The following is a 60,948-nucleotide window of genomic DNA, read 5'->3' as shown; positions in this document are numbered from 1 at the left end:
TACCAGCCCCGTGTTCCACCGATCCTATTCTCAGTGTTAGTTTGTGAAAGAGTAAAGCCTCTGTGGAATAGTTTAATGTTTCTACAGATCATCCAATTCTCCACCTGTTCACCAACACTGTTCATTAAATCGACAAATCATGGAATAAACAGAAACGAATGCCTCTCCCAGGCAGTTCTCACAATAATTGAGATTCCTTCTCCAGTGATTACAAAGTAAAGTGATAGATGGCGGGATTGCTTAATTAACAAAACGCCAAAATCACACTTATAACCTACAGATACATAGAAGGGCTCCTGATTCCAACTGACACGGTGCAAATTGAGACAACAAAACATCAAAACCTTTCATTTTACAGTGAAGCCCAGTGACAGTCAGTGAATTCATCCACAGTGAAACAGAGAAGGAGATGTGAAAGAGTCAGCAGCAAACTCAATTCCGTAGCCAGACATCTGAAGCGGCGTCAGATACACACATAATGAAATCATATTTCATAACAGTGATCATCAATAAATACATTGAAATCCCAGTTAAACTGAAACATGTTATTGGGGAGGGAGGACATTCCGCTGCCTCCTTGTAACACTGAGACCTTGAGCTGTCTCATTATCAATCATTGAAAAAACATTGATGAAAACATATTCCAGGACAGGTTAGTTCCACAACCAGAAATCATTAACAGCTCCTCGTGGTCTGATACCAACTCTTAGCCGAGACACCTGATTCCAATATATTCAGTACAGAGAATAATCCAGTAACAATGCCAGGGTTGGGTAGACAAATTCATGACAGACATAATGCAGCTCCTCAATACCGAAAGAGCAGAGACTTAACACATTCTATAATTCAACCAATTGAACAGAACAAGTGACTGTGCAAAATATGTAGGGACAAAAAACAATTTGCCAAGTACAGCAGCAGTGTTAGCACCGATTAACACCATTAACAGCTGAGATAACGGCTTACCTGGAACTCCAATGGCTGCAAGAACAGGATAATAAATGCGTTCTATCTGATCGGTTATTGAATATCCCATTTCTGTGAGAAGCACTGACTTCTGTTGGCCTGGAAACCACAGCTCCAGCAGGCACTCTGAGCTGATCCATTCCAACAATCCCTGATTTATACACGGGATAAGTCTCCACTGACACGGTTTTACCCCTGACCATTGCTATTAGTTACAGTCAGTTTAACAAACAGTTTAACAAACACATCACATCAGCAGCTTTGACTTCGATGTAAATAATGTGGTGGATAGAACACAAACATCACAAAGCCCAGGTTATTATCTTAATTAGATCTCTCTCAGGAATAAAGTTTAAATCTGCTCTCATAAAGGACTGATCCAACAATAATAAACGGCTTCATTTACAGTTTTTATATAATTGTATTGACTATGTTCACTCCTGAAGATTCATTTATAAATGTTACTGATTCTCCGCAGTGTAAACTGAATCCAGGGACACAAGCAGACCCGTTTAACTCTGTTCCTGCAGTTTCCCAGTTAAAATATGAATTGTGAGTCTCTGACACGGGGACAGTTAAAGGGCAGGTTGAGGATTGCAGCCTAGAAATGACTGTGGGTGATATTAGGGGACGGACACTGAACGTGGCCCATTGACATTCCTCTCTCCGCTATTTTAATGTGGATGTTTACCCGTTTATTCTACATTGGTTAACGGCTCCACGAAAATAGGTCCCGTATAACACAGAGCTGTGCTCATGATCCTCCATCACAAAGGCCCCGTGATTCCCTCACCCGCCTCGGTTCCTTCCTCAGCCCATTGCCCACTGAAACCCTCATCAATGCCTTTGACCCCTTCAGACTCCATTCCTCCAATGCACTCCCGGCCGGCATCCCAACCTGCATCTTCCATAAATGTCAGCTCGTCCAAAACTGCGTGGTCCGTGTCCAACCAGCACCAGGTCCTGCTCGGCCTCAGTAACCCTCACTGACTTCCTATCCCATATCCATTACATTTATCATGCTCATCCTTGGGTTCAATCCGCCCAATGGCCAACCATTCCCCATCTCCACACCTACAGACAACCCACCCATCAACTCCTCATTCATCGGACACTGGCCTCTTTTGCTGGGACTCCCTTCACTTGGTTCCATTCACCTATCTGATCAGAGCCAGGTGAAGCTTCTCTTCCCACCCTATCACCGTTATCTCTGACGTTTCTAAAGGTTCAATCCTTGGCTCCCTCCTCTTCCTCATCTACATGCTGCCCTTTGGTGACACAGTCCACAGACATGGACCAGCTTTCAGGTGAACGCTGACAAAACCACCGCCTCTCTTGACCCTTCCAATATCTTTGTGATGTCAGACCCACATCCTGTTTGAGTGGAGCCACAATTCCCTCCAGTTAAAAATTGCACAGTCATGATCTTTGGCTCCACAATCTCCACATCCTAGCCAAGGATTCTATCCCCACCCCTGTTTTTTTTTGATTGGTGATTCCAATTTCACCCTTTCTTACAATTAAAATCCATCAGGCCTCACCCCTCCCTGACACTGCAGTGCAGTACTGAGGGAGCGCAGTACTGTTGGAGGGAGCACCGTATTGTCACAGGTTCATAAGAACATAAGAAATAGGAGCAGGAGTACACCATACGGCCCCTCGAGGTTGCGCTGCCATTTAATAAGATCATGGCTGATCTTCGATCTCAACTCCACCTTCCCACCTGATCCTCGATTCCATTCGACTCCAAAAATCTATCAATTTCAATCTTGAATATATCAATGACTGAGCATCTAAAGTACTCTGGGGGAGAGAATTCTAAAAATTCACCACCTTCTGAGTGATTAAATTCCTTCACATCTCAGTCCTAATGGCGGACTCCTTATCCTGAGAATATGTTCTGGACTCTCTAGCCAGGGGAAACATCCTCTCCACATAGGAAACAAAGGAACATAGGAACAGGAGTAGGCCATTCAGCCCCTCGGGCCTACTCCACCATTTGATAAAATCATGGCTGATCTGTGATCTAACTCCACATACCTGCCTTTGGCCCATTTCCCTTAATACCTTTGGTTGCCAAAAAGCTATCTATCTCACATCTAAATTTAGCGATTGAGCTACTATCAATTGCCGTTTGCGGAAGAGAGTTCCAAACTTCTACCAACCTTTGTGTGTAGAAATGTTTTCTAATCTCGCTCCTGAAAGGTCTGGCTCTAATTTTTAGACTGTGCCCCCTGCTCCTAGAATCCCCAACCAGCGGAAATAGTTTCTCTCTATCCACCCTATCCGTTCCCCTTAATATCTTATAAACTTCGATCAGATCACCACTTAACCTTCTAAACTCTAGAGAATACAACCCCAATTTGTGTAATCTCTCCTCGTAACTCAACCCTTGATGTCCTGGTATCATTCTAGTAAACCCACGCTGCACTCCCTCCAAGGCCAATATGTCCTTCCGAAGGTGCGATGCCCAGAACTGCTCACAGTACTCCAGGTGCGGTGTAACCAGGGTTTTGTATAGCTGCAGCATAACTTCTGCCCCCTTGTACCCTAGTCCCCTAGACATAAAGGCCAGCATTGTATTAGCCTTCTTGATTATTTTCTGCACCTGTTCATGACACTTCAATGATCTCTGTACCTGAACCCCTAAGTCCCTTTGGACATCCACTGTTCTTAACTTTTTACCATTTAGAAAGTACTCTGTTCTATCCTTTTTCTATCTTTTGATTGGGCAAAGGCGTGGCATCAGACCACGAGGAGCTGTTAACAGTTTCATGTTGTGGAGCTAACCTGTCCTGGAATATAATTTCATGAATGTGTTTTCAGTGATTGATACCGAGACAGCTCACGGTCTCACTGTTACAAGGAGTTCTTTCTCCTCAATGACATGGTTCAGTTGAACTGGGATTTCAAAGTATTTATTGGTTATCACTGTTACGAAATATTATTTCATTGTGTGTGTACCTGCCACAGCTTTAGATGTCTGTCCACTGAACTAAGTTTCCTGCTGACTCTTTCACATAGTACCACAGTATCATAGTAGGTACAGCACAGGAGGGAGCTATTTGGCCCAACGTGCCTGGGCGTCTTTTTGAAAGAGCAATCAAATTAGTCCAATTCCCCTGCTCTTCCCCCATAGCCCTGTGATTTTTTCCCTTCAAGTATTTATCTAATTCCTTTTAAAAAGTGACTATTGAATATGAATCCACCACCCTTTCAGACAGTGCATTCCAGATCGTGACAACTCGCTGCATTAAATAAATGTTTCCTCATGTCGCCTCTGGCTCTTTTGCCGATCACCTTCAATCTGTGTCCTCTGATTACCGATCCTTCTACCACTGGAAGCAGTTTTTCCTTATTTACTCAGATACCCTCCCGCACCAGGATTCAAATCGGTTATGGTTAGGGAACTATGTCCGTTACGTGTGTCTAACTGGGACCCTGCTAAAACTGAGCTTAGTCCCGGTGAATGAATCTTCTTGTAAAAGCGTTTGTTCTTTATATATTGAAGTTCACTACAAAATGCGGCAAATGGAATAATTCGATCAGAGAAGTTGACAAGTTTTCTTTTTTATATCTTTTCATTATCAGGGTGTTGGCGTCGCTGGCAAGGCTAGAATCTGTTGCCCCTCACTAGTTGCCCTTGAGAAAGTGGTGGTGAGCCTTCTTCTTGAACGGCTGCAGTCCGTGTATCCCACTAAGCTGTTAGGTAGGGAGGGCCTAAGTTTGATCTCGTAATATCCTCTCTGCTGCACAACATCAGCGCAGTCTTCAACTGGGTCAATTTAAAGGATGCAATCATCACACAAGCGTGAACGTAGTGGGAGAGCAAAACTTCAGTAGGGGAAAGTTGTAGGTCATGTGTTGTGTTGTGCAGTGCTGGACAGAAGTTAGATACAGGGTGAAGCTGACTCTGTACAGGGTTCATAACCCTGAACTCTAACCCTCCCTGCCAGCCTTACTCTAGTCAGGTTACAGTGGCATTAATCGGATTAGGGTTTTGGTTAGGTCTAGGGCTAGGGCTAGGGTTCGGATTTGTCTAGGGCTGTGAAGTCAGGATTAGGTTTTGGGTTTAGAGTAAGAGTGTCAGAGTTATGGTGTTAGAATCAATGGAAATCCCAATCCCACTATCTCTGCAACCTCCTCCTACATCATTCAGTCCTCTGACTCTTGCCTGTTGTGCCATTCTCCCCTCGCTTCTTCCCATCATGAGACCTTTAACTGCCTCCACCCTATTCACTGGAATATTCTTCTTAATAAGTGCCAGGAACATTTTTTGGTCACTTTGTACAGGTTGATTTCTTTATCTGGGACACTATGAACAATTTCGGAGTTAAAATGCTGTGAAATGAGCTGCTCGTGAAAATGTGATGGCTCCCATGAACTCGCGCATCTTGGAGCAGATGTAAATGATCGTGTTTTTGGTTGCTCATATGTTGTAGGGTCTCTAGCAGTAAGTGGAATTCACGTTTCTTGTAGACCATATTGGATCCCAGGATGATATCGTTGTCTGTTGGAAACTGATCATGGTTTTCACCCCACGAGAGAGCAGAGACATTTGACCGCTGGATAATTGAAGAGGGGACATAGGTGGCCACGTTGAGTTCCATTTGATTCAGAACTTCTGGTTTGTCTGTCAAGGTCACATCTCCACCTGCCAGGAGAATGTAAAAGAGCAATGACGTATCTTCACTTATTGCTTCCCTCTGACACCAACCTGGAAATGGTAAATGTGGGCAACAGGGGTTCGGGGGCAAAGCAGATGAACACAGCAAAGGCTGTTAAATATAATGATCAACTTGTGCAGTGTCACAGCACTGAAAAACCAGTGAAACAGCGGATCGGTGGTGAGTTTGATCAGTGATTACATTAGCTCAGCGGTTATTTCACTCGATCAATAATCCAAAACTCTGGACTAAAAATCCAGCAACTTGAGTTCAGATCCAACCACGACAGTTTGAGAATTTGATTTCGGTTTAACAATGACAACATAAAAAGCTGGTATCAGTGAATGGGGCGATATTGATTTTGTGCCGCAGCGTAAAACCGGTGAGAACGAGTTTGTCGCCCGTTGAACATCCGTCCCGATTTTAACTTTTGGCTGTCGACTCGCTATCACACGTTTTGAACTGCAGTTCGAAGTCAATATCCGCCCGAAAGTGACCATGAAACTATCCGATTGTCACAAAAACACAACAGGTTCACTAATGTCCTTTAGGGAAGGAAGTCTGCCCTTTCGTCAATCTGGCCTGTGTGTGACTCCAGTCCCACACCAATGTGGTTGATGCTTTACTGCCCTCTCGTGTGGCCTTGAAAGCCACGCCGCGGTATCAAAATAAGGTTAAAGCTGCGATCTTGGCATAGAATTGGGACAGAAAAAGGCACAGCCAGCCGAGTTGGCCTTGCAAGGTCTCCTCGCTATCAACTGCGGACTGCTGTCAAAGTCGGGAGAGCTGCCTCACAAACTACTCAAGCAACGGTCTGATATATTCAGAGAACCAGACGTTTCCTCACACTGCGGAAACCCTCCATCGTGTCGTGTGGCACTACCACCCTGCTGAGCGGGTTAGATTAATAACAAATCTAGCAGCTCAAAAGCAGGCACTCATGAGGCGCCGTGGGCCCTTAGCAGAAGCATAATGGTATATCACAACAATCTTATCACCGCAGGGCCCGACATATCACTCACTTCTCATCACCATCAAGATAGGTGACCAAATCTATTTCAATGAGGAATGTAGAAGAGCGCGCCAGCAGCGGCACTGGGTGCATCTGAAAATCAGGTGCCAACTTGGTGAAGCGACAGCAAGGATTACCATGCATTCGAAACAGTTAGAGCACCATGCATTATAAACAGTGAGAGCACCATGCATTATAAACAGTGAGAGCACCATGCATTATAAACAGTGAGAGCACCATGCATTATAAACAGTGAGAGCACCATGCATTATAAACAGTGAGAGCACCATGCATTTTAAGCAGTGAGAGCACCATGCATTATAAACAGTGAGAGCACCATGCATTATAAACAGTCAGAGCACCATCCATTATAAACAGCGAGAGCACCGTGCATTATAAACAGTGAGAGCACCATGCATTATAAACAGTGAGAGCACCATGCATTATAAACAGTGAGAGCACCATGCACTATAAACAGTGAGATCACCATGCATTATAAACAGTGAGAGCAGCATGCATTACTAACAGTGAGAGCACCATGATTATAAACATTGAGAGCACCATGCAATATAAACAGTGAGAGCACCGCGCATTAAAAACAGTGAGAGCACCATGCATTTTTATCAGTGAGAGCACCATACATTATAAGCAGTGAGAGCGCCATGCATTAAAAAAGTGAGAGCACCGTGCATTATAAACAGTGGGAGCACCGTGCATTGTAAACAGTAAGAGCACCATGCATTATAAACAGTGAGAGCACCATGCATTATGAACAGGGAAAGAACCGTGGATCACAGTGAGAGAACCGTGGATTACAAAGAGTGAGAGCACCATGCATTACAAACTGTGAGAGTACAATGCGATGCACAGAGTTCAGCAATCCCCAAACCAAACAATCAGGTCAAAGCTCTGAAATCCGGTCATATCCAGTCGCGAATGGTGGTCGCAAATTAAGCAACTAACAGGAGAAGGATGCTCGATGAACATATTCATCCTCAACAAGAGCGCAGCCCCGTACATGGGAACGCAAGAACATCAGAAATTGGAGCAGGAATAGGCCATACGGCCCCTCGAGCCTGTTCCCTCATTCGATAAGACCATGGCTGCTCTTCGAACTCGACTCCACTTTCCCGCCCGATTCCCATATCTCTTGATTTCCTGAGTGCAAAAAAAAAGTTTGATGTGCTTACAACAATCTGCAGCAAGAAGTGCTAAGTGGATGATCATTCTCAGCCTCTTCCTGAGGTCCCCATCGTCACAGATACCAGTCTACAGCCAATTACATTCACTCCACGTGAGAACAAAAAGTGTCTGAGTTCATGGACATGGCAAAGGCTATGTGTCACGACAACATCCCGGCTGTAGTGCTGAAGACCTGTGCTCCAGAATAAGCTGTGCCCAGCATGGGTGGAGGATTGGTTATCGAACAGGAGGCAGAGAGTTGGGATAAATGGTTCATTCTCTGACTTGCAACCAGTAACCAGTGGTGTTCCACAGGGGTCGGTGCTGGGTCCCCAACTCTTTACAATCTATATTAACGATTTGGAGGAGGGGACCGAGTGCAACATATCAAAATTTGCAGATGATACAAAGATGGGAGGGAAAGTAGAGAGTGAGGAGGACAGAAAAAACCTGCAAGGGGATATAGACAGGCTGGGTGAGTGGGCGGAGATTTGGCAGATGCAATATAATATTGGAAAATGTGAGGTTATGCACTTTGGCAGGAAAAATCAGAGAGCAAGTTATTTTCTTAATGGCGAGAGACTGGAAAGTACTGCAGTACAAAGGGATCTGGGGGCCCTAGTGCAAGAAAATCAAAAAGTTGGTATGCAGGTGCAGCAGGTGATCAAGAAAGCCAACGGAATGTTGGCTTTTATTGCTCGGGGGATAGAATATAAATACAGGGAGGTATTGATGCAGTTATATAAGGTATTGGTGAGACCGCACCTGGAATACTGCATACAATTTTGGTGTCCACACTTCAGAAAAGACATACTTGATCTCGAGGCAGTACAAAGAAGGTTCACTCGGTTAATCCCGGGGATGAGGGGGTGGACATATGAGGAGAGGTTGAGTAGATTGGGACTCTACTCATTGGAGTTCAGAAGAATGAGAGGCGATCTTATTGAAACATATAAGATTGTGAAGGGGCTTGATCGGGTGGATGCAGTAAGGATGTTCCCAAAGATGGGTGAAACTAGAACTAGGGGGCATAATCTTAGAATAATGGGCTGCACTTTCAAAACTGAGATGAGGAGAAACTTCTTCACTCAGAGGGTGGTAGGTCTGTGGAATTTGCTGCCCCAGGAAGCTGTGGAAGCTACATCATTAGATAAATTTAAAACAGAAATAGACAGTTTTCTAGAAGTAAAGGGAATTAGGGGATACGGGGAGCGGGCAGGAAATTCGACATGAAGCTGAGTTCGGATCGGTCAATGCCCTGTGGGTGGCGGAGAGGGCCCAGGGGCTGAGTGGCCGGGTCCTGCTCCTACTTCTTGTGTTCTTTAGATTTGTGGTTGGGATCAGATCAGCCATGATCTTATTGAATGGCGGAGCAGGCTCGAGGGGCCGATTGGCCTACTCCTGCTCCTATTTTTTATGTTCTTATGTTCTTATGACCTGAGCTGTTCCAGTACAACTGCAACACTGTCATCTACCCGACTAAAAAGTGGAAAATTGTCCAGGTATGTCCTGTCCACAAAAAGCGGGACAAATCCAATCCGGCCAATTACCGTGCCATCAGCCTGCTCTCCATCATCGCCAAAATGATGGTCAGTTTGAGTTCACCAGGACCACTCGGCTCCAGACCTCATTACAGCCTTGGTCCAAACATGGAAAAGAGAACTGAATTCCAGAGGTGAGGTGAGAGTGACTGCCCTTGACATCAAGGCAGCATTTGTCCGAGTGTGGTATTAATGATCCCGAGTAAAACTGTCGTCAATTGGAATCAGGGGGTAAACTCTCCAGGGGCTGGAGTCATAGCTGGCGCAAAGGAATATCGTAGTGGTTGTTGGAGGCCAATCATCTCAGCCCCAGGACATCGCAGGGCAGTGAGCTAGCTCCAACTATCTTCAGCTGCTAAATTGGTGACCTTCCCTCCATGATAAGGTCACAAGTGATAACACGGTGTTTATTTCCTTCTGCAATTCCTCAGATAATGCCGCAGAATACATGGCCTCTGACCTGCGCTTGTCGCCACACCATTTATGTGGCTGTTCCATTTACGTTTCTGGTCAATGGTGACCCCCAGGATGTTGATGGTCGTGGACTCGGCGATGGTCATGCCGCTTGATGTCAAGGTGAGGTGGTTCGTGTTGGAGCTGGTCATTGCCTGGCTCTTGTTTGGCACGAATGTTACTTGCTACAGAACAGCCAAGCCTGGATATTGTCCAGGTTGTGCTGCATGCGGGCACGGACTGCTTCATTATTTTATTCTAAAGGCATGCTTACTGTTTTATGGTATATAATTTGACCATCAGTTGGGTGCTGGACACGTGACTGGAGCTCACAAGGACACATAAACATGATCAAAAGCTACTGCTTCCCCGTTAAATATCTGATCAGAGTCGAGATGTTCAGGATGTTGTGCAAATATTACATTGAATATAACCAGGCCATTTCTGATAGGTATCTCGTTCTCAACTCCTCAACTCAAGGAGCATGTGTTCAAATGTTTCACTTCTTAATTTCCTGGAATTTTACGTTCACTGGATTTTCACAGATCAACAGCAGTTCAGTTGAGATCCCGCTCCCCGATGGGAGGAGGGACTTGCTCCAAAATGGCAGGTGGAGCGGCTGAGTCCAGAAAGTTGCGACCTTTTTGAGGCATCATTCTTATTACCTGAGGTAAGGGTCCTGTAGTTTGAAAGCATTCTCTTCCAAACTGATCAAAACTGGAGGTGAAGAACTGTCAACAATAAGGACCTCAAAAGAAGAACAGACTGCAGCGTTCACAAACCGTGCATATTACTGGGGGTTTAATCACCCAATGACCAGTCACTGTCATTGTCCTTCTCACGATATAGCCGCCCTGCTCCATTACATTTCATCGCTCTCCCTCACACATGCAAAGTGCTATCGCTTGGAACTTTTAACTTACCCAGCAGGATGGCAAGAATCCCCACGATCCCAGTGTCCGACCCCAATTCAATCAGCTTCTTCCCAGAAAAACTGATATTCTCTTTCTCAAAGAACCGGCAGAGAACGAGGCCCTGAAACAAAATATGGCATTAACGTTAGAATTCGTTCACCTGCAACTTTCTGAATCCAAGTTCACGCTCCAAGGGAAGTTGCAAGGGAGGGTGCAAGGGAGGGAGCAAGGGAAAGTCCAAGGGAGGATGGAAGGAAGGGTGCAAGGGTCGGAGCAAGGGAGGGTGCAAGGATAGGTGCAAGGGAAGGTGCAAGGTAAGGAAAAAGGGAGGGTGCAAGGGAGGGAGCATGGGAGGGTGCAGGGATCAGTGCAAGGGATGGTGCAAGGTAGGGAGCGAGGGAGGGTGCAAGGGAGGGATCAAGCTTGGATGCAAGGGTGGGAGCATGGGAGGGTGCAGAGATCAGTGCAAGGGATGGTGCAAGGTAGGAACAAGGGAGGGTGCAAGGGAGGGTACAAGGGAGGGAGCAAGCTTTGATGCAAGGGTGGGCGCATGGGAGGGTGCAGGGATAAGTGCAAAGGAAGGTGCAAGGGAGGGAGCAAGGGAGGGTGCAAGCCTGTAAGTAATTTCAAGGAAGATATAAATCTAGTTCTTGGTTCCAAGGAAGATATGAAAATCTGAACATCGTGTTGTGATGGTTAGAACCCAATATATGGTGTCAATGATGGTGTATACACCGGGAATGGTGTCAAAGATGGTGGATACACCACGCATGGTGCTAATGATTGTGTATACTCAAGGGCAATTAGGGATGGGCTATAAATACTGACCTTGTCAGTGACGCCCACATCCCATGAACAAATAAAATAAACCTCGCGCACGGTGCTAACAATGGTCGATATACCGCAGTAGGATATCAAGGATGGTGGATACCCAGTGTAGGGTATCAAGGATGGTGGATACCCAGTGTAGGATATCAAGGATGGTGGATACCCAGTGTAGGGGATCAAGGATGATGGATACCCATTGTAGGGGATCAAGGATGGTGGATACCCACTGTAGGATATCAAGGATGGTGGATAGCCAGTGTAGGATATCAAGGATGGTGGATACCCAGTGTAGGGGATCAAGGATGGTGAATACCCAGTGTAGTGGATAAAGGATGGTGGATACCCAGTGTATGGTGTCAATGAGGGTATAAACATAATACATGGTGCTGGTGGAGTATTAACCCCATATTGATTCCAATGAGGATACATCAATCAGTACTTTGTGCCAGCTGGGGTATAAACCGAGTACATGATGATAAGGATGGCATAAACCCAGGGTATGGTGACTTGGAGAGTATAAACCCAAGACATGATACAAGGAGTTAATAAATCCATTACATTGTGTCAGGGAGGAGGCAAACCCGGTAAATGTGGCCTGGAGCGTAAGAACAATTTTTGGTGCCATGGATGGTATGAAGACAGAACATGGATCCATGGATGGTATGAAGACAGAACATGGTGCCATGGATGGTATATATTAGGTGTAGAGTAGTTATGGAAAGAGACAGGGATCAATCAAAGGTGAAGGTGCTGAGGGGTAATTTCAGTGAGTTGGAAAGGGATCCGGCCCAGGTTGACTGCAAACAAAGACTGGCTGTTAAACAGTAAATAAGCAATGCGAGGCCTTCAAGGAGAAGCTAGTTCGGGCACAAACTAAACACATTCCAATGAGGGGGATAGGAAGGGCATCCAAAGCTGGAGCTCACTGGATAACTAAAAATATAGAGATTAAAACGAAACAGAGAAAGGAGGTTTATGACCAATGTCAGGACCATAATACATTCGAAAATGAAGCAGAATACATGAAGGGCAGAGGATAAATGAAAAAGGAAATAATAGGGGCGAAGAGAGTGTACGAGAAAATAATGGCAGATAACATAAAATAGAACAGTAAAGTCTTTTCTAAACAGACAAATAGCAAAAGGATAGTCAAAGGAAGGATGGGGCCAATTAGCGACAAAAGAACGAACCGATTGTGGAGTCATGGCTGGGGTACTAAATGAATACTTTGCATCTATATTCACAAAAGAAGAGGATGCTGTCAATGTCCCAGTAAAGGAAGAGATAGTGGAGGATGTACTAAAAAGGTTGGCAGTACTCAAAGTAGAAAATCCACGCGGTCAAGGTTGGATGCATTCTGGGTTGTTGTGGGAAGTAAGGGTGGAAATATCAGAGGTTATAACCACAATCTTTCAATCCTCCTTGGATATGTGGATGGTGCCAGAGGACTGGCCAGTTGCAAATGTTAAACTCCTGTTCAAAAAAGGGGAGAAGCATAAAGCTGGTAACGACAGTCCAGTCAGCCTAACGTCGGTGGTGGGGAAACTTTTAGAGGCAGTAATCTGGGACAAAATTAATCGTCACTTGGAAAAACATGTTTTAATAAACGACAGTCAGCTCGGATTTCTTAAAGGCAAATCATGTTTGATAAACTTGATTGAGTTATTTGATGAAGTAATAAATAGGGTTGATGGTGTTCGTGCAGTTATGTTTGTTTACATGAATTTTCAAAGTACCACGTTATAGATGAGTTGGCAAAATTGATGCCCTTGGGATTAACGGGACAGGGGCAGCGTGGATATGAAATTGGCTAAGAGACAGAAAGCAGAGAGTAGTTGTGAACGGTTATTTTTCAGGCTGGAGGGAATTATACAGTGGTGTTCCCCAGGGGTCTGTATTAGGACCATTGATCTTTTTGATATATATTAATGACCTGGACCTGGGCATAGGGGGTATAATTTCAAAATTTGCAGATGGCACAAAACTCGGAAATGTAGTAAACAATGTGGAGGATAAGAACAGATAAATACAAGATGAAATTTAACACAGAGAACTGTGAAATGATACATTTTGATAGGAAGAATAAGACGAGGAAATCTAAACAAAATGGTACCATTTTGGAGGGGGTGCAGGAACAGAGAGAACTCGGGGTGTACGTACACAAATCTTTGAAGGTGGCAAGGCAAGTTGAGAAGGCTGTTAAAAAAGCAACGGGACCCTTGGTTAATCAAAATCGGCACAGAATACAAAAGGAAGGAAGTGACGCTAAACTTTTATAAATCACTGGGGAGGCCCCAGCTGGAGGATTGAGTCTAATCCTGGGCTCCACTTTAGGAACAATGTCAAGGCTTTAGGGGCAGTGCAGTGGAGATTTACTAGAATGGTACCAGGGATACTTCAGTGAAGTGGGGAGACTGGAGAACCTGGGGTTGTTCTGTTAGACCAGAGAAGGTTAAGATGAGATTTAAAAGATGTGTTCAAATTCACAAATGCTTATGATAGAGTAAAAGAGTAAAAAGGGGCTCATGGGGTTGGGGGTAATATATTAGCATGGTTAGAGTGTTGGTTCACGGACAGAAAACAGAGAGTCGTGATAAACGGGTCATATTCAGGTTGGCAGGTTGTAACTAGTGGGGTACTGCAAAGATCCCTGCTTGGGCCTCAGCTTTTTACAGTCCATATTAAAACATAGATGAAGGAACCGAGTGTAATGTATCCAGGTTTGCTGACAATACAAAGTTAGGTGGGAAAATAAGATGTGAGGACGACACAAAGTGTCTGCTAAGGGATATAAACAGGTTAAATGAGTGAGCAAGTAGATGATTAATTGGAGACATGAAATGTGTTGAGTGGAGAAGGCTTGGAAGGAACAGGTGACTTTAGACCTATGGTTACCAAAGCTCTCAACAACCAAGGGTTTTCCATGGCTCATGTCTGGGTCTGATGGAGACTAATTGATGGGGATTGATTGCTATTATTAGTCTAAAACTCTGTTCTTAACGTGTTATGTGACTACCAGGAAGGTAGACGGCGAGCAAGATGTACATTAATCTTTATTCTAGCAATTCCGATGTTCTTATTTATGTTCGTCTGCAAAACCAATGCCTCGAGTCGCGCTTGTCCAACATGGCGGGGTGGGGGTGGAGGGGTGGTGCGGTTGCTGTAGTGGAAGGAAGAGGCTCTGGGTTTGGTTTCCCTCTATCAGATCCAAGCATTTACACCAAACATTGGACTTAAAGCTTCCCAGATTGTTGCTGGTATCACAACTTTATTGCTGGAGTCCCCAGTGATTCTCAAAGTGTGCCCGCAAAACTGATAGCGACATTCTAGTTTGTTGCTGTCCTCCTTGGAGTCGGAGCTGCTGAAATGCTTCTTTTCCTGCTGTGTTTTCATTATCATCTCTCAGCTCACTCTGCACTGCTTTGATCCTGGTTACCCTCTGCAATCTCCAGGTAGGTTTAGTCCAGGGATCTGGATGTGAGCCTGTCTCAGTTTCAGCTTTAGGTGCGTGCAGTCCGCTTGTCCTACAGTAGATGAAACAATACAAACTCTGATCGGGAAACACCATAAACTTTAGTTAATTAGTCTCCCTTCTCTAACCTCTTCCCCAACACGTTTGGTAATGACACATTAACACAATATTCAAGATTTTTTGCAAAATCCTCATTACGAAAGTGAACAAATAAAGTCAGTTTGCAGACAGCCGAAACTGTGGGCGTTTATCTTAAGGCAGGGACGGTGTTTGCCTTGCACTGCGACTGTTGTTTTTGTAAGATTACTCCCTTCGATCCAGAGCTGCTCAGCTTACAATCCTAGCAGAAGAACTTTTGCTGCGAACTTTGGTATCATCTAATCAACCTGGGCCGGGTCGGTGAGCAGCCTTTCTCTGCCGCCCACTCCTCACCTGTTTCATGTTCTTCACCTGTCTCACCAGCTGCACTGATCTGGAACTGCCTTTTCCCACTGTGCTGATGACCAGTCACTGCTCCATGCGGCTCACTGCCAGGGGGACTATGTAATAGGCCGCGGACTCTCGGCGATTTGTTGTGCAGTATCTTTATTCATTTCTTATCTGACACGAGTTACAACGAATCGGTGGGGAACAGTCCAGATTTCAAACACGTCTTCCCCACCAAATGATACCGGCAGGACCTGAGCGATCACTAATTACCGTCACTCGATCTGCTCAGGGCTCTGTTTAATTGCGCGGCCCAAACGCTGCACTGTTTTAAGGTCAGCAACATTTCAAATTACCATCACAACAGAGCACCTAAAACGGATGCATTTGGCCCGGACAGTTTAATTTTTGTTTATCTAAAAAATAAAAATGGAAATCAACTTATTTGCCAACAAGCAACTGCAAATATTCAAATATCCGCCTTGGGTTACTTTCTACCAGCCGGAAAAATGTTTCTAAACGATGCCCGATCGGAGTGCTTGTAAATCCCTGATTCAACAAAGCACCACCTGGAGGATGGGGAAATGCTTCTTTGTGCTTCGGGAGCCAAGCTTTGGTCACCCTCATTTATGCAGTAAGAAGATCCCTAAATATGAGTTAATTCAGCAATTGAAAAAGATTCATTCTTGGATTGAGAAGTGTCAATGCACAGACTGAAGGAACAGAGTAACAAGAGTAGGTCGTTTAGCCCCTCGAGCCTGTTCTTCCATTCAATTATATCATGGCTGATCTGTGACCTAACTCCACATATCCGCCTTAGCCCCATATTCCTTAACACACATAGTTAACAAAAATCAATCAATCTTAGAATTAAAATTAACAATTGAGCTTCCATTTACTGCCTTTCCAGAAGTGTTCCAAACTTCTACAGCCCTTTGTGTGTAGAATTGTTTCTAACTTCACTCCTGAAAGTCCTGGCTCTAATTTTGGGACTAGCTTAGTGGTATAAACTGGGCGACATGGACATGTTGGGCCGAAGGGCCTGTTTCCATGTTGTAACTTCTATGATTCTATGATAGTAACCAACGCAGCAGAAATTGTTTCTCTATATCTACCCGATCAGTTCCCATTAATATCTTAAAAACTTCGATTACATCACCCCTTAATCTCCAGGGAATACAGCCCTAGCTTGTGTAATCTCTTCTCGTAATATAACACTTGGAATCCAGATATAATTCTCGTAAATCAAAAGGAAAATACTGCGAATGCTGGAAATCTGAAATTGAAACAGAGAATGCTGGAAATCCTCAGCAAGTCAGGCCGCATCTGTGGAGAAAGAAACAGAATTAACATTTCAAGTCGAAGACCTTTCGTCAGAAATCATTCTAGCAAATCTGCATTGCACTCCCTTCAAGTCCAATGTATACTTCCTAAGGTGTGGTTCCCAGAAGTGAACACAGTACTCCATGTGTGGTCAAACCAAGGCTTTGTATAGCTATAGCATAATTTCTATTCCCTTGTATTCTAGTCCTCTAGATATAAAGGCCAGCATTCCTTTAGACAGTTTAGTTATTTTCTGTACCTGCCCATGCCATTTAAATGATCTATGTACATGGAACCCTAAGACTCTTTGGACCTCCACTGTTTCGAGCTTTTCACCATTTGGAAAGTACACTGATCTACCCTGTTTATGTCCAAAGTGGATGACATCACACATGCCTACAGTGAAATCCATTTGCCATAGTTTTGCTCATTCACTTAGTCTAATACTATCTTTCTGGAATGTTATGCTTCCATCTACACTGCTTAAAATGCAGCCTATCTTTTTGTCATTGGCAAACTTGGATATATGGCTCTCTATCTGTTATCTAAGTCATCAATAAATGCAGTGAATAGTTGAGGCCCCAACACAGATCCCTGTGGGACACCACTTGTCACATCCTGCCAATTTGAGCCATTACCCCTTCTCTCTGTTTCGTGCCGCTTAGCCAATTTCCTAACCAGGACAATAATTTGCCTTCAATTCCATGAGCTTCAACTTTAGATAATGTATCTTATGAGCGACGTTATCGAGTGCCTTCTGGAAGACCATATAATCAACATCCATACATATTCCCTGCCCTCTACTTAAGTCACCTCTTCAAAAATTTCAAACAGGTTCGTCAGGCATGACCTACCCTTTACAAATCCTGCTGGCTCTCTCTGATCAACTGTAAATTTTCAATGTGTTCAGCCACTCTATCGTTAATTATAGACTCTAGTGATTTCCCGACAACAGATGTTAGGCTAACTGATCTATAACTCCCTGGTTTCCCTCTCACCTTACTTAAATAGCGGAGTGGCATGTACAATTTTCCAATCTGAGGAACAATTCCTGAATCTAGAGAATTTTGGGAGAGAATAGTTCGAGCTTCTGCAATGTTCTCACCTACTTTCTTTAAAACACTGGGGAAGGAACCATCTGATTCTGAGGAATTGTCACTCTTTAGTGCCATTATCATCTTCATTATTATTAATTTGCTTGCGTTAATTATGGTGAGTCCCGTCCCTGATTCAAAATTAGTTTCCTTAGAGCGTCCGGCATGTTACCCTCTTTCTGATGCAAAGTAATGATTCAACATGCCCACCATTTCCTTATTTTCAATTACAGTATCATTATTATCAGTTTTTAAGTGGCCCAAGTTGCTCTAGATCACCCTCTTTTTCCTCGTATAATTGTAAAAAAAATTGTGTTCATTTTGATATCTGTTGCAAGTTTCTTTTCATACTCCCTTTTTGTAGCTCTTTATTGCCTGTTTTGTCACCCTTTACTGTTCTTTCTATCTCTCTCCAGGATCGGTGCTCTATTTGCGTTTTTGTATGCTTTATCTTTTAGTTTTATGTTGTCCCTTACCTCTTTTGTCGTCGATGGCTTCTTATCTTTTTGGCAGGTAGAGCTCTCTCCCTTCGAGGTATAAACTGGTTCTGTCTCAAGTTCAGATCTTTTTTGAACACCTCCCACTGATCTTCTGTCGTTTTTCCCATTAATGGATTTTCCCAGTTTACTGTGGACACTCTCTGCCTCATCTCGGTGAAGTTGGCCTTACCTAAATTTACAATCTTAGTAGCTGTTACGGGTTTCTCCTTTTCAAGCACAAAGTTGAACTCGATCATATTATGATCGGTATTCGATAGATGTTCTCGCATTATTAGGCTGTTAACTAAACTTAGCTCATTACTCATTGATAAATCTAAAATGGCCTGCCCCATTGTTAGTTCTGGGACATATTGTTGCAGAAGCTGTCCCGAACACACTCAAGAAATTCGCTACCGGGAAGAAGCAAAGAGAGGGAGAGATAGAGGTGAGAGTAATAAAGGAGGGAGGCAACGTGAGAGACAACTGGAGGATAGGGGAGGAAAGAGGGAGAATGAAAGCTGAGAACCGGGGAATTAAGAAGCGAAAGAGATTGAGAGAAGAGAACCAGGAGGATGAGAGAGAGCGCGAGAATGAGAGAGGGGAATCGGGCATATAAAAGGAAGGTAGAGAATGAGAGAGGGAAACCAGTCGGATAAAGGGGAGAAAGGGAAAAACAGAAGAGAACTAGGTGGATAAAAGGGAGAGAGAGAATAGGAGAGGAGAACGGGAGGATAATGGGAAGAGAAGGAATGAGAGAGTGGAAACAGAGTGATATAGGGGAGAAGGGGAAGACGAGAGGGGAACTACGTGGATAAATGGGAGAGAGAATGAGAGAGAGAATGAGAGAGGGGAACTAGGCATCTAAAAGGGAGAATGGGAGAGGAGGCCGAGGAGGATAAAGGGGAGAGAGAATAAGAGGAGAATTGAGGGATAAAGGAGAAAGAGAATGATAGGAAAACCGAGGGATAAAGGGGAGTGAGAAAGAATAAGACGAGAACCGAGGGATAAAGGGGAGTGAGAATGATCGGAAAACCGAGGGATAAAGGGGAGAGAGAGAATGAGAGGAGAATCGAGGGATAAAGTAGACAGGTAGATAATAGGAGAGGAGACCCACAGTCATACAATCATAAAGAGGGAATGAAAATGAATTAACCTATAGTTTCCTCGGCGCTGCTCCCACTCCACCACCGTAACTTCAGCGTAAGTGTGGCGGAAACCCCATTTACCTGTGTAAATAATACGTGCACTTTTGACAAAGTTACAGCGACGGAGCTGCAGCAGCTCTGAGGGTGTGGTTCAAACTCAGATTTGCCATTTGTAACATGCAGATTCTGTAACTGAACAAGAAATTGGTTTAAAATTAAACAGAACTTTGCCTTCAAATTCTGTATTGGAATACTTCATATTTCTAAAGAAAACTGCTTCATGACGAACAGAAAATTCAACCTCTGGCTTTACAGAGCCAATGTAGCAGCTCTAAGTCGAGCAATGCAGATAACGGAAGCAATAAAGGCGATTGCTGCCTACAAAGTTTACAAATGGAGTGAGAAAACTACTTTACAAATTCTCAGTGCCCCTCAGTGATATGAAACACTTTTCATTAAAGATTACCTGAGACTGTCAACACATTCTCGCCAGTTGCTCCCACTGTGCATAGCCTCCCGTTTTAACTGGTCACAGTCTCGTCAGATTGCAACACTCTCACATGTTGCCCTCCTGTTGTGACAGTGGGATGAGATTTATCAGCTGGTCTTCCGGGTTAGGACGATTCCTTAGGGTGGTGACCTCCACTCACTTGGTATCTTGCACTGGGACATCCAATACTTCCTGTGACATATTGGGTTGAGAAGGCTCAGTGGTGGTGCTCTGTTCTATTGATAGTACCTTCCTGTATCTCTGCTCATTTCGGGGAGTTGTTATCAGCTCTGACCTCTGCTTATTATGTATAAAAAAAACCATCAGTGATCATCCCTGGTAATCCCATCTTTGCGACCCCTCTGTAGTCCATTAACATCCGTGTCTCCTTCATTACCTCACCACTTCACTCGAACTTTTCTTGAAGGAGATAGCCGGGTAATTTGAGTGGGAGTCTGTTCCATTCAGCCTTTGCTTTTCAGTAACAATCAGTTCAGCTCCTGTGTTCCTGCTCATCATAACTTAAAGTCCTAAACTCTGGAAACACCCTTGGAGTTCGCCTCAACCTTGCCCATTTCGTCATTGGAAATATCAGTGGCCAGAACTGGAGACAATGTTCCAAATGCGTCGTCATTAGAGATCTATCTAAGGTTCGAATGACGTGCGTCAACGCATGTCCTTGAGATACACCCCGCACTTGAGTAACATTGTCTCTGGTGTAGCACTGCCTCAGTCAGGGGTCAGAGTGTCCTGTGGATGTATCGGCTGTTGCACAACAGTAACTGGGCTTCACAACCCTGTGTGCCAGAGGCAAATGCTGCAGGAAGCAGAAGGGAAAATGGGATCCGAAAGAGGAGGCCTTCAGCTCAGACTACCCAGGGACCGGGGCTACAGTGAAACTATATATGCACAGTGGCTACAGAGAACTGCATAGAGAGAGTGGTTGCAGTGGAACTACATAAGGAGATGGGCTACTGTGAAACTACATAAGGAGAGGGGCCACAGTGGAAATATATAGGGAGAGAGGGTACATAAGAACTACATAGGGAGAGGGGCTACAGTAGAACTACACAGGGAGAGGGGCTGCAGTGGGAATACTTTTGGAGAGGGGTTAGGGTGGAACTACATCTGAAGAGGGGCTACATTGGGAATACATATGGCGAGCAGCCACAGTGGAACAACACAGAGAAAGGGGATACAGTGGAACTACATATGAAGAGAGGCAATAGTGGAACGATATAAGGGGAGGGGCTACACCTGTTACTACATAGGGAGAGGGGTTAAAGTGGAAATACATAGGGAGAGGGGCAACAGTGAGACTTGTTTTATTCGTTCAAGGGATGTGGGCGTCGCTGGCTAGAGCAGAATTTATTGCCCACCCCTAATTGACCTTGAGAAGTTGGTGGTGAGCGGCCTTCTTGAAGCGCTGCAGTCCGTGTGGTGGAGTTCCAGGATTTTGACCCAGCGATGATGAAGGAATGGCGATATATTTCCAAGTCGGAATGGTGCGTTACTCGGAGGGGAACGTGCAGTGGTGTTGTTCCCATGTGCCTGCTAATCTTGTACTTCTGGGTGGTAGAGGTCGCGGGTTTGGGAGGTGCTGTCGAAGAAGCCTGAGGATGGTACACACTGCAGCCATTGTGCGCCAGTGGTGAAGGGAGTGAATGTTTAGGGTGGTGGATGGGGTGCCAATCAAGCGGGCTGCTTTGTCCTTGATGGTGTGTCGAGCTTCTTGAGTGTTATTGGAGCTGCACTCATCCGGGCAAGTGGAGAGTTTTCCATCACACTCCTGACTTGTGCCTTGTAGATGGTGGAAAGGCTTTGGGGAGTCAGGAGGTGAGGTATTCACCGCAGAATACCCAGCCTCTGACCTGCTCTTGTGGCCACAATATTTATGTGGCTGGTCCAGTTAAGTTTTTGATCAATGGTGACGCCAGGATGTTGATTGTGGGGGATTCGGCGATGGTAATGCAGTTTAATGTCAATGGGATATGGTTAGATTCTCTCTTGTTGGAGATAGCCATTGCCTGGCACTTGTCTGGTTTCAATGTTACTTGCCACTTATGAGCCCAAGCCTGAATGTTGTCCAGGTCTTGCTGCATGCGGGCTCGGACTGCTTCATTATTTGAGGGGTTGCGAATGGAACTGAACAATCTGCAGTCATCAGCGAACATCTCCATTCCTGACCTTATGATGGAGGAAAGGTCATTGATGAAGCAGCTGAAGATGGTTGGGCCTAGGACACTGCCCTGAGGAACTCCTGCAGCAATGTCCTGTGGCTGAGATGACTGGCCTCCAACAGCCACGACCATCTTCCTTTGTGTTCGGTATGACTCCAGCCATTGGGGAGTTTTCCCCCTGATACCCATTGACTTCAATTTTACTCGGGCTCCTTGGTGCCACACTCGGTCAAATGCTGCTTTATGTCAATGACAGTTACTCTCACCTCACCTCTGGAATTCAGTTCTTTTGTACGTGTTTGGACCAAGGCTGGAATGAGGTCTGGAGCCGAGTGGTCCTGGCGGAACCCAAACTGAGCATCGGTGAGCAGGTTATTGGTGAGTAAGTGCCGCTTGATAGCAATTTCGACGACAACTTCCATCACTTAGCTGATGATTGAGAGTAGACTGATGGGGCGGTACTTGGCTGATTTGATTTGTCCTGCTTTTTGTGGACAGGACATACCTTGGCAACTTTCCACATTGTTGGGTAGATGCCAGTGTTGTAGCTATACTGGAAGAGTTTTGCTAGAGGCGCGGCTAATTCTGGAGCACAAGACTTCACCACTCAGTCGGGATGTTATCAGGGCCCATAGCCTTTTCTTTATCCAGTGCACTCAGCTGTTTCTTAATGTCACGTGGAGTGAATCGAACTGGCTGAAGACTGGCTTCTGTGATGGTGGGGATATCGGGAGGAGGACGAGATGGATCATCCACTCCGCACTTCTGGCTGAAGATGTTTGCAAACACCTCAGCATTGTCTGATGCACTCACGTGCTGGACTCTGCCATCATTGAGGATGGGGATGTTTACAGAAGCTTTGATGCCGTTAGTTGTTTAATTGTCCACCACCATTCACGACTGGATGTGGCAGGACTGCAGAGCTTTGATCTGAGCCGTTGGTTTTGGAATCGCTTAGCTCTGTCTGAAGCATGTTGCTTCCGGTGTTTAGCATGCATGTAGTCCTGTGTTTTAGCTTCACCATGTTGGCACCTCATTTTTAGGTACGCCTGGTGCTGCTCCTGGCATGCTATTCTCCACTCCTTATTGAACCAGGGTTGATTCCCTTGCTTGTTGGTAATGGTAGAGTGAGGAATATGCCGGGCCATGAGGTTACAGATTGTGCTGGAGTACAAATCTGCTGCGGCTGATGGCCCACAGCGCCTCATGGATGCCCAGTTTTGAGCTGCTAGATCTGTTCCGAATCTGTCCCATTTAGCACGGCGATAGTGCCACACAACTCGTTGGATGTTGTCTTCAGTGTGAAGACGGGATTTCGTCTCCACGAGGACTCTGCGGTGGTCACTCCTACCAATACTGTCATGGACAGATGCATCTGCGACTGGTCGATTGGTGAGGACGAGGTCAAGTAAGTTTTTCCCTCGTGTTGGTTCGCTCACCACCTGCCGCAGGCCCAGTTTGGCAGCTATGTCCTTGAGGAGTCGGCCAGCTCAGTCAGTCGTGGTGCTACCGAGCCACTCTTGGTGATGGACATTGAAGTCCCCCACCCAGAGTACATTCTGTGCCCTTGCTACCCTCAGTGCTTCCTCCAAGTGGTGCTCAATATGGAGGAAGACTGATTCATCTGCTGAGGGAGGACGGTAGGTGCTAATTAGCAGGAGGTTTCTTTGCCCATATTTGACTTGATGCCATGAGATTTCATGGGGTCCAGAGTCAATGCTGAGGACCCCCAGGGCCACTCCCTCTTGACTGTATATCACTGTACCGCCACCTCTGGTGGGTCTGTCCTGCCGGTTGGACAGGACATACCCAGGGATGGTGATTGAAGAGGTCAGGGACGTTGGCTGAAAGGTATAATTCTGTGAGCATGGCTATGTCAGGCTGTTGCTTATCTCGTCTGTGGAACAGCTCTCCCAATTTTGGCACAAGTCCCCAGATGTTAGTAAGGAGGACTTTGCAGGGTCGACTGTGCTTGGTTTGCCTTTGTCCTGTCCGATGGCCTTGTGGTCTGATGCCGGGTGGTCCATCCGGTTTTATTCTTATTATGACCTTTTTTTTAGTGAGATTTTACAACTGAGTGGCTTGCTCGGCTATTTCCTTCTGGGATCCCTAGGTTTACTCTGGGATCGCTCTGCGGTTGCTCGGTGCACTCGCAATCCCTGGGTGGACTCTGGGATCAGTCTAGCGTGACTGGGTGAATTCCGGGATCACTCTGATGTGACTGGGTTCACTCTGGGATGCTGCGAGCACTTTGGGATCGCGTTAGGGTGACTGGATGCACTCTGGGATCCCTGGGTGCACCCTGGATCATTCTGTGGTGACTAGGTGCACTCTTTGGTCACTGTCCGTTCACTGTGCCGTTCTGGGTTCACTGTCGTATCACTGTCGACGCTCTGCGTGGTAATTTCCACCATATTGTCCAAGATTGCCACTGTTCTTGCCACCATTTTTTCCAAGATGGCTGCCGTACTCAGCCATTTTGTCCAAGATGGCCGGCATATTGCGGCAATTTTGTCCAAAATGTTCGCCGTTCTTGTCACCATCATGTCCCAAAGGGCCGCCGTACTTGCAGCCACCCTGTGATCACTGTGTGGTGACTTGGTGCATTCTGGGATCCCTGGGTGCACTGTGAGATCAAACTGGGGTGACTGGGTGCAGTCAGGGATCGCTCTGGGATCACTCGGTGCAACTCTTGGTTCAGTCTGGGTTGACTGGGTGTACTTCGGGATTCCTCGGAGCACTCGGGTATCACTTTAGAGTGAATTCATGCATTCTGGGATCACAGGGTGCACTCTGGGATCACTCTGGTGAGACTGGTTGCACTCTTGGATACCTTGGTGCACTCTGGATCACTCTGGGATCAATGAGTGCGAATCTGGATTAAATGTGGGGTCACTTGGACGTTCTGGGGTCACTGTGGGATCCCTGGGGACAGTCTGCGTGGCATTTGCCGCCATTTTGTCCAAGATGGCCTCCGTACTTACGGCCATTTTGTCCACGATGGTCGCTGTACTTGATGCCATCTTTTCCAAGATGGCTGCCGTACTTGCCCACATGCCGGCCATGTGTAATATTCTGTGATACCTGCGTGCACTCTGGGATCACTGTGGGTTGACTGGATTTAACCTGGGATCCCCGGACGCAATCTGGTATCAGTCTGAGATCCCTGGGTGCACTCTGGGATCCCTGGCTGCATTCTGGGATCACTGGGTGCGACTCTGGATTACCTCTGTGGTCACTGGGACATTGTGAGTTCACTGTGAGATCACTGAGGCCAGTCTGCGCGGTACTTGACACCATTTCGAACAAGAAGGTTGCCGTATTTGCGGCACTTTTGGCCAAGATGGCATCCGTACTTGCAGATATTGTGTCCAAGATGGCAGCCCTATTAGCCCCATGTTGGCTGTGTGTCAATACTCTGGGAAATCTCTGAGCTGACTGGATGCACTCTGGGATCCCAGGGTGCACTCCGGGATCACTCAGAAGTGATTGGGTGCACTCTGGGTTCATTGGGACATTATGGGTTCACTGGGGACACTCTGTGCAGTACTTTCCGCTATTTTGTCCAAGATCACTGCTGTACTTGCCGTCACTTTGCCCAAGATGGCCGACTATTTGCCGCCATTTTGTCCAAGATGGTGGCCGCACTTACCGCTATTTTGACAAGATGGTCGCCCTACTTGCTGCCATGCTGGCCCTTGCGTAGCACACATATACATAATATATGTATTATATATATTATACATAATATATGTATTATATATATTACACATACAAGCTGTTGTTCTAGTGGTGGTCTAAACATAAAGACTGCCACTTGGGATCTCTCTGGGATGACTGGCTACACTTCTGGGCCATTGTGGGGTCACTGGGGCACTCTGCGTGGCATTTTCCGCCATTTTGTCGAAGATGGCCGCCATACTTGCCGCCATTTTCCCAACTGGCTGCCGTATTGCCGCCACATGCTGTCCGTTTGCAGATACACAAACACAAAAAAAAAACAAGTTGTTGTTGTTGCAGTAGTATTTGTGATATTGGACTAAATATAAAGACTGCCACTCTGGGATCCGCGGGTGCACTCTGCGTTTATTCTGTGGTGACTGGGTGCACTGAGGGGTCACTGTGATGCCACTGAGACATTGCGCGTTCACTGTGTTATGACGGAACAATCCGCGCGGTATTTTCCGCTATTGTGTGCAAATACGCAAAAATATCTTGTATAAATTGAAGTTGATGTGTCATAGAAGATGTTGTGGCGGTTGTCTAAATATAAAGACTGTCACTCTGGGATCCCTCTGGGCTGCCCATTGCCTCCCCGAGAGGGGAACGGCCCGGGCCTCCTCCTCCAGAGCGATACCGTTGAAGCCTCCTCCAGAAGGGACCAATCGAGGCCTCCTCCACAGGCTGCACGCAAACAGGGTCCATGTGAGTTCGGTCTGTTTATTGCCCTGGGGTTTAATTTCCTCTCTGGACCCTGGTTTGGGGCCTCGGTTTAACATGTTCCAGTTCGATTGTGACCGTTGTGATTTAACCAGGTTAGAAGAGCCTGGGGTTAAAGTAGCCCGGCCTGCAATGTTATACAAACACGTGAACCCAGTGTGAGACAAACAGGGGCCGAGAGGAGATTAACGTCTGAAACATGAACCCCTGTACGGGCTTCGAGGGTTTGTTATAATTTCAAAATGATGCTTGTGTTTCGGGGAGATGGGACAACTTTGAGGGGACAGAGCGGCCATTTGAAGGGTTTTGATGGAGTAAATAAGGAGAAACTCTTTCCAGTGGCAGGGGTCTCGGGAACCAGAGGACACAGATTTAAATAATTGTCAAAAGCATCAGAGGTGACATGAGGAAGGATTATTTTTATTATGCAGCGAGTTGTAATGATCTGCAATTCACTGCCTGAAAGGGAGGTGGAAGCAGATTCAATAGTAACTTTCAAAAGGGAATTAGATAATTACTAGAAAAGGAAAAATATGTTGGCCACGGGGAAAGATCAGGGCAATGGGACTATCTGGTTAGCTTTTCAAAAGAGCCGACACCGGCACGATGGGCCGAATGGCTTCCTTTTGTGATGGACCATTCTGTGATTTGTGAGGCGGTTTCACGTTGGCCATTGTGGGACAGGTGCATGGCGGCCATTTTGCGTTGCATGTCGGGAGGCCAGATTGTGGGGTCCCAGCTGAGCTCTTTTGCTCACAGTCTCTCACCGTTTTGTGTGAACTGAACTTCCAGCCGACCGGGTAAGACCCCTCCCCCCGACACACCCACACCCACACACACAGTTCACTGGACCAAACAGTCAGGTCTGCGATGCCGCTTGGAGGAAGAGGGATGTAATTTCAAGGATCCTTTATTCAATATTTTAAAACACTAACACCATTTAAAAAGAAATAACGAGACCAGGCCTGAGCTGAAGTAAGCGGTGGAGTTTTATGAACACAACACACAGACAACAACTTACATTTATATTGCACCTTTATAGTCGGGGCGCTTCACAGGAGCGAATCCTGTTACACCGAGCCACACAGGAGGTATTAGGACAAGTGACCAAAAGCTTGGGCAAAGAGGCAGGTTTTAAGGAGCGTCTTAAAGGAGGAGAGAGAGGCGGAGAGGTTTAAGAAGGGTATTCCAGAGCTAAGGGTCCAGGCAGAAAAAGACACGGCCACCAATGATGGAGCAATGGCAGTGGGGGTTGTGTGAGAGGAAAGAATTGGAGGAGGAAAGAGATTTTGGAGGGTTGTACGGATACTTGTCACAGAGTCTGATTCCTCACTGGGAGGGACACACACTGCACAGAGGGACATTTGTTATCCTGATTACATCTTGTCAAAACAGTGACCCAGTGTTCCACCGCAGCCCAGACTGAGCCCTACCCTGGGCCCTTCCTGTCTGCACATTGACCTAGTGTCCCACTGCAGCCCAGACTCAGCCCCACTCTGGGCCCTTCCTGTCTGTACATTGACCCAGTGTCCCACTGCAGCCCAGACTGAGCCCCACCCTGGGCCCTTCCTGTCTGTACATTGACCCAGTGTTCCACCGCAGCCCAGACTGAGCCCTACCCTGGGCCCTTCCTGTCTGCACATTGACCTAGTGTCCCACTGCAGCCCAGACTCAGCCCCACTCTGGGCCCTTCCTGTCTGTACATTGACCCAGTGTCCCACTGCAGCCCAGACTGAGCCCCACCCTGGGCCCTTCCTGTCTGTACATTGAACCAGTGTCCCACTGCAGCCCAGACTGAGACCCACCCTGGGCCCTTCCTGTCTGTACATTGACCCAGTGTCCCACTGCAGCCCAGACTGAGCCCCACCCTGGGCCCTTCCTGTCTGTACATTGACCCAGTGTCCCACTTCAGCCCAGACTGAGCCCCACCCTGGGCCCTTCCTGTCTGTACATTGACCCAGTGTCCCACTGCAGCCCACATTGAGCCCCACCCTGGGCCCTTCCTGTCTGTAATTTGAATCATTGTCCCAATGCAGCCCAGACTGAGCCCTACCCTGGGCCCTTCCTGTCTGTACATTGACCAAGTGTCCCACTGCAGCCCAGACTGAGCACCACCCTTGGCCCTTCCTGTCTGTACATTGATCCAGTGTACCGCTGCAGCCCAGACTGAGCCCCACCCTGGGCCTTTCCTGTCTGTACATTGATCCAGTGTCCCACTGCAGCACAGACTGAGCCCCACCCTGGCCCCTTCCTGTCTGTACATTGACCCAGTGTCCAACTGCAGCCCAGACTGAGCCCCACCCTGGGCCCTCCCTGTCTGTGCATTGACCCAGTGTCTCACTGCAGCCCAGGCTGAGACCCACCTTGGGCCCTTCCTGTCTGTACATTGTCCCAATGTCACACTGCAGCCCAGACTGAGCCCCACCCTGGGCCCTTCCTGTCTGTGCATTGACCCAGTGTCCCACTGCAGCCCAGACTGAGCCCCACCCTGGGCCCTTCCTGTCTGTGTATTGACCCAGTGTCCCACTGCAGCCCAGACTGAGCCCCACCCTGGGCCATTCCTGTCTGTACATTGATCCAGTGTCCCACTGCAGCCCAGACTGAGCCCCACCCTGGGCCCTTCCTGTCTGTACATTGACCCAGTTTCCCACTGCAGCCCAGATTGAGACCCACCCTGGGCCCTTCCTGTCTGTACCTTGACCCAGTGTCCCACTGCAGCCCAGACTGAGCCCCACCCTGGTCCTTTCCTGTCGGGTACATTGACCAAGTGTCCCACTGCAGCCCAGACTGAGCCCCACCCTTGGCCCTTCCTGTCTGTACATTGACCCAGTGTCTCACTGCAGCCCAGACTGAGCCCCACCCTTGGCCCTTCCTGTCTGTACATTCACACAGTGGCCCACTGCAGCCCAGACTGAGCCCCACCCTGGGCCCTTCCTGTCGGGTACATTGACCAAGTGTCTCAATTCAGCCAAAACTGAAGCCCACACTGGGCCCTGCCTGTCCGTACATTGACCCAGTGTCTCACTGCAGCCCTGACTGAGCCCCACCCTGGGCCCTTCCTGTATGTACATTCACCCATTCTCCCACTGCAGCCCAGACTGAGCCACACCCTGGGCCATTCCTGTCTGTACATTGATCCAGTGTCCCACTGCAGCACAGACTGAGCCCCACCCTATGCCCTTCCTGTCTGCACATTGACCCAGTTTCCCACTGCAGCCCAGACTGAGACCCACTCTGGGCCCTTCCTGTCTGTACCTTGACCCAGTGTCCCACTGCAGCCCAGACTGAGCCCCACCCTGGTCCTTTCCTGTCGGGTACATTGACCAAGTGACTCACTGCAGCCCAGACTGAACCCCACCCTGGGCCCTTCCTGTCTGTACATTGACTCAGTGTCCCACTGCAGCCCAGACTGAGCCCCACCCTTGGCCTTTCCTTTCTGTACATTGATCCAGTGTCCCACTGTAGCCCAGACTGAGCCCCAGCTTGGGCCCTTCCTGTCTGTACATTGACCCAGAGTCTCACTGCAGCCCAGACTGAGCCCCACCCTGGGCCCTTCCTGTCTGTACGTTGACCCAGTGTCCCACTGCAGCCCAGACTGAGCCCCACCCTGGGCCCTTCCTGTCTGTGTATTGACCCAGTGTCCCACTGCAGCCCAGACTGAGCCCCACCCTGGGCCCTCCCTGTCTGTGCATTGACCCAGTGTCTCACTGCAGCCCAGGCTGAGACCCACCTTGGGCCCTTCCTGTCTGTACATTGTCCCAATGTCACACTGCAGCCCAGACTGAGCCCCACCCTGGGCCCTTCCTGTCTGTGCATTGACCCAGTGTCCCACTGCAGCCCAGACTGAGCCCCACCCTGGGCCCTTCCTGTCTGTGTATTGACCCAGTGTCCCACTGCAGCCCAGACTGAGCCCCACCCTGGGCCCTTCCTGTCTGTACATTGAACCAGTGTCCCACTGCATCCCAGACTGTGCCCCACGCTGGGCCCTTCCTGTCTGTACATTGACCCAGTGTCCCACTGCAGCCCAGACTGAGCCCCACCCTGGCCCCTTCCTGTCTGTACATTGACCCAGTGTCCCACTGCAGCCCAGACTGAGCCCCACCCTGGGCCCTTCCTGTCTGCACATTGTCCCAATGTCACACTGCAGCCCAGACTGAGCCCCACCCTGGGCCCTTCCTGTCTGTGTATTGACCCAGTGTCCCACTGCAGCCCAGACTGAGCCCCACCCTTGGCCCTTCCTGTCTGTACATTCAACCAGTGTCCCACTGCAGCCCAGACTGTGCCCCACACTGGGCCCTTCCTGTCCGTACATTGACCCAGTGTCTCACTGCAGCCCTGACTGAGCCCCACCCTGGGCCCTTCCTGTATGTACATTCACCCATTCTCCCACTGCAGCCCAGACTGAGCCACACCCTGGGCCATTCCTGTCTGTACATTGATCCAGTGTCCCACTGCAGCCCAGACTGAGCCCCACCCTGGGACCTTCCTGTCTGCACATTGACCCAGTTTCCCACTGCAACCCAGACTGAGACCCACCCTGGGCCCTTCCTGTCTGTACATTGACCCAGTGTCTCACTGCAGCCCAGACTGAGCCCCACCCTGGGCCCTTCCTCTCCGTACATTGACCCAGTGTCCCACTGCAGCCCAGACTGAGCCCCACTCTGTGCCCTTCCTGTCTGGACATTGACCCAGTGTCCCACTGCAGCGCAGCCTGAGCCACACTCTTGGCCCTTCCTGTCTGTACAGTGACCCAGTGTCCCACTGCAGCCCAGACTGAGCCCCACCCTGGGCCCTTCCTGTCTGCACATTGACCCAGTGTCCCACTGCAGCCCAGACTGAGCCCCACCTTGGCCCCTTCCTGTCTGTACATTGACCCAGTGTCCCACTGCAGCGCAGCCTGAGCTCCACCCCGGGCCCTTCCTGTCTGTACATTGACCCAGTGTCCCACTGCAGCCCAGACTGAGCCCCACCCTGGGCCCTTCCTGTCTGTCCATTGACCCAGTGCCCCATTGGGGACCATCCAGCCCCGGATATCCTGCAGAATCAGCGCTGGGGGACCGGGTGATTGAGTCTCGTGACCCTGTCGCTGGGCCTCTGACGTCACAATGGGAGACGACGCTCGCTCAGCTCGAGCTGGAAACCGTTAAAGGGCCGTTCGGATTTAAACCTGGAGCGCGGCCGGTTAAAGGGGAGGGACAGAGAATCGGCCAAAAATATTCATATAATGAGACCAGGAATGGTTATAAATTGAAATGATCATATAATGAGACCAGGAATGGTTATAAATTGAAATGTTCACACTCCCACACTCAGTCCGGGTCTCGTTCCCTGCAGTGACTTCAGCTGATTCTTTCCGTTTGAACTGAACTGATTGTCCCCCAGCCTGAAACAGATTAACGATTAAACAGGAAATAAACAGATTGAACAACAGTGTAAATAACAGGGAGACTGGGGTTAATATTTCAATAATAATTACACAGATATTACCCATAAAAGGGACTGAATCCCATTGATATTTTATTTATTGTATTAAAGATGAACACAAACACTCACCCGATCCGCTCCAGACTCCTGCGGGTCAGTATGAGGGAGCGGAGAGTGGGGACAGATCGGTCTGTGAAGGAGTTTGATCCCAGAGACAGATCCGTCAGTGACTGGTTTTCATGGAGAGCGGAGACGAGATCGGTACAAGAATCTGTGAAACCGACATCAGTCAGACTGGGGATCAGAGAGAGAGAAATAACAGGAATCAGGGGAAATATCCAGTATTTATTTGTATTATTGTTACTTATACTGAGATTAATGTACCATGTTAGACATCCAGTTATTATAAACACAATCTCACACAGTCTGATACTTACTCCAGTTCCTGTATTTTACAGTCCGGGTTCCTCAGAGCCGCAGACAGTAGTTTCACTCCTGAATCTCCCAGTTTATTATGACTCATGTTCAGAACCGTCAGTGACCGGTTTGTACTGAGAGCGGAGACGAGATCCTCGGTACAAGAATCTGTGAGATCGTTAGCGCATAACCTGGAGATCAGAGAGAGAGAGAGACGAGCAGAGATATGAAATGTATCCCAGGACGTTATGGGAGGTTAGGGAGGAAATTGCGGGTCCCCGAGCAGAGATATTTGAATCATCGACAGCTACAGGTTAGGTGCCTGAAGATTGGAGGGCAGCAAATGTTGTGCCTTTGTTTAAGGGCGGCAGGGAAAAGCCTGGGAACTACAGACCGGTGAGCCTGACATCTGTCGTGGGTAAGTTGTTCGAGGGTATTCTGAGAGACAGGATCTACAGGCATTTGGAGAGGCAGGGACTGATTAGGAACAGTCAGCATGGTTTTGTGAGAGGAAAATCATGTCTCACGAATTTGATTGAGTTTTTTGAAGGGGTAACCAAGAAGATAGATGAGGGCTGTGCAGTAGACGTGGTCTACATGGACTTCAGCAAAGCCTTTGACAAGGTACCGCATGCTAAATTGTTACATAAGGTTAAATCTCATGGGATCCAAGGTGAGGTAGCCAATTGGATACAAAATTGGCTTGACGACAGAAGACAGAGTGTGGCTGTAGAGGGTTGTTTATTCAAAGTGGAGGCCTGTGTCCAGCGGTGTGCCTCAGGGATCGGTGCTGGGTCCGCTGTTATTTGTTATTTATATTAATGATTTGGTTGAGAATTTAGGAGGCATGGTTAGTAAGTTTGCAGATGACACCAAGATTGGTGGCATTGTGGACAGTGAAGAAGGTTATCTTGGATTGCAACGGGATCTTGATAAATTGGGCCAGTGGGCCGATGAATGGCAGATGGAGTTTAATTTTGATAAATGTGAGGTGATGCATTTTGGTCGATCGAATCGGGCCAGGACCTACTCCGTTAATGGTAGGGCGTTGGGGAGAGTTATAGAACAAAGAGATCTCCGAGTACAGGTTCATAGCTCCTTGAAAGTGGAGTCACAGGTGGATAGGGTGGTGAAGAAGGCATTCGGCATGCTTGGTTTCATTGGTCAGAACATTGAATACAGGAGTTGGGATGTCTTGTTGAAGTTGTACAGGACATTAGTAAGACCACACTTGGAATACTGTGTACAGTTCTGGTCACCCTATTATAGAAAGGATATTATTAAACTAGAAAGAGTGCAGAAAAGATTTCCTTGGATGCTACCGGGACTTGATGGTTTGACTTATAGGGAGAGGTTAGATAGACTGGGACTTTTTTCCCTGGAGAGTAGGAGGTTAAGGTGTGATCTTATAGAAGTCTATAAAATAATGAGGGGCATAACGAGGGGGCATAGATTTAAGGTGAGAGGGGAGATATACAAAGGGTGGTGAGTGTCTGGAACGAGCTGCCAGAGGCAGTAGTAGAGGCGGGTACAATTTTGTCTTTTAAAAAGCATTTGGACAGTTACATGGGTAAGATGGGTATAGAGGGATATGGGCCAAGTGCAGGCAATTGGGACTAGCTTAGTGGTATAAACTTGGCGACATGGACATGTTGGGCCGAAGGGCCTGTTTCCATGTTGTAACTTCTATGATTCTATGATTCTATGATAACAGGAATCAGAGTAAAATCTCAGTATTTAATGAATTATTGTTACTTATTCTGACATTAATGTATCGTGTTCAGCATCCAGTTATTATAAACACAATCTCACACAGTCTGATACTTACTCCAGTTTCTGTATTTTACAGTCCGGATTCCGCAGAGCCTCAGACAGTAGTTTCACTCCTGAATCTCCCAGTTTATTATAACTCAGGTTCAGAACCGTCAGTGACCGGTTTGTACTGAGAGCGGAGGAGAGATCATCGGTACAAGAATCTGTGAGATCGTTCGCGCATAACCTGGAGATCAGAGAGAGAGAGAGAGAGAGAGATGAGCAGAGATAACAGGAATCAGATTAAATTCTCAGTATTTACTGAATTATTGTTACTTATTCTGACATTAATGTATCGTGTTCAGCATCCAGTTATTATCAACACAATCTCACAGTCTGATACTTACTCCAGTTTCTGTATTTTACAGTCCGGGTTCCTCAGAGCCGCAGACAGTAGTTTCACTCCTGAATCTCCCAGTTTATTATTACTCAGGTCCAGACCCATCAGTGACCGGTTTGCACTGAGAGCGGAGGAGAGATCCTCGGTACAAGAATCTGTGAGATCGTTATCCCTTAACCTGGAGATCAGAGATATGGAGCGAGAGAGAGACGAGCAGAGATAACAGGAATCAAAGTAAATTCCCAGTATTTATTTGTATTATTATTACAGATACCAGTCATAATGTTGAGTGTTAAACATTCAATTGTTGTAAACACAATCTCACACAGTCTGATACTTACTCCAGTTCCTGTATTTTGCAGTCCGGGTTCCTCAGAGCCGCAGACAGTAGTTTCACTCCTGAATCTCCCAGTTTATTTCTCACCAGTCTAAACACAAACAGACAGAGAGTGAGAAACAAACTGAATCCAATCCCCGATGTGATACAATTTCTCTCTGATATTACACGAAACACTGAAAAATCTTCAGGAAATTAATAACCAGATTTCCCTGTCACTGACAATGAATCTCACTCTGTCCAACACCCCATATATTCAGGGACTGTCAGTATATGTATTTATTAAATAAAGTGCTGTCTGTGTGAAGCCTTTTAATGTCCCTCAGTCCGGTCTCATTCCCTGATGATCAGAATTACCCTCCTGGAGGTCAGTGACCGGTCCCGTCATGTTTGGGGAAACTTGTCTCATTTCTGCTGCTCCTCAAATCCCAGATTTTATGGGAATGGGGCGATTTTCCCTGAATTAAATGATAAAGCGGTGATTACGTGTACTTTATGCAGTATTATATTAATCTGTATAATATCTCGGGGTGAGTTATACTGTGAAACGGCGCTAACGGCTGCTGTAAAATCTGTCCCACAGGATTTCATGTGATAAGGAGAGGTTATTCTGTCCTGTTACAAGTTTTAAATGTTTCTTTAGTCCTAGTTTCTTGGGGAGGGGAGTCTCTCACATTGTTCCCCATTAAACCGGATCTACATTTATTTCAGGTGTAACGGGCCCGACAGTTTTTGGGGAATTTTCTGAAGTTCCATCCCAGAGCAGGTCCTCACACAGGGAGCAGATTATGGGAAATTCCCGGATTCATTGCCCCTGGTTAACCCCAGGAGCCTCCCGGTGTGTGTGAGACCCCACCGCTGGCCGGTGTGTGTCTGTACACCCACAACCCGTTAGATTGGAACCTTTTACCGGCAGATTTTAGTTCCCTAATCCCACTGAATTGTCGGCCTGGATTAATGAGCGAGGGGCCTGACTCCACGACCTGCTGACTCAGAGGCACGAGTGCTGCCAGCTGGGTGAAGAGATGGTGGATGTATTGGAGAGTGTGAAGGGCTGTGTCATTGATGAGTTAAGATAACGTACCGCCGTCCTGCGGGGAAAGCTCAGCCCGCCCACTGACGGTTGACTGCCCGAAAGCTGTGTTTTGCTCTTTGTTACTGAATGTTTGGTGTTTCTGCTTCCCTCTCCAACACACGTTGACAGTCCGGTGACCGTCACTTGCCCCCACACCTCGGTAAGAGGGTGGGATGCTCCGACACACAGACTGCTGCAGTTAGTGTCGGTCGACGTGTCAGTAACAGTGAGAAGGAGCCTCTTCAATGGACATATCTCAGGAAGTGAGAAAAACATCAATAAATATGATGAATTGCAATTAAATTATCAGACTCTTTCAGTGACCTGTATTTACTGATCCGATAAAGACTGTAAAATCCCGACTTGTTCACAAGGATCCATTTTAGATTCTTCAGTCCTGAGGGAATTACTAACCGATGCTCTTATCATTTGTCATCTTTGTGTTCAAACTGCTTCTCTCTGGTTTAACTGAACTGTTTGTTTCCCTTCATTACGGAGCAACAATACAATCCGTGACTGTTCGACAATTGGCCGAACAATAAGAGACAAATAAACAGTTACCTCAACACCTGGCATTTGTGCAGTACGGGTCCCAGCCGCTGGAGTCCTTCACACTGAATGGAGCAGCTCCGGAGATTGAGGTGTTTTATTGTATCACACAGTCCAATGACATGAGACAGAACGGCACAGTCAATCGGGGTCAGTCGCAATTCATTAAATGTAAGTCTTTCCACAGATCCCACTGTGGCCCGAGCCAGTGTTGTATTCTGAGACTCAAACAGGTAGTGGAATGTGTTCAGGAGGTCTCGTTTCCCAGTTTCATTCCATAAGTTTCCAATCTCTCCAACAACCTTCTCCTTCACCCAGTCAATCACTCCACAGATTGTTTGATGAAGAAATGGACCCAGAAACTCCTCCAGGGGCCGAGCTGACCGTGAGGAGGAGAGACCAACAACAAAACGGAGAAATATCTCAAATCGTCCATCTTTCTTGCTGTGGGCTTCACTGAGGAGTTTCCGGATGTGCCCTGGATCTGGAGTCAGGAATTGTGCGAGTGCGGCTACAAACTCTTGGATGGTGAGGTGCGGGAATGTGTAAACCACACTATGGGCAGAATCATCTCTCTCCAAAAGTTCCATCATGAACCCAGACAGGAACTGGGAAGGTTGCAGATTGTACTTGATCAAATCTCCATTTCTAAACACAATCTTCTTCTCGGAGACTCCTGTGAAGGCCATCTCACCGACCTTCAGTAACACATCACGGGGGGATTCAATCTCTCGTCCGTGGTTTTTCAGAATGTTATAAATATAGTAGGAATATAGTTGGGTGATGGTCTTGGGAACTCGCTGCTGTTTCCTGTCTCTTTGTGTGAAGAAGGGACCCAGTGACAGACCGAGGATCCAGCAGTAGGAAGGGTTGTAACACATGGTGTACAGGATCTCGTTCTCCTCCACATGTTTGAAAACAGCTGCTGCCACCACCTGATCTTCAAAAAACTTGTTGAAATATTCCTTCCATTCCTCACCAACAAATCCCAGGATTTCAGCCCAGACACTGATCTCAGCCTTTTCCAATAAATGTAATGCAGTGGGGCGGCTGGTCACGAGCACTGAACATCCTGGGAGCAGCTTGTGCTGTATTAAACTGTACACAATGTCGGACACTTCACACTGGTCTTCAGGATCTGTGCACATGTAATCAGCCTCTGTATTTATCCGATTGTTATCAAAATCGATACTGTCCTTGAATTCATCTAAACCATCGAATATAAACAGTAATCCCTTTGGGTTCTTCCAGAGCTCTCCCAGAATATTCCTCAAGTAAGGATAGAAAATTAGTATCAAGTTCCACAAGTTTATACGACAGTTCAGAGCATTTAACTCACGGAATTTAAAACTGAAAACAAATTGAAAGTGTGGGTATATTTTCCCAGTGGCCCAGTCATAAACAATCTTTTGTACCATTGTTGTTTTTCCAATCCCCGCGACTCCGCTCACTGCTGCTGAACTCCCAGATTTGGATTTTCTCTGGGAAAAACTGCTCTGGAACAATTGATCAGTTCGGATTTTTTCCAGTTCTCTGCGGAGATGTTTCTTTCTCCACTCTTCATGGTCTCGTCCTCTTGCCAGCAGTTCATGTTCTACTAGTGTCCGATCTCGAACAGTAGAAATGACCGTTAGCTCAGTGTATAGATTGACCAGCTGGAAAATCTTAACCTTCTCCTTTATTAGGATCGTGTTCACTCTCAGTGTTTCAGTTTGGACCCGGAGTGTTTCCTTGTGTTTCTGTTGAACATCTTCAATTAGAACAGACAGAAAGTGGTTCTCAATGTTAGTTGCATTGACATAAAAACAAATTCTCAATCTCACTTTACTATTCAATAAAATGTTGCGAGATTGAATTCACAGCTTCAATAGAGGTGCGAGCAGGAAATTAAACTCAGTTCCTGAAAAGCTCGTTTGAAAGTGAATCACGGCGGAGAAAAGTTTCAAATCCTCACTTGATTCTAATATTTACTGAACATGGAGATTTCGATGAAGGTGATATTTTCCCTCTGATGATTAATACTATCAGTCCTGCCCTGTACTATGGACATCACAATACAAATCCAAACGTGATTCTGGTATACGAAACTTGAAGTTCCAGTGGAATAATTTATGAAACTGTCAGTGTTGCTGACCCTCTGCGGAAATGGGAAATAGGTTATAGTGTGCATTGGGAGAGGGACAGACTGTGAATGGGCATAAGTTCCACTGTTATAGTATCAGACCTCAGGCAGTTTATCTGGGATATTTTATGTACTGGGAGAGGGACAGACTGTGAATGGACAGAAGTCCCACTGTTATTCTATCAGACCTCGGGCAGGTTATTCTGGGATATTGTGGGCACTGGGAGAGGGACAGACTGTGAATGGACAGAAGTTCCACTGTTATTCTATCAGACCTCGGGCAGGTTATCTGGGATATTGTGGGCATTGGGAGAGGGACAGTTTGTGAATAGTCAGAAGTTCCACTGTTAGTGTATCAGGTCCTGGACAGGTTACCTGGGGTATTGTGGGAACTGGGAGAGGGACAGTTTGTGAATAGACAGAAGTTCCACTGTTAGTGTATCAGGTCCTGGAAAGGTTACCTGGGGTATTGTGGGCACTTGTAGTCACTGGAGGAATATTATTGCAAGTGTGAAGCCACGGAGAGGAATAAGACGATGACAGAAGTTAAACTGCTATTGTTTCAGGACTGGTGCAGGTTATCTGGGGTGTTGTGTGTATTGGGAGAAGGTTAGATTGAATAGGCAGGAGTTAAGTTGCTGTTGATTCAGGACTGGTGCAGGTTATCAGGGGTGTTGTGTGTATTGGGAGAAGATTAGATTGAATAGGCAGGAGTTAAGTTGCTGTTGATTCAGGACTGGTGCAGGTTATCTGGGGTGTTGTGTGTATTGGGAGAAGGTTAGATTGAATAGGCAGGAGTTAAGTTGCTGTTGATTCAGGACTGGTGCAGGTTATCTGGGGTGTTGTGTGTATTGGGAGAAGGTTAGATTGAATAGGCAGGAGTTAAGTTGCTATTGATTCAGGACTCTGGCAGGTTATCTGGGGTGTTGTGTGTATTGGGAGAAGGTTAGATTGAATAGGCAGGAGTTAAGTTGCTATTGATTCAGGACTCGGGCAGGTTATCTGGGGTGTTGTGTGTATTGGGAGAAGGTTAGATTGAATAGGCAGGAGTTAAGTTGCTGTTGATTCAGGACTGGTGCAGGTTATCTGGGGTGTTGTGTGTATTGGGAGAAGGTTAGATTGAATAGGCAGGAGTTAAGTTGCCATTGATTCAGGACTGGTGCAGGTTATCTGGGGTGTTGTGTGTATTGGGAGAAGATTAGATTGAATAGGCAGGAGTTAAGATGCTGTTGATTCAGGACTGGTGCAGGTTATCTGGGGTGTTGTGTGTATTGGGAGAAGGTTAGATTGAATAGACAGGAGTTAAGTTGCTGTTGATTCAGGACTGGTGCAGGTTATCTGGGGTGTTGTGTGTATTGGGAGAAGGTTAGATTGAATAGGCAGGAGTTAAGTTGCTGTTGATTCAGGACTGGTGCAGGTTATCTGGGGTGTTGTGTGTATTGGGAGAAGATTAGATTGAATAGGCAGGAGTTAAGATGCTGTTGATTCAGGACTGGTGCAGGTTATCTGGGGTGTTGTGTGTATTGGGAGAAGGTTAGATTGAATAGGCAGGAGTTAAGTTGCTGTTGATTCAGGACTGGTGCACGTTATCTGGGGTGTTGTGTGTATTGGGAGAAGGTTAGATTGAATAGGCAGGAGTTAAGTTGCTGTTGATTCAGGACTGGTGCAGGTTATCTGGGGTGCTGTGTGTATTGGGAGAAGGTTAGATTGAATAGGCAGGAGTTAAGTTGCTGTTGATTCAGGACTGGTGCAGGTTATCTGGGGTGTTGTGTGTATTGGGAGAAGATTAGAATGAATAGGCAGGAGTTAAGTTGCTGTTGATTCAGGACTGGTGCAGGTTATCTGGGGTGTTGTGTGTATTGGGAGAAGGTTAGATTGAATAGGCAGGAGTTAAGTTGCTGTTGATTCAGGACTCGGGCAGGTTATCTGGGGTGTTGTGTGTATTGGGAGAAGATTAGATTGAATAGACAGGAGTTAAGTTGCTGTTGATTCAGGACTCGGGCACGTTATCTGGGGTATTACGTACATTTCTACAATCACTTTTTCACAGGTAATGATTATTGCCATTCTGTAGGTACAGAGGGGAATCAGAATGATGATGGAAGGTACTCGGACTTTAGGTTGAGGGAGTGGTGAGAGGGTTTCGTGTATTTTGTTTGTGCAAGCGAATTCAGGATTGAAATATTTCAATGGAATTCCCAACATTAGTAAGAACATAAGAAATAGAAGCAGGTGTAGGCCATACGGCCCCTCGAGCCTCCGCCGCCATTCATTAAGGTCATGGTTGATCTACCTTAAATCCACTTGCCTACCCTGTCCACATATACATTGATTCCCTTAGTGTCCAAAAATCTATCGATCTCAGTCTTGAATATACTCAACAGAAACAGGAAACAGGCTCACAATCAACAAAATTAATAACGGGGAAGGGAAATCAGGGTAATTTTCTCACCCAAGGGTCCAGAGAGCCTGGCAAGGACATTAAAGGGGCAGTGTAAGTGGGGTCAAGAGGCAATTGAACGTGTTTCTGTGGGTACACTGAGAGGAGGGGTAGGTCGGGTCATCTCTCGAACAGGGACAAGCATCTTTGGGCCAAATGGCCTTTTCCTGTCTCTAATCATTCTCCTGTTATATTGTGTTTCAGAAATTGCGAACATTTTTTCAGCCGTTTTACACCAACAACAAATGTGCTTTTATAACAGTCCTGTCATATCACCGATTAGAATTAAAAATACTACTGCCCACATCACTCAGTTTAATGTTAGAGCAGAAAAGATTCACAGTTCATTTCAACTGTTTTCCCAGTAATTATACTCCGTTGTTTCATTTTGGTCTGAATTTCATACAATGCAGATTTGGGAAATTACATTGGATCTAAACACCTCTGAGTTAAAGGGCTATTTTTTGAGCAGAATAAGGTTCTCTCTTTCACTGCCATTAGGAGGCTAGCCCATAACTTCCGAATTACCCTGAACATTGTCTTTCCCTCACATTTCTCCACGGATTAATGATCTATTGTGTGAACATCTGTACATCTTCTCAGATCAGATCGAACACTTTGACGTCTGTGAAATGATAACATTTTTAACATTTTGCATTTCTCACCTCTTTCCCCACAGGTGATTGTGAGCAGATTTCTAGTGGCGCAGATAAACCGTGACGTCTGGCTCAAAGCACTGCTCATTAATTGTGAGCCCAAAGCATCTGTGGGGCACATTGGAGTTGTGTGTGGGGATTCATAGTATATCAGGATCCTAGCAGGTGTGTGTGGGTATTCACAGTGTATCAGGATCCTGCCAGGTGTGTGTGGGTATTCACAGTGTATCAGGATCCTGCCAGGTGTGTGTGGGTATTCACAGTGTATCGGGATCCTGCCAGGTGTGTATGGGGATTCACAGTGAATCAGGATCTTGTCTGGTGGTGTCTGGGGTATCACAGTGTATTAGGATCCCTCGAGATGTGTATGGGGATTCACAGTTCATCAGGATCCTGCCAGGTGTGTATGGGGATTCACAGTGTATCGGGATCCTGCGAGGTGTGTATGGGGATTGTGGTGTCATTGGTGTCAGAGCATGGTACATTGGCGAGACCATGCAGACGCTGCGACAACGGATGAACGGACACCGCGCAACAATCGCCAAACAGGAGGGTTCCCTCCCAGTCGGGGAACACTTCAGCAGTCAAGGACATTCATCCACCGACCTTCGGGTAAGCGTACTCCAAGGCGGCCTTCGAGACACACGACAACGCAAAATCGTCGAACAGAAATTGATAGCCAAGTTCCGCACCCATGAGGACGGCCTCAACCGGGATCTTGGGTTCATGTCACGCTACACGTTACCCCACCAGCGAACAAATGTTATCTGTTTTTAATATAACGGGTCAGTTGCTGTCTTTTCTATGTTTCTACCTCTCTATCTCTGTTTTTTTTTTGTTGTTTTTTTTTGGTGATTTGTATATTCTGAGACCTGGCAGGTAACACCTGTCTGTCTGCACACTGATTGCCTTGGCAACGGGCAGTTGAAAAAACTGTCTGTAATCACCAAGCATTGTTCTGTGAATTATAAATGCGATTTCATTTCGAGGATTTCATTTCGTTCACCTGAGGAAGGAGGAAGCCTCCGAAAGCTTGTGAATTTAAAATAAAATTGCTGGACTATAACTTGGAGTTGTAAAATTGTTTACAATTGTATGGGGATTCACAGTGTATCGGGATCCTGCCAGGAGTGTATGGGGATTTAACAAGTGATAGCGATCAGCAGCCTGATAAAGTGAAAAAATGCAAACTCCGCATATTTACAGGATGTGTCAAAAATCTTGTCAATTGTAACTTGAATCTACGCAGAATAGTTGAGTATTGATGTCGAATCCAAACGAGGTTAATTTCTGTTCCCTCCACCTTTTGAACTTCTGATTCCCAGATTGTGACAATCTCTAAACAAAAGTCTACAGTCAAACATTCCGATTCTCAGAAGTGAAATAAATGGTTTGAAATCTCCACTTCATCACTTACCTTTCAGGTGACTGGGTATTTCAGATAAACCTCGTCCGATGTTCATATAATCAAATGGATCAGGACCTGTTTAAATCAATTAGATTTCATGAAATCAGATCTGTGTAATATAACAGTAAATTCTGCAATGTTTCAGTCTGAAATTGAATTCAGTGTGTGATTTTACCGTACCAAGTTCCTGCATCTCTTTCAGTATTTTGTCCAACTTTGGTACCGCATGGTGCATTTTCACAAAGGATTCCCACATCACCCTTCGGGCCCGAGAGCCTTTCTCCATCACCAGATTTAGGAGAAGTTTGGAACTGTCCGCCCTGTTTCCCTTCTCCACGATATCAACGACTTTCTGCGAAGAATAATAATAAATATATTGGTACCTCCTTTTCGCATTTCCACAGAAACTGTTTCCCTTTTGTTTTCAGTCCACACAAGAGTTATACCCGAACCGTTCCCCTGTCCTTTGTACAGACACCGACCGATCCACTGGGTATTTTCAACTCTTCGTATCATTGTATCAGATTCACTGTATTTTCAGTTTGACCCATTTCTTTCTTACTTGGCCTGTTTCTGTTCTTTAAAATTCTGTGTTTCCACGATCTGATATCCTGTTAATTCTGTGATGTTTAAATAATCCAAACTCATTCTGTGTCCCTCCCACTTACCCGATGTTCCTGTCCACTGAAATGCCCCTCGTATGTTAACAACGAGCTGACTCCGTCCACCCCTTCTTCAATCGCCTGTTCCAGTCTGTCCCGGTAGAATTTCGTCAACTGGAACAGCAGGTAATCGTCGCACTTTGTCAGGAACTCAGTGATTGCAGTGTTCGGATCTGTGAACAAAAATGGAGAAAACTAAACACATTATCGACTTTCTATCCGGGCGGCTACATTTCCTCTTATAACAAACAGCTGAAGCCTCCTGTGTGGCACATTATCAAACACCTTCTGAAAACCCATATACACCGCATGTGCTACATTCCATCGATCTATCGAGTCACCTCTCGACAAAGCTGTATTAAATTTGTCAAATACGACTTGTCTGCAGCGAATCAGTTCCAGCCTCCCCTGATCATCCCCTGTATCTCTAAATGTTCACTCATTCGACCTGGAATTGCAGAGTCGAGGAGTTTGCCCACTGCTGACGGAGACTAATTGGTCTCCAGTTACCCGTTGACCCTCTCTCCCTATTTTATCAGAGACATTACTTGGGCTCCTTCAGTCCACCTGGATATTTTTAATAACACATGAGGATTGAGAAATTGTGACCAGAGCCCCTCCTATCTCCTCTCTGAATTCCTTTAACAGCCTCGGGTGTGTTATCTCTGGGCCCAGTGATTTATCCACCTCGGCGATGTTTCTCTGATTCAAATCCTGTCTACAGTTATCTCTAACTCTGGGCCCACATCCTCCTCTCGTACACCAACATTTTCACTTCCATTTTTAGAAACTAAAGGAAATATTTTTTATCTCCCCTAAACTTCATCCACAACCAGTTTCCCCCAGTTCCCCCTCTATCTCACCTCCACTGCTTGTTGGCCTGCAAAACCCACTGAAAATTGTGCTATTTCCCTTCCTATTGCTTAACTGCGTTCATACGGATTCTCTCTCAACATAACTCCATGGAACATCCTAAAGTTCGAAACCTCTCCTTCTCTCTCTTCTCCTTTAACACGCTCCTTAAAACCTACCTCTTTGCCCAAGCTTTTGGTCACCCGTCCTAATATCTCCTTATTTGACTCGGTGTCAAATTTTGTTTGATAATCGCACCTTTGACGCACCCTGTATCGTTTTACTACATTGAAGGCGCTATATAAATACAAGTTGTTTTTGTTCTCATTCTGTCTTAGAACCTTTTATTAATACTGGTGTCCAGAGCTATTTTTCTCTCCCCTCAAAATGTTTTAATCAGAAAAATTTCGCTCTGAGTCCTGTGAAAACTCAGGCCCTGTCTCACAGATACTCGATCACATCTCTTATACTTCTGACTTTCCGAATATGTTTGGAACGATTTGTATATTCCCAGACATAACACACAATCCCAACTCTCGATTTTTTGGAATGTTGACCAGTTTGCGTTTATTTGCTTTTCTTTTTAATACCAAGTGACTTTATCTCTCTATTTCAAAACCACCTTCATTTTTTCCTGCTAATAACTTTTCAATATTTCATACATCTTCTGTTCTGCTCCAACAGTTTTATTAATTCCACTCTCTAGTCTCAGAACATGAGTTTTCCCACCCTCCAGTCATATGAGCTGAAACCCTCCCACTGCTCCATTCACCCAGTCTGTAAAACCATTGTAGGTCAGTTCAGACCGTGAACGTCCCTTCCCTTCTCCCTGAACTGACTCTAGTCCCCAAGACCATGAACCCTTCCCTCCTGCTCCATTCACCCAGTCTGTAAAACCATTGTTGGTCGGTTCAGACCGTGACCGTCCCTTCCCTTCTCCCTGAACTCACTCTCGTCCCCAAGACCGTGAACCCTTCCCTCCTGCTCCATTCACTCAGTCTACAAAACCATTGTTGGTCGGTTCAGATTGTGACCGTCCCTTCCCTTCTGCCTGAACTCACTCTAGTCCCCAAGACCGTGAACACTTCCCTCCTGCTCCAGCCCTGCAGCCACACATTGATCTGCTTCATATTTCACCCCATAAGCGGCCCAGTGGAAAACAATCCGGAGATCACCAACTCTAAGCCTTTTTTTTTAGTCCAGTGCTAAGTCTCAATATGCCCTCTATAAACGTATTTCTATCCGTGTTATTCGTTCCGACCATGGCTATTCTCTGCTCTCCTTCCCTTCCCAGAGATGGTCCCACCCGTTCCAGGATGTTCTTCCCTTTGACACCAGGGAGATAACTTACTATTCGGGACCTCCTCAGGGCTACAGAAGAGTCTGTCTATTCCCCTCACTATAGAATCTCCCACAACTATCACTCTCCTATTCCTGTGTCCCACCTGCCTCTCACCCCCTGCCCAACTCGGGGTTCCCTGTTCCCTGGTCTCTCACTGTTGCTCAGGAAGACCATCCTCTGAATCACTGTCTCTATCCACCTTACAGTCCCCAACACCAGGTATCAATTGGACATTTCCAGTACTCAGGAGATCCCTCCACCTGTGACTGCACTGTCCCTCTAGATGGTCACTCACATCCCTCTCGGTACTCAGTATCTGTGCTGTTCCCTCTTCCTGTGTGAGCTGAGGTTCCTGCTCGTGATCTGGACCCTTTGACAGGACAGAAATTATATTTTGATGAATTTTCTGAACCTACCTGAGCCCATTCTCATTCTTTTTGATGATGTTGGATCTTCTCCCCTGTTTGAACCTTCAGCCATGGTGGTGACAGACGTTCCCAGATTCTGATGCTCTGTAATAAATATAATATTAATAAAGGGTTAAACAGAAATATAAAAATCAGCAGGAGAACGTTGCCTTGTTAAACATGATACCAAGTCCGTGCTCTCCCATCAGTACAACAGCTGTTAAGCTCTGGGATCGAGCATTTCCCGAGTGTTATGACCAACGCTCCACGTCAGGTGTGATACACACAGCTGCTCAGTGAAATTCAGTGACTCCCGCTGATCTCCACAACCCACTTCCAGTCGGGCTCCCGTCGGCCGAGACTCTGCACTGGGAGCAGCCATTGGTAACATTTACTCACACAGTGCAGGCCAGCACGAGCCTTATTCCTGAGGTAATGAATATTCTGGAAGGAAATATGGAGAGGGTGAACGTTGATGAATTAAATGATCCTTCACTCAGTTTTACATTGTGACGGTATTGTATCATTTTATTCACAGATGTGTTTAATATTTTTGATTTGCTGAGTTTTGTTTATAAATCCTGGTACTTTATGAATATGATATCGATCCACCAACATAATATAGAGCTGGGTGTGAAACCACTGGTCTCCATGGGCAGTGACATTGTCTGTGTGTTCATGGAAATGTGTCCTGGTTGGTGCTTGTAATAGAATAATTTTACCATTTCTCTGATAGTATCAGCACCTGACGAATGAGCACTGCAGAAGGAGAGGAGAGTTACCACTGTTCTAATATTAACACTAATGAGCACTGCAGGAGGTGAGGAGATTTACCACTGTTCTAATATTAACACTTATGAGCACTGTAGGAGGTGAGGAGATTTACCACTGTTCTAATATTAACACGAATGAGCATTGTAGGAGGTGAGATTTATCACTGTTCTAATATTAACACGAATGAGCACCATAGGATGTGAGGAGATTTAGCACTGTTCTAATATTAACACCAATGAGCACTGCAGTAGGTGAGGAGATTTACCACTGTTTGAATATTAACACTAATGAGCACTGTCGGAGGTGAGGAGATTTACCAATATTCTAATATTAACACGACTGAGCACTATAGGAGGTGCAGAGATTTACCACTGTTCTAATATTAACACTAATGAACACTGTCAGAGGTGCGGAGATTTACCACTGTTCGAATATTAACACTAATGAGCACTGTCAGAGGTGAGATTTATCACTGTTCTAATATTAACACTAATGAGCACCATAGGAGGTGAGGAGATTTACCAATATTCTAATATTAACACTAATGAGCACTGTAGGAGGTGAGGAGATTTACCACTGTTCTAATATTAACACTAATGAGCACTGTAGGAGGTGAGGAGATTTATCAATATTCTAATATTAACACTAATGAGCACTGGCGGAGGTGAGGAGATTTACCACTGTTCGAATATTAACACCAATGAGCACTGTAGGAGGTGAGGAGATTTACCACTGTTCTAACATTTACACTAATGAGCACTGTAGGAGGTGAGGAGATTTACCACTGTTCTAATATTAACACTTGTAAACAATTTTACAACACCAAGTTATAGTCCAGCAATTTTATTTTAAATTCACAAGCTTTCGGAGATTTTCTCCTTCCTCAGGCAAATGTTTCAAGATCTCCTTGAAGCCTACGCATTTATACATATTGAACAATAATACATGGTGTTTACAGACTGCCCCTGCAACTGCCCGTTGCCAAGGCAATCACCGTGTTCAGACAGAGAGGTGTTACCTGCAGAACCTCCGAATACACATTCAACAAAAAAACAAACAGGGAAAAAAAAACAGAGAAAAAAAAACACAGAGAGAGGCAGAAACATCCGGAAGGCAGAGAGAGCCAGCAAATGACCCATTATATTAAAAACAGATAACATTTGTTCGCTGGTGGGGTAACGTGTAGCGTGACATGAACCCAAGATCCCGGTTGAGGCCGTCCTCATGGGTGCGGAACTTGGCTATCAATTTCTGCTCGACGATTTTGCGTTGTCGTGTGTCTCGAAGGCCGCCTTGGAGTACGCTTACCCGAAGGTCGGTGGATGAATGTCCATGACTGCTGAAGTGTTCCCCGACAGGGAGAGAACCCTCCTGTTTGGCGATTGTTGCGCGGTGTCCGTTCATCCGTTGTCGCAGCGTCTGCATGGTCTCGCCAATGTACCATGCTCTGGGGCATCCTTTCCTGCAACGTATGAGGTAGACAACGTTGGCTGAGTCACAGGAGTATGAACCATGCACCTGGTGGGTGGTGTCATCTCGTGTGATGGTGGTATCTGTGTCGATGATCTGGCATGTCTTGCAGAGGTTACCGTGGCAGGGTTGTGTGGCGTCGTGGACGCTGTTCTCTTGAAAGCTAGGTAGTTTGCTGCGAACGATGGTCTGTTTGAGGTTGGGTGGCTGTTTAAAGGCGAGTAGTGGAGGTGTGGGGATGGCCATAGCGAGGTGTTTGTCCTCATTGATGACATGTTGAAGGGAACACTTCAGCAGTCATGGACATTCATCCACCGACCTTCGGGTAAGCGTACTCCAAGGCGGCCTTCGAGACACACGACAACGCAAAATCGTCGAGCAGAAATTGATAGCCAAGTTCCGCACCCATGAGGACGGCCTCAACCGGGATCTTGGGTTCATGTCACGCTACACGTTACCCCACCAGCGAACAAATGTTATCTGTTTTTAATATAATGGGTCATTTGCTGGCTCTCTCTGCCTTCCGGATGTTTCTGCCTCTCTCTGTGTTTTTTTTTCTCTGTTTTTTTTTCCCTGTTTGTTTTTTTGTTGAATGTGTATTCGGAGGTTCTGCAGGTAACACCTCTCTGTCTGAACACGGTGATTGCCTTGGCAACGGGCAGTTGCAGGGGCAGTCTGTAAACACCATGTATTATTGTTCAATATGTATAAATGCGTAGGCTTCAAGGAGATCTTGAAACATTTGCCTGAGGAAGGAGAAAATCTCCGAAAGCTTGTGAATTTAAAATAAAATTACTGGACTATAACTTGGTGTTGTAAAATTGTTTACAATTGTCAACCGCAGTCCATCACCGGCATCTCCACATCATCACTAATATTAACACGAATGAGCTCTGTCGGAGGTGAGGAGATTTACCAATATTCTAATATTAACACTAATGAGAACTGTTGGAGGTGAGGAGATTCACCACTCTTCTAGTATTAACACTAATGAGCACTGCAGGAGGTGAGGAGATTTACCAATATTCTAATATTAACACAAAAGAGCACCGTCGGAGGTGAGGAGATTTACAAATATTCTAATATTAACACAAATGAGCACTGTCGGAGGTGAGGAGATTTACCACTGTTCTAATATTAACACTAATGAGCACTGTCAGAGGTGAGGAGATTTACCACTGTTCGAATATTATCACTAATGAGCACTGTCGGAGGTGAGGAGATTTACCACTGTTCTAATATTAACACTAATGAGCACTGTCGGAGGTGAGGAGATTTCCCACTGTTCTAATATTAACAATAATGATTACTGCAGGAGTTGATGAGATTTACCACTGTTCGAATATTAACACTAATGAGCACTGCAGGAGGTGATGGATTTACCACTGTTCGAATATTAACACGAATGAGCACTGTTGGAGGTGAGGAGATTTACCACTGTTCTAATATTAACACGAATGAGCACTGCAGGAGGTGATGGATTTAACACTGTTCGAATATTAACACGAATGAGCACTGTCGGAAGTGAAGAGATTTACCACTGTTCTAATATTAACAACAATGAGCACTGCAGGAGGTGAGGAGATTTACCACTGTTCTAATTTTTACACTAATGAGCACTGCAGGAGGTGAGGAGATTTACCACTGTTCTAATATTAACACTAATGAGCACTGTCGGAGGTGAGGAGATTTACCACTGTTCTAATATTAACGCTAATGAGCACTGTCGGAGGAGAGAAGATTTACCACTGTTCTAATATTAACAAGAATGAGCACTGTAGGAGGTGAGGAGATTTACCACTGTTCTAAGATTAACACTAATGAGCACTGGAGGAGGTGAGGAGATTTACCACTGTTCTAATATTAACACTAATGAGCACTGTAGGAGGTGAGGAGATTTATTACTGTTCTAACATTTACACTGATGAGCACTATAGGAGGTGAGGAGATTTACCACTGTTGTAATATTAACACTAATAAGCAGTGCAGGAGGTGAGGAGAATTACCACTGTTCTAATATTAACACGAATGAGCACTGTCGGAGATGAGGAGATTTACCACTGTTCCAAAATTAACACTAATGTGCACTGAAGGAGTGAGGAGATTTACCACTGTTCCCATATTAACACTGATGAGCACTGTCGGAGGTGAGGAGATTTACCACTGTTCTAATATTAACACTAATGAGCACTGTATGAGGTGAGGAGATTTATCACTGTTCTAATATTAACACTAATGAGCACTGCAGGAGGTGAGGAGATTTACCACTGTTCTAATATTAACACTAATGAGCACTGTAGGAGGTGAAGAGATTTACCACTGTTCTAATATTAACACCAATGAGCACTGTAGGAGGTGAGGAGATTTACCACTGTTCTAACATTTACACTAATGAGCAGTGTAGGAGGTGAGGAGATTTACCACTGTTCTAATATTAACACGAATGAGCACTGTCGGAGATGAGGAGATTTACCACTGTTCTGATATTAACACTAATGAGCACTGTAGGAGGTCAGGAGATTTACCACTTTTCTAATATTAAAAACGAATGAGCACTGTCGGAGGTGAGGAGATTTACCACTGTTCTAATATTAACACTAATGAGCACTGTAGGAGGTGAGGAGATTTACCACTGTTCTAATATTAACACGAATGATCACTGTAGGAGGTGAGATTTATCACTGTTCTAATATTAACACTAATGAGCACCATAGGAGGTGAGGAGATTTAGCAGTGTTCTAATTATAACACTAATGAGCACTGCAGGAGGTGAGAAGATTTGCAACTGTTCTAATATTAACACTGATGAGCACTGTCGGAGGTGAGGAGATTTACCAATATTCTAATATTAACACTGATGAGCACTGTTGGAGGTGAGATTTATCACTGTTCTAATATTAACACTAATGAGCACTGCAGGAGGTGAGGAGATTTACCACTGTTCTAATATTAACACTAATGAGCACTGTAGGAGGTGAAGAGATTTACCACTGTTCTAATATTAACACTAATGAGCACTGTAGGAGGTGAGGAAATTTACCACTGTTCTAACATTTACACTAATGAGCAGTGTAGGAGCTGAGGAGATTTACCACTGTTCTAATATTAACACGAATGAGCACTGTCGGAGATGAGGAGATTTACCACTGTTCTAATATTAACACTAATGAGCACTGTAGGAGGTCAGGAGATTTACCACTTTTCTAATATTAAAAACGAATGAGCACTGTAGGAGGTGAGTAGATTTACCACTGCTCTAATATTAACACGAATGATCACTGTAGGAGGTGAGATTTATCACTGTTCTAATATTAACACTAATGAGCACCATAGGAGGTGAGGAGATTTAGCAGTGTTCTAATTATAACACTAATGAGCACTGCAGGAGGTGAGAAGATTTACCACTGTTCTAATTTTTACACTAATGAGCACTGTAGGAGGTGAGGAGATTTACCACAGTTCCAATATTAACACTAATAAGCACTGTAGGAGGTGAGGAGATGTACCAATGTTCTAATATTAACGCCAATGAGCACTGTAGGAGGTGAGGAGATTTACCACTGTTCTAATATTAACACCAATGAGCACTGTCGAAGGTGAGGAGATTTACCAATATTCTAATATTAACACAAAAGAGCACCGTCGGAGGTGAGGAGATTTACAAATATTCTAATATTAACACTAATGAGCACTGTCGGAGGTGAGGAGATTTACCACTGTTCCAATATTAACACTAATGAGCACTGTCGGAGGTGAGGAGATTTACCACTGTTCCAATATTAACACTAATGAGCACTGTAGGAGGTGAGGAGATTTACCACTGTTCTAATATTAACAGGAATGAGCACTGCAGGAGGTGAGGAGATTTACCACCGTTCTAACATTTACACCAATGAGCACTGTAGGAGGTGAGGAGATTTACCACTGTTCTATTATTAACACTAATGAGCACTGTCCGAGGTGAGGAGATTTACCACTGTTCCAATATTAACACTAATGAGCACTGTAGGAGGTGAGGAGATTTACCACTGTTCTAATATTAACAGGAATGAGCACTGCAGGAGGTGAGGAGATTTACCACTGTTCTAATGTTAACACTTATGAGCACTGTCGGAGGTGAGGGGATTTACCACTGTTTGAATATTCACACTAATGAGCACTGTAGGAGGTGAGGATATTTACCACTGTTCCATTATTACCACTAATGAGCACTGTAGGAGTTGAGTAGATTTACCACTGTTCTAATATTAACACTAATGAGCACTGTAGGAGGTGAGGAGATTTACCACTGTTCTAATATTTACACTAATGAGCACTGTAGGAGGTGAGGAGATTTACCACTGTTCTAATATTTACACTAATGAGCACTTTAGGAGGTGAGGAGATTTACCACTGTTCTAATTATAACACTAATGAGCCCTGCAGGACGTGAGGAGATTTAGCACTGTTCCAATATTAACACTAATGAACACGGTAGGAGGTGAGGAGATTTACCACTGTTCCAATATTAACACTAATGAGCACTGTAGGAGGTGAGGAGATTTACCACTGTTCTAATATTAACACTAATGAGCAATGTAGGAGGTGAGATTTATCACTGTTCTAATATTAACACTAATGAGCACCATAGGAGGTGAGGAGATTTACCACTGTTCTCAGATTAACACTTATGAGCACTGTAGGAGGTGAGGAGATTTACAAATATTCTAATATTAACACTAATGAGAACTATAGGAGGTGAGGAGATTTACCACTGTTTGAATATTAACACTAATGAGCACTGTCGGAGGTGAGGAGATTTACCAATATTCTAATATTAACACTAATGAGCACTGTAGGAGGTGAGGAGATTTACCACTGTTACAATATTAACACTAATGAGCACTGTCGGATGTGAGGAGATTTACCACTGTTCTAATATTAACACTAATGAGCACTGTAGGTGGTGAGGAGATTTACCAATATTCTAATATTAACACTGTTGAGCACTGTCGGAGGTGAGGAGATTTAGCACTGTTCTCATATTAACACCAATGAGCACTGTAGGAGGTGAGGAGATTTACCACTGTTCTAATATTAACACGAATGAGCACTGCAGGAGGTGAAGAGATTTACCACTGTTCTAATATTAACGCTAATGATCACTGTAGGAGGTGAGGAGATTTACCAATATTCTAATATTAGCACTGATGAGCACTGTAGGAGGTGAGGGGATTCACCACTGTTTGAATATTAACACTAATGAGCACTGTCGGAGGTGAGGAGATTTACCACTGTTCTAATATTAACACTAATGAGCACTGTCGGAGGTGAGGAGATTTACCACTGTTCTAATATTAACGCTAATGAGCACTGTCGGAGGAGAGAAGATTTACCACTGTTCTAATATTAACAAGAATGAGCACTGTAGGAGGTGAGGAGATTTACCACTGTTCTAAGATTAACACTAATGAGCACTGGAGGAGGTGAGGAGATTTACCACTGTTCTAATATTAACACTAATGAGCACTGTAGGAGGTGAGGAGATTTATCACTGTTCTAACATTTACACTGATGAGCACTATAGGAGGTGAGGAGATTTACCACTGTTGTAATATTAACACTAATAAGCAGTGCAGGAGGTGAGGAGAATTACCACTGTTCTAATATTAACACGAATGAGCACTGTCGGAGATGAGGAGATTTACCACTGTTCCAAAATTAACACTAATGTGCACTGAAGGAGTGAGGAGATTTACCACTGTTCCAATATTAACACTGATGAGCACTGTCGGAGGTGAGGAGATTTACCACTGTTCTAAGATTAACACTTATGAGCACTGTAGGAGGTGAGGAGATTTACAAATATTCTAATATTAACACTAATGAGAACTATAGGAGGTGAGGAGATTTACCACTGTTTGAATATTAACACTAATGAGCACTGTCGGAGGTGAGGAGATTTACCAATATTCTAATATTAACACTAATGAGCACTGTAGGAGGTGAGGAGATTTACCACTGTTACAATATTAACACTAATGAGCACTGTCGGATGTGAGGAGATTTACCACTGTTCTAATATTAACACTAATGAGCACTGTAGGTGGTGAGGAGATTTACCAATATTCTAATATTAACACTGTTGAGCACTGTCGGAGGTGAGGAGATTTAGCACTGTTCTCATATTAACACCAATGAGCACTGTAGGAGGTGAGGAGATTTACCACTGTTCTAATATTAACACGAATGAGCACTGCAGGAGGTGAGGAGATTTACCACTGTTCTAATATTAACGCTAATGATCACTGTAGGAGGTGAGGAGATTTACCAATATTCTAATATTAGCACTGATGAGCACTGTAGGAGGTGAGGGGATTTACCACTGTTTGAATATTAACACTAATGAGCACTGTCGGAGGTGAGGAGATTTACCACTGTTCTAATATTAACACTAATGAGCACTGTCGGAGGTGAGGAGATTTACCACTGTTCTAATATTTACACTAATGAGCACTGTAGGAGGTGAGGAGATTTACCACTGTTCTAATATTAACACTAATGAGCACTGTAGGAGGTGAGATTTATCACTGTTCTAATATTAACACTAATGAGCACCATAGGAGGTGAGGAGATTTACCACTGTTCTCAGATTAACACTTATGAGCACTGTAGGAGGTGAGGAGATTTACAAATATTCTAATATTAACACTAATGAGAACTATAGGAGGTGAGGAGATTTACCACTGTTTGAATATTAACACTAATGAGCACTGTCGGAGGTGAGGAGATTTACCAATATTCTAATATTAACACTAATGAGCACTGTAGGAGGTGAGGAGATTTACCACTGTTACAATATTAACACTAATGAGCACTGTCGGATGTGAGGAGATTTACCACTGTTCTAATATTAACACTAATGAGCACTGTAGGTGGTGAGGAGATTTACCAATATTCTAATATTAACACTGTTGAGCACTGTCGGAGGTGAGGAGATTTAGCACTGTTCTCATATTAACACCAATGAGCACTGTAGGAGGTGAGGAGATTTACCACTGTTCTAATATTAACACGAATGAGCACTGCAGGAGGTGAAGAGATTTACCACTGTTCTAATATTAACGCTAATGATCACTGTAGGAGGTGAGGAGATTTACCAATATTCTAATATTAGCACTGATGAGCACTGTAGGAGGTGAGGGGATTCACCACTGTTTGAATATTAACACTAATGAGCACTGTCGGAGGTGAGGAGATTTACCACTGTTCTAATATTAACACTAATGAGCACTGTCGGAGGTGAGGAGATTTACCACTGTTCTAATATTAACGCTAATGAGCACTGTCGGAGGAGAGAAGATTTACCACTGTTCTAATATTAACAAGAATGAGCACTGTAGGAGGTGAGGAGATTTACCACTGTTCTAAGATTAACACTAATGAGCACTGGAGGAGGTGAGGAGATTTACCACTGTTCTAATATTAACACTAATGAGCACTGTAGGAGGTGAGGAGATTTATCACTGTTCTAACATTTACACTGATGAGCACTATAGGAGGTGAGGAGATTTACCACTGTTGTAATATTAACACTAATAAGCAGTGCAGGAGGTGAGGAGAATTACCACTGTTCTAATATTAACACGAATGAGCACTGTCGGAGATGAGGAGATTTACCACTGTTCCAAAATTAACACTAATGTGCACTGAAGGAGTGAGGAGATTTACCACTGTTCCAATATTAACACTGATGAGCACTGTCGGAGGTGAGGAGATTTACCACTGTTCTAAGATTAACACTTATGAGCACTGTAGGAGGTGAGGAGATTTACAAATATTCTAATATTAACACTAATGAGAACTATAGGAGGTGAGGAGATTTACCACTGTTTGAATATTAACACTAATGAGCACTGTCGGAGGTGAGGAGATTTACCAATATTCTAATATTAACACTAATGAGCACTGTAGGAGGTGAGGAGATTTACCACTGTTACAATATTAACACTAATGAGCACTGTCGGATGTGAGGAGATTTACCACTGTTCTAATATTAACACTAATGAGCACTGTAGGTGGTGAGGAGATTTACCAATATTCTAATATTAACACTGTTGAGCACTGTCGGAGGTGAGGAGATTTAGCACTGTTCTCATATTAACACCAATGAGCACTGTAGGAGGTGAGGAGATTTACCACTGTTCTAATATTAACACGAATGAGCACTGCAGGAGGTGAGGAGATTTACCACTGTTCTAATATTAACGCTAATGATCACTGTAGGAGGTGAGGAGATTTACCAATATTCTAATATTAGCACTGATGAGCACTGTAGGAGGTGAGGGGATTTACCACTGTTTGAATATTAACACTAATGAGCACTGTCGGAGGTGAGGAGATTTACCACTGTTCTAATATTAACACTAATGAGCACTGTCGGAGGTGAGGAGATTTACCACTGTTCTAATATTAACGCTAATGAGCACTGTCGGAGGAGAGAAGATTTACCACTGTTCTAATATTAACAAGAATGAGCACTGTAGGAGGTGAGGAGATTTACCACTGTTCTAAGATTAACACTAATGAGCACTGGAGGAGGTGAGGAGATTTACCACTGTTCTAATATTAACACTAATGAGCACTGTAGGAGGTGAGGAGATTTATCACTGTTCTAACATTTACACTGATGAGCACTATAGGAGGTGAGGAGATTTACCACTGTTGTAATATTAACACTAATAAGCAGTGCAGGAGGTGAGGAGAATTACCACTGTTCTAATATTAACACGAATGAGCACTGTCGGAGATGAGGAGATTTACCACTGTTCCAAAATTAACACTAATGTGCACTGAAGGAGTGAGGAGATTTACCACTGTTCCAATATTAACACTGATGAGCACTGTCGGAGGTGAGGAGATTTACCACTGTTCTAATATTAACACTAATGAGCACTGTAGGAGGTGAGGAGATTTATCACTGTTCTAATATTAACACTAATGAGCACTGCAGGAGGTGAGGAGATTTACCACTGTTCTAATATTAACACTAATGAGCACTGTAGGAGGTGAAGAGATTTACCACTGTTCTAATATTAACACCAATGAGCACTGTAGGAGGTGAGGAGATTTACCACTGTTCTAACATTTACACTAATGAGCAGTGTAGGAGGTGAGGAGATTTACCACTGTTCTAATATTAACACGAATGAGCACTGTCGGAGATGAGGAGATTTACCACTGTTCTGATATTAACACTAATGAGCACTGTAGGAGGTCAGGAGATTTACCACTTTTCTAATATTAAAAACGAATGAGCACTGTCGGAGGTGAGGAGATTTACCACTGTTCTAATATTAACACTAATGAGCACTGTAGGAGGTGAGGAGATTTACCACTGTTCTAATATTAACACGAATGATCACTGTAGGAGGTGAGATTAATCACTGTTCTAATATTAACACTAATGAGCACCATAGGAGGTGAGGAGATTTAGCAGTGTTCTAATTATAACACTAATGAGCACTGCAGGAGGTGAGAAGATTTACCACTGTTCTAATATTAACACTGATGAGCACTGTCGGAGGTGAGGAGATTTACCAATATTCTAATATTAACACTGATGAGCACTGTTGGAGGTGAGATTTATCTCTGTTCTAATATTAACACTAATGAGCACTGCAGGAGGTAAGGAGATTTACCACTGTTCTAATATTAACACTAATGAGCACTGTAGGAGGTGAAGAGATTTACCACTGTTCTAATATTAACACTAATGAGCACTGTAGGAGGTGAGGAGATTTACCACTGTTCTAACATTTACACTAATGAGCAGTGTAGGAGGTGAGGAGATTTACCACTGTTCTAATATTAACACGAATGAGCACTGTCGGAGATAAGGAGATTTACCACTGTTCTAATATTAACACTAATGAGCACTGTAGGAGGTCAGGAGATTTACCACTTTTCTAATATTAAAAACGAATGAGCACTGTCGGAGGTGAGGAGATTTACCACTGTTCTAATATTAACACTAATGAGCACTGTAGGAGGTGAGGAGATTTACCACTGCTCTAATATTAACACGAATGATCACTGTAGGAGGTGAGATTTATCACTGTTCTAATATTAACACTAATGAGCACCATAGGAGGTGAGGAGATTTAGCAGTGTTCTAATTATAACACTAATGAGCACTGCAGGAGGTGAGAAGATTTACCACTGTTCTAATATTAACACTAATAAGCACTGTAGGAGGTGAGGAGATGTACCAATGTTCTAATATTAACGCCAATGAGCACTGTAGGAGGTGAGGAGATTTACCACTGTTCTAATATTAACACCAATGAGCACTGTCGAAGGTGAGGAGATTTACCAATATTCTAATATTAACACAAAAGAGCACCGTCGGAGGTGAGGAGATTTACAAATATTCTAATATTAACACTAATGAGCACTGTCGGAGGTGAGGAGATTTACCACTGTTCCAATATTAACACTAATGAGCACTGTAGGAGGTGAGGAGATTTACCACTGTTCTAATATTAACAGGAATGAGCACTGCAGGAGGTGAGGAGATTTACCACTGTTCTAACATTTACACCAATGAGCACTGTAGGAGGTGAGGAGATTTACCACTGTTCTATTATTAACACTAATGAGCACTGTCGGAGGTGAGGAGATTTACCATTGTTCTAATATTAACACGAATGAGCTCTGTAGGAGGTCAGGAGATTTAACACTGTTCTAATATTAACGCTAATGAACACTGTAGGAGGTGAGGAGATTTACCAATATTCTAATGTTAACACTTATGAGCACTGTCGGAGGTGAGGGGATTTACCACTGTTTGAATATTCACACTAATGAGCACTGTAGGAGGTGACGATATTTACCACTGTTCCATTATTACCACTAATGAGCACTGTAGGAGTTGAGTAGATTTACCACTGTTCTAATATTATCACTAATGAGCACTGTAGGAGGTGAGGAGATTTACCACTGTTCTAATATTTACACTAATGAGCACTGTAGGAGGTGAGGAGATTTACCACTGTTCTAATATTTACACTAATGAGCACTGTAGGAGGTGAGGAGATTTACCAATGTTCTAATATTTACACTAATGAGCACTGTAGGAGGTGAGGAGATTTACCACTGATCTAATTATAACACTAATGAGCCCTGCAGGACGTGAGGAGATTTACCACTGTTCCAATATTAACACTAATGAACACGGTAGGAGGTGAGGAGAATTACCACTGTTCCAATATTAACACTAATGAGCACTGTAGGAGGTGAGGAGATTTACCACTGTTCTAATATTAACACTAATGAGCACTGTAGGAGGTGAGATTTATCACTGTTCTAATATTAACACTAATGAGCACCATAGGAGGTGAGGAGATTTACCACTGTTCTAAGATTAACACTTATGAGCACTGTAGGAGGTGAGGAGATTTACAAATATTCTAATATTAACACTAATGAGAACTATAGGAGGTGAGGAGATTTACCACTGTTTGAATATTAACACTAATGAGCACTGTCGGAGGTGAGGAGATTTACCAATATTCTAATATTAACACTAATGAGCACTGTAGGAGGTGAGGAGATTTACCACTGTTACAATATTAACACTAATGAGCACTGTCGGATGTGAGGAGATTTACCAATATTCTAATATTAGCACTGATGAGCACTGTAGGAGGTGAGGGGATTTACCACTGTTTGAATATTAACACTAATGAGCACTGTCGGAGGTGAGGAGATTGACCACTGTTCTCATATTAACACGAATGAGCACTGTAGGAGGTGAGCAGATTTACCACTGTTCTAATATTAACACGAATGAGCACTGCAGGAGGTGAGGAGATTTACCACTTTTCTAATATTAACGCTAATGATCACTGTAGGAGGTGGGGAGATTTACCAATATTCTAATATTAACACTGATGAGCAGTGTTGGAGGTGAGGAGATTTACCACTGTTACAATATTAACACTAATGAGCACTGTAGGAGGTGAGGAGATTTACCACTGTTCCAATATTAACACTAATGAGCACTGTAGGAGGTGAGGAGATTTACCATATTCTAAGATTAACACTAATGAGCACAGCAGGAGGTGAGGAGATTTATCACTGTTCTAATATTAACATGATGTGGAGATGCCGGTGATGGACTGGGGTTGACAATTGTAAACAATTTTACAACACCAAGTTATAGTCCAGCATTTTTATTTGAAATTCACAAGCTTTCGGAGGCTTCCT

At 44.9% G+C, this 60,948-nt stretch overlaps 2 protein-coding genes across 2 annotated transcripts; both read right to left on the bottom strand.

The window, feature by feature from the left end:
- Positions 1-5,246: 5,246 nt before the first annotated feature.
- LOC137309634 (EEF1A lysine methyltransferase 3-like) lies at positions 5,247-14,962 on the bottom strand. Its single transcript, XM_067977734.1, has 3 exons — positions 14,783-14,962; positions 10,745-10,856; positions 5,247-5,620 (listed from the first exon to the last, which is right to left on the bottom strand). Exons 1-3 carry the CDS (start codon positions 14,960-14,962, stop codon positions 5,247-5,249), a joined length of 666 nt encoding a protein of 221 aa, XP_067833835.1.
- A 16,808-nt stretch (positions 14,963-31,770) lies between these two features.
- LOC137309631 (NACHT, LRR and PYD domains-containing protein 3-like) lies at positions 31,771-34,789 on the bottom strand. Its single transcript, XM_067977727.1, has 5 exons — positions 34,613-34,789; positions 34,282-34,452; positions 32,474-32,644; positions 32,166-32,330; positions 31,771-31,995 (listed from the first exon to the last, which is right to left on the bottom strand). Exons 1-5 carry the CDS (start codon positions 34,708-34,710, stop codon positions 31,908-31,910), a joined length of 693 nt encoding a protein of 230 aa, XP_067833828.1. The 5' UTR covers positions 34,711-34,789; the 3' UTR covers positions 31,771-31,907.
- Between the last annotated feature and the right edge of the window lie 26,159 nt (positions 34,790-60,948).

Source organism: Heptranchias perlo, unplaced genomic scaffold (assembly GCF_035084215.1).
Source record: "Heptranchias perlo isolate sHepPer1 unplaced genomic scaffold, sHepPer1.hap1 HAP1_SCAFFOLD_173, whole genome shotgun sequence".
In the NCBI taxonomy this organism is placed as follows: Eukaryota; Metazoa; Chordata; class Chondrichthyes; order Hexanchiformes; family Hexanchidae; genus Heptranchias; species Heptranchias perlo.
The sequence above is the reverse complement of the archived record's forward strand: the minus strand, read 5'-3'. Positions and strand labels throughout refer to the sequence as shown.

Coding starts and splice junctions, on each gene's coding strand:
- LOC137309634 (XM_067977734.1), bottom strand. CDS start 14,962: ATGATAATGAAAACACAGCAGGAAAAGAAGCATTTCAGCAGCTCCGAC. Junction 10,857..14,782: donor CTTTAAGTCCAATGTTTGGT/GTAAATGCTTGG, acceptor ATTTTGTTTCAG/GGCCTCGTTCTCTGCCGGTT. Junction 5,621..10,744: donor GATTCTTGCCATCCTGCTGG/GTAAGTTAAAAG, acceptor TTCTCCTGGCAG/GTGGAGATGTGACCTTGACA.
- LOC137309631 (XM_067977727.1), bottom strand. CDS start 34,710: ATGGGTCTGGACCTGAGTAATAATAAACTGGGAGATTCAGGAGTGAAA. Junction 34,453..34,612: donor TGTAAAATACAGAAACTGGA/GTAAGTATCAGA, acceptor TCTGATCTCCAG/GTTATGCGCGAACGATCTCA. Junction 32,645..34,281: donor TGTAAAATACAGAAACTGGA/GTAAGTATCAGA, acceptor TCTGATCTCCAG/GTTATGCGCTAACGATCTCA.